The sequence below is a fragment of the Acipenser ruthenus genome, chromosome 7, assembly GCF_902713425.1.
Source record: "Acipenser ruthenus chromosome 7, fAciRut3.2 maternal haplotype, whole genome shotgun sequence".
NCBI classification, from domain to species: Eukaryota; Metazoa; Chordata; class Actinopteri; order Acipenseriformes; family Acipenseridae; genus Acipenser; species Acipenser ruthenus.
In genome coordinates, this window is record NC_081195.1 from 10,493,694 (window position 1) to 10,548,135 (window position 54,442).

General features: G+C 35.0%; 4 protein-coding genes across 7 annotated transcripts; 1 reads left to right on the forward strand and 3 right to left on the reverse strand.

Annotated features, from left to right (window-relative positions):
• Positions 1-389: 389 nt before the first annotated feature.
• LOC117415388 (transmembrane protein 273-like) lies at positions 390-7,918 on the reverse strand. Its single transcript, XM_034025663.3, has 5 exons — positions 7,831-7,918; positions 5,913-5,966; positions 4,622-4,732; positions 3,857-3,883; positions 390-1,441 (listed from the first exon to the last, which is right to left on the reverse strand). The coding sequence occupies exons 1-4, from the start codon at positions 7,901-7,903 to the stop codon at positions 3,864-3,866; spliced, it is 258 nt and encodes an 85-aa protein (XP_033881554.1). The 5' UTR covers positions 7,904-7,918; the 3' UTR covers positions 390-1,441; positions 3,857-3,863.
• A 5,141-nt stretch (positions 7,919-13,059) lies between these two features.
• LOC117415091 (cardiac-enriched FHL2-interacting protein-like) lies at positions 13,060-26,951 on the forward strand. Of its 4 annotated transcripts, none has more exons than XM_059026333.1 (4): positions 13,060-13,215; positions 14,999-15,098; positions 19,313-19,419; positions 20,554-26,951. In XM_059026333.1, the coding sequence occupies exon 4, from the start codon at positions 20,644-20,646 to the stop codon at positions 25,537-25,539; it is 4,896 nt and encodes a 1,631-aa protein (XP_058882316.1). In that variant the 5' UTR covers positions 13,060-13,215; positions 14,999-15,098; positions 19,313-19,419; positions 20,554-20,643; the 3' UTR covers positions 25,540-26,951. The 4 variants fall into 4 exon arrangements, with proteins under 4 accessions (XP_058882316.1, XP_058882315.1, XP_058882313.1 ...); XM_059026332.1 differs by lacking the exon at positions 13,060-13,215 and adding an exon at positions 14,561-14,661; XM_059026330.1 differs by lacking the exon at positions 13,060-13,215 and adding an exon at positions 14,814-14,908.
• Positions 26,952-30,885: 3,934 nt separating this feature from the next.
• Positions 30,886-39,969, reverse strand: LOC117416231 (dorsal root ganglia homeobox protein-like). The gene is made up of 7 exons (XM_034027320.3): positions 39,687-39,969; positions 39,100-39,214; positions 37,853-37,953; positions 37,191-37,292; positions 35,077-35,249; positions 34,877-34,989; positions 30,886-32,650 (listed from the first exon to the last, which is right to left on the reverse strand). The coding sequence occupies exons 2-7, from the start codon at positions 39,155-39,157 to the stop codon at positions 32,385-32,387; spliced, it is 813 nt and encodes a 270-aa protein (XP_033883211.1). The 5' UTR covers positions 39,158-39,214; positions 39,687-39,969; the 3' UTR covers positions 30,886-32,384.
• A 3,132-nt stretch (positions 39,970-43,101) lies between these two features.
• On the reverse strand, positions 43,102-47,851 carry LOC117415773 (bone morphogenetic protein 2-like). The gene is made up of 5 exons (XM_059027882.1): positions 47,494-47,851; positions 47,149-47,288; positions 46,938-47,054; positions 46,603-46,789; positions 43,102-43,892 (listed from the first exon to the last, which is right to left on the reverse strand). Exons 1-5 carry the CDS (start codon positions 47,804-47,806, stop codon positions 43,444-43,446), a joined length of 1,206 nt encoding a protein of 401 aa, XP_058883865.1. The 5' UTR covers positions 47,807-47,851; the 3' UTR covers positions 43,102-43,443.
• Between the last annotated feature and the right edge of the window lie 6,591 nt (positions 47,852-54,442).

Here is a 54,442-nt window from a genome sequence, read left to right on the forward strand (position 1 = left end):
TGAATTATGAATTAACGAGGGAGTGCTGTGCTTGACATGAAACTGTTTGCTGAAGAGGACACCCCTGTTACTGGGCAAGTCTTGTCAGCTCTTGGCATTCATGGATACTTCACAGGATACAGAAAACCAATACCTCTGCTTAATTTATACCACACTGATATTTACTAATTATGCTGTCAGTGTTTGCATTTGACAAGTAGATCCATTGATCCCTCACACCCAGCAGTAAACAACATTCGAGTTCTGCAGGCAACTTTCAATTGTGCTGATTAATTGAAAGAGATTAACCAATATGTTTGTCAGCCAATTGTAACATTCAATAATGCATAATTGTTTAAGAGTAAAATGGGAATTGAGTGATATATTTAAAAGAGAAGACAAGATTATAATTGCTTTCTGATGCACAGAAGACATCATGTGCTAATTATTTTATGAGCATCAGACTACAATATGAGTTAATTTATTTTTAAGACATGGTTGAAAATCATATTGCTATATTGTAATATTGTCCAAATTGTTCAGGTCTTCTTAGAGCATCTAAAACAAAAACAAAAAACAATGCAAACCCCATTCTGTTTGAGCTATAGATATTGTATATAATCTTTATAATACATTAACCCATTGAGCAAGCATCAGGGGGATGTGCTATAGCAGACTACCAATTGGCAATTATAGTTAACTGATAAAACAATGACTCGATTTATTTTTTCTTCTTTGTTTTTTTCTTCATATAAAAGTGGGCATACAAATGTAACAAATAACAGCTTACCATTGTGATAATCAATAGGCAGAATGCTACAATATAAAAACAAACAAACAAACAGAAACCTTTAAGGACTAGGCTTTTTTGGCCTGTCGAGAAGTATAACTATCTTTCATGGAGGTAAACTGGTGTCCCCTGTATTGAACACAGATCTTATCAAAAACAGGTCCTCCAACATGTAATATTCAGAACTGTTTTCTTGTCACTAAGACCTTTTCAGTAGGTGTCTGAGACAGGAAATGTACATACATAGTTAGTCTCTGATTATCTCAAAGATAACTGTGGTGTATATACCATGCTTCACTGGCTTGCTTTTAATATGTACCATGTCTTACATTTTTGAAACTTAACAGTTTATTTGCACAAAAGCTAATGTAATGTATTTAAAACACAAGAGGTTTAACAGCCAAAACTGCTAAATAGCATAGTGACAAGAATATTTACAAATATTTTAAAAAGGACATTATCAATTATATATGTAAATAAAAGTTGAGTCATTTCAGAAAAGTCAGTTTGGTTTTTTAGAAAAAATGGATTGCTGCACTGGGTTCAGTTTTCCATTAAGCTAAGATAAGAAACTACATTTTCAGCAAAGCTCTTTTTGTCAAACCAGTATGGTTTCACACTTTCTTGCAAGACATATCCTCTTGTCACTTCAGACTACTTCTTCTTTCACTCCTGAAATAGCACAGTTGAAGAATATTTGCATTAGTTTGTGCACAAAAAAAGACATCAGTGGACAGACCCTTCTCCATTTGTGTTTATTTTAGTAAATAAATGAATTTATAAATAACTACCTGTGGCAAAGTGCCCATCCTTTGTATTTATTTATGTATGTTTTGTATTATTATTATTATTATTATTATTATTATTATTATTATTATTATTATTATTATTATTATTATTATATTTTTGTGCAGGTGGACAAAGCCGTCCGTCTTATTAACTGTTTGAAAAAACTGGTCTTATAATGTGTAGTCGGTGGGGATGGGGTTAAAACCCCTTCCCTAGAACCCTCGTGGGAATGTGGCTGGAGCCTTAAGGTAATTATTGTATCAAATGAGCTAATTAAGGCTCCAGCCACAGACTATAAAAAGACGCACTCCAGGCTTATTAGGCGGAGAGTGTCAAGAGGAGAGACGTCAGTCTGTGGAGAATAGAAGTAAACAATTGCTACGTATGCTGGTTTCGCAACCAGCATACTACTTGTTTTAGTGTTTGCTTGTTAGTTTGGCCCTTGGTGTTTTGTTTAAATCTTTTGTTTTATTATTTAATAAAGCGCTGAGCGCCGTTGCGCTTCAGTTTTGCCTCGCTATACCTTGTTTTGACTACTGCTTCTTGAACCTGACGTTACCACCCACACGCCACACAAAGCCATCTGTGACACAACCATACACCTTTATAAATCACATTGGATTTTTAAAATCTCCTTACCTCAGATAACATGTTTCACTCTTATGTGTTATATTTTTTTAATTGCTATTTTTTAATCATTAGTCAGACGGAAACATAATATACATGATCATTACCTGTACATTCTAATTGATGGTCCTGCAATTCAAAACAAAGATTTATACTTTAAAGAACTATAATAATAATAATAATAATAATAATAATAATAACAACAATCAGTTTTAGGAATAATGTTAACCACCTGTACATAATGAGGCTGTAATTAATTCGAGGCTAGTTGTAGATGACTTCTAATTTGTATTTTATATTGTACAGTTCTTCTATGGTGAAGTGGGTAAAGACATCTGTGTTTATTAACTATGGTGGCACAGGCAGTCTTATTATCTTACTGGGGTCATATGACAATAATAAGTGAAAACTAGAACTGCCAAGCAGTTTTACAGCTTCCAAGCTCAGTACCAGTTAGAAATGTTGGCAAGCTGTAGCACTGCAGCACAAGTGTCAGCAACAGATCAGTTTTATGGAGCAGTTTCAATTCAAAATACTGCATTAGTTCATTATCTCACAATACTTTAAAACACCAAAGTAACCATGACCCTATCTACACACAGTTATAAAAGCTAGTTTTACATTTAACCTTCTGAAATGAGTTATAAACTAGCTTTGAATTTGACCTTAAGGAGAGCTCAAAGGTCACAGTCAAAGCAATTTTTGAAAAGAGCATATATGGGTTCCTGTATGTATTCCATAGTAACCATTACCCTATCTGCTTGTCAACTTTGGAGTTAATCAAATAAACCATTTTTCAACTGAAGCAGTTTTAAATTTAAGAAGAAAATGTAGGTCTTGTTTAACAAAAGAACACAATTTTTCCCTATTTGAATTCCATTGTCCCCAGGATGATGCCTACCAAGTTCAGAGTTAGTTGGTTAAACGGTTTGCAAATAGAAGCAGTTTGATGTTTGGGGTGCATTTTGGTAAATTTGGTGGCAGCCATTTTGATAGTAAAATGTATCGCAGCAACTTCTGCTTCGCAATCTTGAAGCAGGTTTGGTTGCTGATGACGTATATAAAGTTTCAGATCAATCACTGCTTCCCAAGAAGATTTAGAAAAGAGTTTCAAATAATGCGGCAGGCCGCCATCTTGGTTGATGCAAGAGCGCAATTTTTTTTTTTGCATCTGAACTGTAATCCAGCTCCTATAAATTCTGTATAATTCTGCGTCATTTTTGTGTCCCGACCAAATCCTTATTAAAAATGTTGCCGTGATCCTCTAGCCTGTCTATTCTGGAATCTGACATCTAAAAACAATGTCAATCTGACTGTGTGCCACCAAGTCATGTGCTTTCTCTTTTCTAAGTTTAGAAACCAGTATGTTGTGTAAATATGCACATGTCGCGCAGGTATGGTACATCAACAGTAAAATACTTTTTACATTATGGAGAAAGAAAAATTTTAATTTATACTATCTTTGAATTACAAGATATATCTGGACAGTACTTCATACTGTATGGACTGTAAACTGTATACCTTTTTTAAGGTACTGTATTATATTTTACAGTACATCTGTCCATCCAGATGAGGCATGTTTTACTGTGCTAATTGTAATAATAATAATAATAATAATAATAATAATAATAATAATAATAATAATAACACAATCAACAGTAGGTTACTTACCTTAAAGTCATTTGCCAGTTCCAGTATCTAAAATAAATACAATTAGTGAAAAAAAATCAACTGAGTTTCATGAATGAAAGCTTCATTGACCTGAAAGCTATCATCATCTGTAAAGAAAATACATAATTGTCTGGATCTTCCATTTTCCCTTAAGTACTTGCATGTGAAAATATACAGGTCTGGCATAAAGTGGTTTGGGGTTTCTACATACAGAAAACAAAGTATTGCATAAATAATATGAGAATTGTGTAAAGTGCAAATAAGGGATCCACATGTGTATGTATTTCAATTAAGTATATCAGCACATTCCTATTTCATGACATGGTATGTCCTTGACCTAGTAAAGACCGGATGTTGTTTGAAGATACCAGGGGCAAGAAAAAGAAATAAAAATGACAGCTCACAGCAGGTGCCCACAGAACTGAACAACTCCCAAAACACTGAAATTATGACATAATCCGGCTGGATAAGCACTAGGGATTCAAGGGAGGAGGGATTTCTGACTGCCTGCTTGCCTCTCATGGGTGAGAGAATATTGTGTAAATTCAGTAATATAGACAGGTGTGTTTGTTACTGGTTCATTTTGTAATCAATGATATTGCCACCATTTTAATTAAAAAATAAAAAATCTACCCTAAGCAAAGCAATTTATAGTAAAAAAAAATAAAAATAAAAATTAACAAAGTGTTTTATTTTATTTTTATTATTTTATGGACACATTTTAGAAATAGAAATTAATTAACTGTAGAAAGTAGTGTCTCTTACCTGAAAGCTCATTGTCAAGCATATGTTTTTTAATCATATAGAGCTTTACTGCAAGAAAACATAAAGCAAAGATGGCACCGATTCCAGCTCCAAGAACTGCATACTTGACTTCTGTAAACCAAAATACAAGCATATTACAAGATCCTTACACATATTACATGTCATATAATACATATTCTTAAAGGAAAGATGTACAAAATATACTGGGCTCTATCGACAACACTTTAACCCAAATTTATTTATTTTTAAAACTGGTTTAATTAAAAAATTATATTCCTCAAAGAATAGGAAACTTGACTATTTCTAAAGAATGAATGTTAATAATGTGTTTTAAAAAAATGACTTTAAATAAAATGTGCATTAAATGTGTTAATTGAGTCAACAGTCTTTCCAGTACTAATGGACTGACACAGATAATAAATCATTGTATCATATAAATTTAGGCTAATCCTGTTCCAAACACACATTGTTAAATAGAGTTTGTCCAAAGAAACTCTCCCTTTTGTGGTTAATATAATATTCCATCAGCATTGGGATGTACCATCAGTCCTCAAAAATAGCAAGTTACTGCTGTTACACTCTTAACCTTGATTAAGATCACCGCAAATTATGAGCCAGGTTTACCGTTTTTTTTTTTACTAAACCTGTCTAGTAATCAGTTGTGGCACAAACTGCTGCCATTTCAAGCATTAACTCACAGCAATTGAAAATGCAATGTACCACGACTATGTAAGTTAGTACAGTTACAATCAGTTCAATAATATTACTGTATTTTACAATGTTAGATTGATGATGCCTGCACTATAAATCACATAATTTCCCCTCTTCTCAATTAACTCAATTAAGTCTCAATGGACCAACAGTTACGGACAATTGGTCAGAGGTCTTCTTAATGTGAGATCCTTTGTCCGATGAATTTTGTTAGTTTTAGAAAATGAAGTATGTCTTAAATAGTTTACCAAAACCCTTTTTCATCTATTGATACCTATTCAGCAGATAATTACTGGGAGTAACTTGTTTGAATGCAATCTGTTACTAAGCAACCCATGGTGGATATCAAACTCGTGTCAACGCCACTTGGAATTCTGACATGTCTGACTTTGTAGGCAGCTGAGTATCGGCACCTTATGTGTTATTTATTGCTGGAGCCCCCTCATATTGTGTAGTAAAGGAAAAAAAGAGTAGGAACAAAATATTTGGAGTATCTCTTATGTATTAAACAAATTAACAATGGTAGTCATTGCTTGTACATCTTAATTTTAGTGATGTGTTATTATAAAAAAGGGTTTACCTGGTTCATCTTCACTGTCCAATCCAGTTCCATTAACTTTTGTGCTTAGACAGTCTGCAAATTAGTATGTCAGTACATTGTATTAGTAAAAACGTAGTGGAACTACACACATTACTGCATGCATAAAACAATACCTTTTATGTTAGCACATAAATTCGTTTATTTTCAGTCTTTCATTTTATAGCACATTTTGTATTCCAGTTTTGAAAGTTTCCGTCTTAAAAACTACCAAAACATTTTAAAAGATAAGGTTTGCCTTCTCAAGATGTAATGTCAACTGATATTATCTACTTGCAACACCCAAGAGAAGGATAGTTGTTTCGTAATCCCTAATCTACTCAACAACATAACTGATAACATCAATTTGAAATGTCAGAGGAATTCTGTGTGAGCCAATACATGATTTAAAACTGCAGAAAAACTGACTTAGCGATTATTAAAGCAAACTGAAACACGGTTGGCATTGTGTTTAGTAATGATTTCCATTACATGAGAGTAGATGTTAAAACGTCATGCTGATTTGAACTCGGCTCTCGCCAAGATAAGCACCAACTAAGACGTAGCTTTACAGTAAACTAATGTGATCCATCTGTGTCTCCATCCATTTGCATTTCCTTCCATATGATGATGTAGATATCCTTCTGCCTGGTGTTGATGGCTGAAGTGTAATGCTGGCTCCAGGGATCAGCTTATTTTGCCTCCCTAGCGGATCAGCTAGATGCGTAGATTTTAGCAATGATTAACTTGTTTTCATAAGCAAGTATACAGCTGGATGGCTCAGTGGAGTTGCAACAGATTTTGAATTCTAATTATGTCGGCACTTAGAGGCTAATCCTGGTCAGTACTTTAAAGGAGCCCTGCAAGAAAAACCAGGAGCTGCTGGAAATGACATTGGTGTCTCAGAGCTTCAATATAACAATGTATTGCTGCCTAAATCACTGCTGCCATGTCTAATATTCAAACACGTGTCATGTTCATATACTGCTATAAAAATGGGGACTGTTATATAAATATCCTGAAATAAGAATGCATAAACACATGGAAGATATTAATGGTCCTGAGCTTCTATTTGAAACCAAAATCTTTTCAAAGTTGAGGATTATGCACACATAAACTCATAATACAGGATGCCTTACAAAAAATGCCGATCATCAAAAACAAAAATGACAAAGTGTGTAATAATATACAGGTACTCCAGGGCATTCACCCAATACAATAGAAACCCACCCTAATGTGCATACCAACACTGTGCTACACCTGTCATTTACACACTAATCCTCCTCCGTCAAAATATTAAGCTTTTTAAAAAAAATCAGTTAATCCTGTTTACTGTCTCCTTCCTGACAACCAATAGAGCATGTTATCATAAATTAGATCATTGGACTCTGCAAAAATGCCCTTATAATTGGTGGCTCTTGAATTGGAACTACAATATTTCCATCGCTGGAGTTTCAGAACTGGAGTTGGATTTAACCCTTATTAAGTTAAGTTAAATATCCCAGTAAAAGGGACATGCAGTATGAACATCAATGTAATTTAGTAGTAAAAGGAAAAGATGAAACAGGTATTATTACAGAATGTTTGATTATAGCATTATTTCTTTGACCTTATTAAATTAAATAGAGCTGCAGCAAGCTGTTCTCCAGAATTACAAATTCATGCGAACAGTGCCAAAGGCGAGATATTTGGCAATGTTCACAATCAAGTTATCTATTTTTTTGCAAGACAGCCTCAAGATATACATCAAAAACAAACAACACCCAGTACTTAAAATACTTGTCAGAGATAATATAGTACCACAAGCATTAAATACCCTACCTACTAATTAAAGATCACATTTTATATAAAATAATAATAATACACTACAGTTTCACTTTATTAAGCACATTCATAACAAAATACACTGAAGACTACTTACCCAAGGAAAGAATAAGTGTGAAAGTAGAAACCCAACTGAAAGACACAACCATGTTGTTGATTAAGTTCATCATACTATTATCAGCCTTCTTGAGACTTGAAAATGGGTCACGTGACAGAGAGAAAATGTAACCACATCCTGAACCTATTCCTTCTTTTAAAAAGTGCCTGCAAAGTAGATGCGACAGTGACATGATTAACCACAATAACAACTGAACACATTAGAAATGCAATGGATATTTAGGACAGTAAAAATGCATCTTGGGTGATCCTAAATGCTAAAATAATTCAAAAGCCCAAGTATAAAAACATACTTTTATTGAGGATTGTACAGTACACAGTGGAGATTGTAAGTGGTCAATGTGGGTTGCATTTAAAAAAACAATGCATACAGCACATAACTTACTGTGAAAAAGTATTGGCATGGATGTGATAGGTGTGGTTTCATGCTGTGGGTTAAGAAGTCAGTATATTTATGAGGTTTTTTTTTTATTATTATTATTATTATTATTGTTATTATTATTATTATTATTATTATTAGTAGTAGTAGTAGTAGTAGTAGTAGTAGTAGTCGTAGTAGTAGTAGTAGTAGTATCATTTTTATCGTTAATAATCTAAGCTGTATATTTGAAAGTATTAAATATTCTTTAGAAAAAGAGCTCTGTGGCATGATGAGGCACTGTACTGTTTGGCAATATGAAACTATCTTTCGTGGCTTTTCATTGGCTGCCAATGCCAACCAATAAGGGTAATTTGGGGAGGTGCTTGCAGTATAAAGAGAACACTTCACTCCAGTCATCTGGTAGTGTACCATGGTGGTAACCTCAGTATTTACTGACATGAACTCTTTCCAGGGGACTCGCCCTTTTCTGTCTCAGCATTGTGGCGTAGTGGTTAGGGCTCTGGACCCTTGACCGGAGGGTTGTGGGTAAAAATAATGTGATATCTTGTAACAATTGTAAGTCGATCTGGATAAGGGCGTCTGCTAAGAAATAAATAATAATAATAATAATGAGATTGAACGAAGCTTACAGTGTAGGACTGTTCACTGCTTATATATATATATATATATATATATATATATATATATATATATATATATATATATATACTTCTAAAATTATAAGCCAATGGTTGTGAGTCACAGATATTGTTGGATTAAACCAATTTTTGAGGCAGATGTTTTAAATGTATTTCCAAATAAAATTGCATATTACCTGTCAGAAGAGATGGTGCTTGAGATGGAAAAAAAGTTAAAATAGTTCCCTGCTGTATGCAAGCTTAGTTTGTACTATTTTGTGGTTTACGAATAAGCATAATATAATAAAATATAATTTAATATCAATATGAACAGTTTTAAATCAGGTTTCTGTAAAAAGCATACAATTGTAATATAAAACTCAGAGTTAGAAAGCTTTAACTTTGATGATCATACTTTCTGAGCTGAGTGGTTCTGTCTGCACAAACTGCGCGAGATGATGTCTCTTATACAATAAGAGACACCCTTCACATGACATATTAACTTATTATAAATCACACACAAGTATTAGACACACAAATATCGTTACAGTGAAAATAACTTTGTTAAATATAACATTCAACTCCCCTTCTCCCTGTTTAATAATGGTTTGGTCCAATCAACCGTAACTTACCTAGCGTAGCCGATCTGTGCTGTTTTTTCAGGCTAGTTAAACGTGATGAATCTATTTCTTAAAAACAAATGTACATCCTGTAAAGCTTGCACCACTAGCATGTAAGTGTCCTGAAGCGTTGTTAGTAACTGTCGCTCTTATTTGGTGTAGGAAAGGTTTGTTTTTACCACACTGTCCTCAGTGAATGATTTCTCAGTTCCTTTTGCATTGTTACAGATTTAATGCTAAACTGTTGACGTGTATATATATATATATAGATAGATAGATAGATAGATAGATAGATAGATAGATAGATATATAGATATATATATATATGTTCTGCAGAGCATTTCTACAGTCCTGCAATAAAGTTTTCCAATTCGCATATGTCATCAATCATACATTTGAAATTTGAACTTACATTCCTCTTCTGTGAAGATATTGTTCTATATAGAAAATGTTATTACTGCAAAATTTAGAACACAAGATTAAGTTTTATGTCTCAGTGGTTATTTTAAGCCTTCTTAAAACCAGTGAGGCAGGCAAGTACTGACAATGGTTTAGAGATAGCATACCACAGCTGTTTTAGATGCCTTGGTTATGCTGTAAACCCACAATGAGTTGTGACACTGACGACTCCCTTGAAGAAGTATTAGAGTAGACGAGAATATTCAAGTATAAACAGGGCTTAAATTCTCATGCAATATTTCCTGGAGCCCAAACGCCACGAATCCCCCCCAAGCACATCTCAAAATAAAACAAACAGGATCATTTAAAGCAATTACATTTATTTTATTTTAAACAAAAGCAATTTGTTCTACAGGTTTTATAAGCATTTCTTACACTTTTGTTTTTCTGTTTCCATAGCCAACTAGGAAATTACATAAAAGTACAGTTAAGTAAAACTTCAAACTTTAAATAAGTAAAACTCCAAAAGACAAATGTGTGAATCGACTTTATTTAAAAGTACAGCTGGACTTCCACAGAGAAGGTCTCCTATTCCGCACACATTCATTAAATTGCATTGCTATAAAAAGACAGGCGTTACATTCCTAGTTTTAGATTCACAAAAATAAAATAAAAAGGTTTTCATTAACTAGTGCTGACAGCGTTCTAAATCGTTTCTCAGGCCTTTCAGTCAAGTACTTCAATTCGTTGTGTTTCAAACTAGTTAAGCTCGTACATTCTCAGGCAACCAAACTGATAACTTGTTTCAGGTCTGATAGTAGTGACTTCAATCACGGAAACAAAGCAAATACATTGAGTAAAGTTTACACAGCAGTTAACTCATTTGCACACAGCACTAGCAACAACCAGGGAAAGGAAGGACAGACACATATGTTGTTGTTGTGCTGCTCTCCATATACTGTACGTAAATATTTTCGCTTGTAATAATTGCCATGAAAATAAATTGCTACAGTCCTCGTAAAAATAAATGTTCAGAATTATTTATAGTAAAGTTGTATTTTGTATTGTTTTCAATACAGAACAGCCTCAGGCTGAAGTCAAGGTGCAGAAATATTTACCGGAGCTCAGCTCGGCTGAATTTAAGCCCTGACTATAAAGATAATTTACTGCAGTAACAGAATTAACAGCCTACTGTATTTCAATACATATCAGATCGTTAACTTTACTGGAGTGTACAGTTCAACTTAATATTACTACTGCATATCAGGTACTTCTACCACTATAGCACAAGTATATAAGAACTAGGTGTATTCAAAAGCTGCTGTTGTCTACTTTAACAAAAGGTTTTTGAAAACTTTGTTCAATGCATCAAACCAGACTTTTAAAAACAAACATTCTTTAAATCACTTGTGAGTTTAAGATTTATGAATACCATATGGAGTCCATCATCCCATGTGATTGGTGGCTGGAAAAAATGATTCCTTTACCCAGGACTAAAGAGTAACCTGCTGCATGAAGTCATGGTCTACAGTGTTGTGATTGATATACAACATCTCAGCTCAAGCAGTTCAGAGGACTGAAGAACTGCTTCATCATGACGTCTAATGGTCATTTCCTTTTTCTAAAGTTTCTTGTGACCTGATGTTTCTATAAGCACATTGCAACACTGTCCTCTACAGCAACATGCTGCTACTATCAGTTTACTATTTGGTTGAAAAATCATGACCTAACGTGAGTCAGGCAAGAACAGTCAGATTGGCAGGCACACATGGTAGTGGCAGAGGTAGCCAGCACTGTCTAATCCAGGAACAGCAAGGTACAGGAAGGAAGGAGAGGCCTTGGGTATGGGCCTATTGTATCCATTGAAGTTACCTGCAAAGTATACTTGAGCCTTGGGCTTTTCACTTGCATACATGATGTTGGTATGCACAGCTCAGTAGTGTGCCATGAGAGTTTTGTTATTATAAAAGGAAAAAGTGGGGCTGGTGGAAGAATGGGTAGCATTATTAAGCTTCTTAAATGTTTCCTGCAGTAGACCTACATCATAATTAAACATTTATTTTACGGCCCATTCTCATACAATACTACACATTATGCATGTATCTAAAGGTGTTTATGAGACTAAATGGAATGGTCAGTGACAGGACACTTGCATTGAGTATTAGCAGTTAAGGTGTTTTTGGCTAGTTAGCAAAACCACAATGGTGGCCTGAAATAATCTAACGATAGTAATAGCTCCTTAAAAGATACAGTAGACTATGATTGGGTGTTATTATCACTACTCACATCCCTAATAGCTACTAGACATACTGTTGTAATTATGAATAAATCGAACAATACATCTCTATAGGGCTTTGTATCTTCGGGGCGAATGGGCAGGGCTCAAATACAACTATGCTCTATGTTTGGGCCATGGGACTAACCTTCTTAGTGTCCAGATACAAACTGCAATTAAATTCAATAATGCAATGATACGCATTGCAGATTACAAATAACAGTAAAAGCCCAAAATTGATTTTTGAACTAAAAATAATAACCATATTTTTTTCTTTATAAAACTGTCACTGCAGAACTTATGAACAAAACAAACAAACAAAAAAACAAACAGTGGAAAAAGTATTGAAATAACTGAACACCTGCAAAGAAAATACTGTAATATACGTACATCAACTTATTAAACACACATTTTTGTATAAATGATGTAATATTCTGTAATTACCACAATTTAGATTGTATCTATACAGTAGTAACTGATGTAGTAAAGTTAAGCTTGTGTAGATCATATTCCATAGCAAAGTAATGACCAGTCAGTATTTTCATCTCACTTAGTCACCAATTCTTATGGAACAATACCAACTGGCATCATTCAAAATAATGAAAATAACAAAAAACGTTAATACTGTTATGCAGTATAATTTGATTCAGGTCAAAAAAGGTAATGCTGTATAATTTAGCGTCGATTGACATCTGCCCCTGGTTGGAATGCTGTAAACAGGGAGGAGTCTGGCATTTCTGGAAGTGTGATAGTCAGCCATTCAGATCCAGTCAGTCAGAAATGCCTCTTCTGCTGCTGGACTATAACATGCTTCAGAGTGTCTATCTGCATCCATGAATGACCTCATTGCTGTTAGAGCACATGTGTGGCTGTCCATCATGTCAACAAGCCCCACTCGCTGGCAGCCAGGACTCCTGGGAAAATATTCACAGCGCCCATCTCCTATTATAGCATTGACTGTCTGCAATATAAGGCTGCAGGAAGATCACTTGACATGAAAAACATTTGGAAACTGTGTGGCTGTGTATCTGGAAAGGTTTTCTGTAGGCCTCATGACCTTCTTTGCTAAGAGGTAAGTGTCTGCAGATAGTACAATAAAAATGCCCTTGAATTCCTTTCTACTTTTAAGAGGCTCCAAGTGCCTACACAGCACTAGCAGGAAATCGCCCCAGTATGACTAAACTAAGATTTTTTAGGCTCTCATTAAAGTGTAATACATTCATGTTACCAAAATGCACTGTAGCTGTTAAGGAGAAAGCAGTCATAGTTCACCTTGTGCAGACATACATATGAATTGTTGTGACTTCTTTAAATAATTTAATATTCCAAGACCGGAATCACATCACATACACTATACTGTATGTACAGCAAAAGTATTGTTTTTATTTAAGAAATGAGTAAAACCAGCCCCAATATTTCAAATACAAAAGCTCTATATTAAAATCTGATTCTATTTTTAATGTAGTATAATAATGTATTACATGTATAAAAAACAAACAAACATGTGCTGGTGTTGTTAAGTAAAAGGAATGTTTTCAGCCCTACTTCCTGATTTGACACACCTATCATTTTACTTCCTTGAAATATAACAGGAAGCTGCACTTTTTGCTTATTTCTTTATACTTTTGTTTTGAGAACTTTTGTACTAACATTGTATTACTTTTTCATAAAAAAGTACCAAACTATATTTTTTATGATAACGCTTCACATTTAAGTTGCTGTACACAATAATAAAAAACATTTAAAAAATAATTGTTAAATGTAAGCGCAACACACAACCTTGTACTGAAGAGTAGGTCGCGGTAGAAGAAAATAGGAACTATCAAGTTTTGACCACGTGACAATTTGCTGTTGAGGAATAGAGATTGGGAAATGACATGTCATGCAATACTCTAATTTCAGAATAAAGCAATGGTAGGCCGTGTTCACACACTTTGCATCAATGTGATGGTAATTATAGGCCTATTCATGCAATTTGCATAAACCAACTCCCAAATCAGTACGGCCCAGGAGGCATTCCCTTGATATGAATTAGGGCCCAATCTTCTGTCAATAAAGTACCATATACAAAAATGCTTCAGATTTGAGAATTGTTGCAATTAAATTTTAGTTAGCTTTGAAATCCTATCTGAAGCATGTACGGTATATTTATTATCCTTAGGTCAGTAGTAAATATGAGTTGTTTATACTTTGTGGTACTTGTTTCCTAAATGGTTCGGGACATATTTTAAATGTTTCACAAAGCAAGAGAACGAATACTTTTCTTGTTGTCTACTTTAATAACATTAGAGTAATCAGGTGGTGTACATCAGACTCTTACTCCCAAGGAACTGTGGGACAATGTGATGCAATATGCTATTTTTGTTTAAATGCATCAGCAAGATAAAGCATGTACAGCTCATGTGCTCAGCAGCAGCCCTAACTAGATTGATTCAGAAGGAATATTTTTGAAAAACAGTTCAGTTTGAATATAGTGTTGCTGTTTTTATATTATTTTGCTATGCCAAATACAGAGGAGGTAAGTATGACTGTAAAGGTTTAAGAGCTTGCAATTCCATATATAAAAATAGCTGATGAGTCTGTTTATTTCATCTGCTTGATACCTGACACCAAATGGTTATTTCAATACGTGTGCTAGCTTCTTCCCATATTACGACTCTGTTTGGTTTCTCTGGCTCCCATGTCTATTTCAGTACTTTTTACTTACTTCTGGCTCCTTGCTTAGTTCATTTCACCTGGTTTGGGAGGCCTAAGAGTGGTAAAAGGTTGGCTTGCTATTTCTTTTCTTCAACAAATTGTATTTCTGGCCATCGAATGTTCTATAAAGTAACAGAAACATGTCTGTTTTGCTACAGCGTCCCTGCTCAAATGACATTATTTGGATTTCCTGGTGAATTAGGGCAGTTTGAGGCTTGACCAGTGATCTCACATCAAAATGGAATACAAGATTGAAAGGTAAGAGGATTATTCATACATGATTCAAAAGTTAAGAACTACTGTTCTAGAAAGTACATGTTCTTTATAAATCGTTTTAAATGCAGAAATTTATTATGGTTATGTAGACCACATTTTAAGTCTATTTTTAATTTCTATAGTTTTCTTTAAAAAAAAGTATATATCAGTGTGTTTGTGAAAATTAAATACACCTAGCATAGATCATTTTAAACTTATTCTACATACTGTAGATATTTGGAAATGAATAAGGTTTATACAGGTAGGAACTGGGCCATTAAAACTACTGTCATACTATGTTCAGTAAGTCTTACAAGTTAAGAAATATGTCAGGGAATTTAATGTACATTAAAACAATGTGCATTCAGTCTCCAGGAACTCTTTTCCTTTTGTACTTGTACAATAAATAGTTACATACAACAATCTTTCACGCTGATAATATACTTCTGTATAATAGTTACTTTTTTAACAGCTGTAAAGATAATCTTTATATTTTACTGAATGCAATAAAAGGCTACAGTAGAGGGGTAGGAACTGCTTTAGGGGTTAAAAATAAACATGTAATTGAACCAGGCACAGATAAATCATCAGGACTGTGATTGGTAATGGAAAATATCTTAAATGGCTGCTAAATTTTGATTGAGACAGAACGGATACCCTTTATGGTATACTCAGCTTAATAAAAGTAAAATATAAAAAATGGAGAGGGGATAGGTGGTGTCACTTGATGGTCAGAACTGGGTGATATAAATGGGCTCACATGCTATTCTTGACTTTAATCAAGCATGTATGCCAGAAAAAGTAGACACTAGGGGCGACGTGGTAAAGATATGAAAGCTATATGTTGGGGTACAAACTGTATACAGTATGCTGGTACTGTATACAACATATATTCATATAAATACTGTACTTTCTCCCCAGTTGTTTCTTTGCATAGTACACACATACATATGCTTCCTAAAAGTAGCTATGGCTATGATATTATCAGCTGGCAGTTACTTGATTACAGTTGTTGATTGATTACAGATTACAGATTGCTTACTTGTTTCTGATAACTGTTTTATGAAGTAACTTGTAAACGTAGTCAGTTATTTTATTCTTTATCAATCTTAAGCAGCACTGTCAATAGGAAACACAGTCATAGTGCATGTTAGTACTATAGATACAAAGCTTGCACAGTAAAGGACTGTTTAGTTGCTCGAGGGGGTAAAGTTGGTTCACAGACGTTTTGTGCAAAAAACAATGCATTTAGTTTGAAGATTGAAAGGAAATGATGTGTAGGATTTTATACCTGATTAACACTAATTGTGGACTACCTTACCTGAGGTAACATAAAGTATCCAAAGTGCTAATCAAGGTCTGTGAAATCAGACATTAAGTTCAACTCACTGGGTGGTTCTCAATGTCTCAAGTATATATGTTGTAGTATTCACATTACATGTTATCTGACAATACACAGGGCAACTAGGGCCCGGACCAAATCAAAACTTTGACAACCCGCTAATCGCACTTAACAAAACTGTATTTAATAGCATTTTCTTTTTTTTTTTAAGTATCTTATTTCTTCTACTCTACAGTTTTGTTAAGTGCGATTAGCGGGTTGTCAAAGTTTTGATTTGGTCCCAGCCCAGGCCATGTAATCTTTATTCAGAATGAGAAACAAATGGTTTCTTTGAACACAAAATGTAAAAGCTTCTGTGGAAGAGAACTTTTGAAACAAGATTGTATTCCATTGTGATTGAACTACAGCTTCAAACCACAGGTGGCAGCACATGGTCAGACAAATTTACTTTCATGGTAAAGAAATGCAATACAGTGTACCAATGATTTCTGACCATTGTAGGATGTCAGTACTGATACCGGAACTGATAGAAGGTGCTTAACAAAAATGTGAGGCATATTTCAAAACTCTTTAAGTCTGAGGGTTCCATGATTCTGTGCATGAAACTGGCATCCCACAAAAAGATATAACAGAAAATGGACATCAGAGTTAAATACTGTAATTGAAGTTGCTATAACTCACAAATAGAATTGTTCAATTTTGGATACCCCACACATCTGAAGAAGCATTCAATGGGTCTTAAACTCAGCCAATATGTGCTGTGAATTATCCATTATGCTTCAGGGGTGCTGAACCCAGCCCCTAGGTTGTATGACTATATGCTTGAGATGTACAGCAGAATCTAGCTTCAGGGCCCAAACTGTTCTGAGACACCATTTAGTATTCATTGACCAGTTCGAATAACCTATAAAAGCTTGACTTATCTAAATTGTAACATAATTTATACCATTTCCTGTTCTATGAAAACTATTTTGTAGGTCATAAATCTTCAAAACAGATCAAAAATCTTGTACTAAATATGCTATTCATAAATAAATAAAAAAAATATTCTTGTTAGAGAAAAATGTAAACATTACCATATAGCATATCAGAGGAGTCGTGGGCACGCCTATATTTGCTGTAACTACGTCATAAACAAGTTGCTGGTCCAACGATATCCAAATCCAACTACTGACATAGTGTAATGCAATCAATTTAACATATATTAACAATATTGTTATCTGAATGGCAGCAGTGTTTTGACAGACTGATTTAGATCATTTAAATGTGCACCATAGTGAATAAATAACATTAAATTAGTTTCTATACTTAAAAATATTCAGTAAGAAGTAAGCAAGTACAGGAATAATGTGTAGCTTGTGTAGTGTGGAGAGATGGTGTGGAATGGCACTACTGAAGATTATTTACATTATCAAGAGAATGGCTTCTTATCAGATTATATTCAATTTATGTGTGACATAAAGTGCTTTGTTAGTAGAAGGGTGAGGGATTACAGGCATACAAACATAAACATGGACATGGACAACTAATTCTATTCTTCGATTGTATGATATTCTTTCAGATATAGTCAATTTCAAGCTCATATCCGTTGACACTGTGGTATTTTCTTGCGGGGGGGGGGGGGGGGGGGGTGGTTGGGTGCTTGGAATTATTTAAATTCTCTGCCAACATTTTAAGCCATTTACTGCAGAAACTAAGTTAGGTGAACACATGTTTTTAATGGATCTCTGAGTTTATGATTATGTTTTTATGTATATAAGCTACTTACTCGCAACACTTTGATAACTTGCACTTTCAGCTAGCATAGACGAAAAGGTGTGTACAATATAGTTTGTTTAAAGACATGCCGACATTTCAGTACATTTAAACTTATTAACAATTGATGGGGGTTGACTGGCAAACTTCTCAACATTACAATACATCTCTCTTACTTTGCTGTGTAATAGATTAATGCTGTAGCACTTGGACTATGATCCTGATGGGGTGAGTTCTGGACAAGGAATGCAAAAAGGCAGGTGTGACTTCAAAGAATCACTGATGACCTGAGTTTAGCACAGCCATTCCTTTAGCTCAGCAGTAGAAGCCTTATTTTTGGTAGCCACTAGGGTCCAGGTTGAATTCTTACTGTTGCTCTTGCTTTTCAATGATGTACATTAGTTTAAAAATAGTTAATGTGGTGCACAGTATGCCTATCAGTTTCAATTGACAGCATGGCATTGAGGAAAGTGAGACTTGCGCTGTGTGGCAGTTTGTTTGTAAGAGAGTGGGCCTGTGACAGCTAACCTCATTTGACATTGTATGCTGTCTATTTGATAGCAATTTCTTAGCCATTTCTGAACATACACCCCGACTTCAACACTGACGTGACTTCATAACAGATTATAATGTCAGAAGTTTAGTTTCTTCTTACTTTTGAAAGTAATCTGTTGTGTTTTTGTTGTTGTCTGTAAAAGAGGATAAAATATTTCATCCTGTTGTGGCATGTGGCATTTCTATAACATCATTTTATGCTGGTTACATTATTGTGAATCTTTTATTTCTTAAAAAGTAAAAGAAAATGGTGCAGGTTCTGAGACAGTGCCTTATTTTGACTACATACAGTCTGTCTGAAATATTTGTTGTTAAGCATTGTTTAGTTGGTATGTTGTAAAGTTACAACATACCAACCAAGAAACATTAATTATATTCAAAAGTGTAGTCATAACTGAGTTGTCATAATGTTTAAAATAGAATAGGATTGGTGTTACAATTGTCTTTATATTATGAGCAAGGATACCAGAGATCACAGAGGTTGGTTTAGCTGAAGGTCAGACACAGTGGATGAAAGATTTACTATCACAGTAGTATGATTAACTATTTTTAACTTCTACTATAGATGGGCATCGATGAGACCAAACACCACACAGCAAGGAATCTTTAAATGTAAAGAAGCATAAACTACAATGCACACAAGGTATGCTGCAATTTCAGCCTGCAAGCCAGGTAGGTCTTTGAGAAAATTATGTTTCTACTCCATGTCCTGGCCAAACAATGTTAAAGCAAGAACTGGATGCATGTATTCAGTCATTAATTAACCTATGTATTTATGTATCACTCCAGGATGGGCACATTGAGGTTCTAATCGGGTCAATCCTAGTAACAAAAGGTTGCTGTCTTGGGTATGCTTGGTGGTGGTCAAAAACTAATGCTGGAATACATTTTATTTCCTCTCTATCTCCAAATGCTCTTGTGACATTCCCCCTCATAGACTGAGGGTTGGAACAGTCCATATCTCTTCAGCTGTTGGGGCTGAAGAGTAGGTCAATGTGTAATTCTTCAGGTAACCAAAGTTGACAAAATGTTCAATTCCAACATGAACTTTCCCCTGTGGTGTTCATGGTAACAGTTTGGAACTTGATGCATTTTCTAGCTATAAGCACTAACAGGTTTAGTTGTTTTGTTACAAAGCTTACTACGGTTACAGGGCTAGGAACTGCACATTTCCAAAAACATAATGTATGTATTCTATTGTTCAACATGAAAAACCCAATTGGAACAGCAAGTGCCTTTTGAATGGAATGACCCCAAGAAATGATCACGTGCATCCCATGGGAGTAAGACTGGCATAATAAGGACATTTTAGGGAAAAGAAATTCTGAAGAGAAAGTATTTATCTTCATCTAAGTGCATGCTGGAGCCTTGTATAGTTTTCTAACTGTACGATATAATATATTTTAATCTAATACGAATACAGTCACATACCTAAATTTGAAGCCCCTGAGTGTTTGTTATCCTTTTTTTTAGCTGATGTTATCCAAAATATCAATGCATTTGTAGTCCTAATTTCCCTGTGGTAGTTTCTCCTTTAAAAGAGTTGAAATTAGTGTAATTATCTGGGGTGCAATTGAGAAATAACACCAACTACAGACAAGGATATCCAGGATAAAGGTGTTAATATGGGCTTGACTGCATACAATAGTATGTACTCATATACAGCTAGGTTTTATTAATTCATTATTTGTGCAAGTTGAATTTGTAGTACTCTATTTCCTAAATATGTTATAGTGGAAATACTGCTTTTCATTGTTATTAAAGTTGTAATTCTTAGGCAAATGTTTCTTCTGTAATTATTTACAGGAAACAGATAATTATTTGAGGATTTTGGAAGGTGAATTTGTAAATGCAAGACAACGTTGATGCAAGACTGAGTGAGACAACTGAGTTGAAATGAGTTTTCTGGATAACCGCCATATGAGTCACAGAGGAAGAATGCAGAAGCACTACAAATATACGGATGGCTTTAGTGACATGTCAGGCATTGGAAGTTTTATGGATGATACTGACAGAGAAGTTAGCAATCTGACAGACCGTGCATTTAGAAGTTTATGCATTGGGGAAGAAGCCATCTATAATGACTCAGATTTTGCTGTCTCTCCACTTGAACGCAGTTTCATTGATAATGTGCAAAATAAAAACCCAGATATCCTGAAAAAGTCTGTAAAAGAAAGACATACCGTTAGTATTAAATCTAAAGAAGTGGAAGAAAATTCTGAAGTTGCTGTAACATTCCAGCAGTCAGTCAGGCACAGTTCCAAAGAAGCAGAAAATGGCATAAAAAATGATATAGCAACTCATCTGAGCAACGGTGTTATTGGGGCAAGCTGTAGACCAAAAAAGAACATCTCAAAAGTATCTTCCCTGATTAAGGCATTTGATATAGTAGAAAATGACTGTGACAGTAGCATAAACCTGGACAACAAACAATGCATTGTAGCAGCTACTAAAAATGATAGAATGCATAAAGAAAGTGACTTTGCATCATGGGATAAATCTGCCCTGTTGAGTATTGAGAAAGAATTATCTGAATTCTCTGTTGCCTATCAGCAAAACTATATGTCAAGTAAGAAATCTGATGAAGATGATAGAAAGAAAAAAATGTATAATTTACTCCCAGCCAGAAACAATTTGCAATCCTCTGACATGATAATAACTCATAAGTCCACAGTGGACCCAAATAATAGTAAAGGGAAAAGGTTGAGCTTCAGGAATTGTTTTCTTCATAGTGAATACAGTCCATTCAGGTCATGGAAAGATTATAATGAATTTCCATTTGAGAAAGAAGATGCGGAAGACCTTTTGCCCACAAATGGAATCCCTAAATGGTACGACTCTCCTGTTTACAAAGAACTTACAGCAGCACATAGAATTAGAACCCCACCAAATGAGGACAGGAAAATGCTAAAACACCAAAAAGATGATGCCTGTATCACAGGGTGTGCATCATCTTCTGTTTTGCAAAAAGCCTCCATGCTTGAGAAAAGAAGTGAATCAGAAATGGGGCGTACCTGTCCACCGTGGAGAAGAAATAGAAACATGATTAAAAACAAACTTCCCCTTCCTCGTCCCTGTACTGTTTCACCATTTAGTGAAAAATGTAGTAGAAAAGAAGACAGCAATTTTTCTTTCACAAAGTCAACACCAACCCTCCACAAAGTGCACACAGTTGTGGATGGACAAATACCGAGCTTTAACATTTCCAAACTCTTGACACCAGTTATTCATGCTAGACAAGATACGGAAACATCTGAAATCCTACAAAGTGTGTTATCTCCACCAATCATTGACTTAACAACGTCACATGAAAATGAATTTAAAGCTGTTGCTGAGAGCAAATTACGTGACAGTTATAAATCTATGGCTTCAAGCTTGTTATTTAATCTTAAAGATAACAGGAAAAGAGTAAAAAGTACTTATAGCCCATCTACCTTTCGAAGCCACCAAATACAAGACCGAAATAAACAGACCTCAAACCAAGAGGTAATTCCGAAAAATGTGCCGATTAGCTCAGACCCTCCTGTTAATTCTTCTACACAATTACAAAGGACAGACATCACCCCTAGCATCGCCTCCACTTCGCAAACATTGAACACACAAATCGCTGATAAAAGAGAAGCTGCTGTATGTATCTCAGATGACTATCTGACATTAAGTTCACCTCAAACCATAAAAGAGGCTGCTAATTCCAAAGGCCTCAGTCATGTAATGCAGGAAGCTGCAATACATAAAACGAGATCTGTTGAAAGCGAAAGTAGTATAAACAATGGTTTATACTATTGCCCCAGATCGAGTGAAGTCACCTTGCGAAAGAGACCAGAATACCCCTCTTTGAAACTGTACAAGAAAGAGGATATTGTGAAGGAAGAAACCAAAGAAATACCAGTATTAACAAAGAACCCTCCACAGTCTAGTTCACCACAAGAGAATGATAATGTTGAAAAGCATACTGCCATCCAAAATATTAGCAGCTTCCACAAGACGCAGACAACCCCTAGCTTTCCCTTGCAGGAAAGCAGTGTGAAGCACAGTCCTGGTGTTTCGTGTAAAGGAAGTACAGATGGTAGAACAAAGCCCTCTAAACAATCATATTTATCATTAGAAGGCCGCCAGCAAAGTGATTTGGATCACAATTTGAATGAAGAGTTAACTTTGAGGAATGGAAATGGTAATGATGAAAAGAGTCACAAGGTTAAAAATACTGCAGATGAGACAAAGAAGGAAATTGAAAATATAGAGTTGCAGTATTATGCACTAAGTAACCATGAAAGTGAGAGAGAAAGTGAAGTTGAGAGCCATCCGACACCTATGAGAAATCAAAGTACATCCCCAAAGGAAGAACATGATTTGCCTTCGAATGGTGTGGAGGAAAGAAGCTGGGTTCATTGTTTAATAGATGATGCTATGGCTTACACACCAGTATCATCATCTACCGCATCATCTCCGTCTTCAGTAAAGGGAAATTGGTTTAAAGTTAAAGACAACACGTTCCAGACATCACCTGTAATCAAGTCTGTAAAAGCACCATTGCAAAAAATATTTCAAGAGGATGTTGAGGTGAATGGCCTTAGTGGAAGTGGAAGCAGTCCTGAGAAATTTGAAATTGCAAAGGCCTATTATGAAGAGTATGACAAAGACCGAGTTACAGAGAAAATCCCTCTTACAGGTGAACCCCCGGTTACAAGTGAAGGCTCAGTTAAAGGTGAGGGCTCAGTTACAAGTGAAGGCTCAGTTAAAGGTGAAGTCCCAGTTACAAGTGAAGGCTCAGTTAAAGGTGAAGTCCCTGTTAGAAGTGAAGGCTCAGTTAAAGGTGAAGGCTCAGTTAAAGGTGAAGGCTCAATTAAAGGTGAAGAACCTGTTAGAAGTGAAGGCTCAGTTAAAGGTGAAGCCCCTGTTACAAGTGAAGGCTCAGTTAAAGGTAAAGCCCCGGTTACAAGTGAAGGCTCAGTTAAAGGTGAAGCCCCTGTTACAAGTGAAGGCTCAGTTAAAGGTAAAGCCCCGGTTGCAAGTGAAGGCTCAGTTAAAGGTGAAGCCCCGGTTACAAGTGAAGGCCCAGTTACAAGTGAAGGCTCAGTTAAAGGTGAAGCTCCTGTTACAAGTGAAGGCTCAGTTAAAGGTAAAGCCCCAGTTACAAGTGAAGGCTCAGTTAAAGGTGAAGCCCCAGTTACAAGTGAAGGCTCAGTCAAAGGTGAAGCTCCTGTTACAAGTGAAGGCTCAGTTAAAGGTAAAGCCCCAGTTACAAGTGAAGGCTCAGTTAAAGGTGAAGCCCCAGTTACAAGTGAAGGCTCAGTTAAAGGTGAAGTCCCAGTTACAAGTGAAGGCTCAGTTAAAGGTGAAGCCCCTGTTAGAAGTGAAGGCTCAGTTAAAGGTGAAGTCCCAGTTACAAGTGAAGGCTCAGTTAAAGGTGAAGCCCCTGTTAGAAGTGAAGGCTCAGTGAAAGGTGAAGTCCCAGTTACAAGTGAAGGCTCAGTTAAAGGTGAAGCCCCTGTTAGAAGTGAAGGCTCAGTGAAAGGTGAAGCCCCTGTTAGAAGTGAAGGCTCAGTTAAAGGTAAAGTCCCAGTTACAAGTGAAGGCTCAATTAAAGGTAAATCCCCAGTTACAAGTGAAGGCTCAGTTAAAGGTGAAGTCCCAGTTACAAGTGAAGGCTCAGTTAAAGGTAAAGTCCCTGTTAGAAGTGAAGGCTCAGTTAAAGCTGAAGCCCTGGTTAGAAGAGAAGGCTCAGTTAAAGGTGAAGCCCCTGTTAGAAGTGAAGGCTTAGTTAAAGATGAAGTCCCACTTACTGATGAAGTTGAATGCTTAATTCAGCTGAATTCAGTGCGAGTGGAAGAAGGAAGTCAATTGATTGTAAACGCAAAGTCAGAAGACATAGAAAGTTGTGCCGCAAGTACCGTACACATAGACGAAAAGGTTGCAAGTGCTGTCTGCACAGAAGAAGAAAAACATCTGAAAGATGTTAGTGAAAGGTCAGATTCAATCAGTAGCGTTAGTGAAAATAAACCATTAGGCAAACCACCCACTGTTCCCCCGAAAACTGAAAAAGGACTTAGACGTGCCAAGAAGCTTACCAACAGAAGAAAAAAGGCTGAAACAAAGCCAAAAACAGAAAGTACTAGTCGAATCGAAAAGAAACCTATCAGAACAGTTTCCAGTGTGCCATCATCTCCTACACATATGTCGCCATCACCAATACCTATGAATTCAACACCAGTACTACAGCCTGTGCACCTTGAACCAAAGGCTGCTTCACCAGTCCCTAATATTGTGACAGCACCATTAATCCAGTCTTTCCCAATTACCCAAAGAAAGCTGCTACAAGACCCTGAGTCTGGTCAATATTTTGTTGTAGATATGCCTGTCCAAGTGAAAACTAAAACCTTTTTTGATCCAGAAACTGGAAAATATATTCAGTTATCTATTCGATCAGCGGAAGGCGGATTATCACATGCATCATCGTTGGAGGTTTTGAACCCTCCTTATGTATTATATCCTGGATTTCTGCCCTTACCTGTCACATCTTTACCACTGAGGTCGTCTTCTGAGATGTCAGCACCGGCAGCTCTTATGGATGATCAGGAAATAAATGAACTTTCAGAGATCTGGGCACAGGATGCTATTAACCAGAAGTACAATGAAGAAAGTCACCCGTACATCGAGCCTGTGTATGATTCTCATAATCAACTGACTGATGGATCAATGTACAGTGAAGAGAAAGAAGGTAGCAGCCACAAGAACTTGGACATAATACCAATGAGTGAATTAGAAGATTTTGCAGTTGAAAGCATTTTATAGATTCAGGGATATAAAAAAAAAAGCATTCTTAAACTTGTTTAGAAACACCCAGCAAAAACAGAACACGGATATGAAAGAACATATTAAAACTTTTTTTAAGAACAAGTTATGGAAATAAAAGTACATTCTTACTACTTTCCCTTTTAGTTTAACTGTAATCTAGTTTAGAAACTGGGATTCATACAACTTTTCATTATAAATGAATTAAACAAAATGCGCTCTCTCTCTCTCCTCTCTCGCTCTCTCTCTCTCTCTCTCTCTCTCTCTCTCTCTCTCTCTCTCTCTCTCTCTCTCGCTCACTCTCTCTCTCTCTCTCTCTCTCTCTATATATATATATATATATATATATATATATTAATTGAATGAAAACAATAGATAAATCAATGCTGTTTTTGAAAGAATGTGTTGTGCTATAAAAGGAAACCATTCCATTGAAAAGGCCTATTCTTAAAAAAAAATAGGTGACCTTATATGTTGGGCATTTGTCTGGTGGTTTTTAAATTATATATGCCCATTTTTTTTTTTTTTTCAAATAGAATGACAGTGCTTCATCACAGCATTTTAGCCGTAAAAGGCTGCATGTTTCAATTGCATTTTTTTTTTCTTGGTAACAACTGTTTTTGGTGACTATACAGTACACATTAATGAATATCAGTGCTGTAAATTATAATTTTTCACTTATCACAGTGGTTCTTTTTGATTTGTTGTTATATACTTAAATGCAGATTTTAAAAATAAAAAATGTGCTACTAGCTATTTGCAAATATACAGTGTTGTCCAATTGAAGCTGCTGTGATTTCCTAAGACAAATGTTTTAGACTAGTAAGGAACATTCTATTAATTCATTGTATGACAATACAGAGAACCTATGCAGTTAAAACATGTATGATTTTTTTGCTCTCACTTATATTGCATCTTCTTATGGTGGCTCATTAAGGATAAAAAATAAATAGAAGATCATTTATCTCAGGAACTCAACATTACAACCATTATGTCGAGATCACAAGATAAATGATCTCAGGATCGAGACATAACACATTTAGATTTTTTCCCCATCACTTCAGTGAGCCACCGTACCATCTTTAACAAAATAGTAGTCTATAATGTTTTAACATTGTAAAGCACTAAATGTTATGGTTTTCACAGATTTCACAGATATATATATATTTGTGCAATATCTCTTAGGATTTAAGAAATGTAAATTAAATTATTTGACATTTTGATCCTCCTTTTAGGATATAAGCAAAGATAATTAAGGTTTTTTTTATATATGTTTTTTTTCTTTTATCATTTCTTAAAACGCCTGATTAAATCATATCAAACTGTTGAAAGAAGTATCTTTTTACTTGACGTGACCTGCTGTTTCAGAGATAACTTCTTTGTTACAAAAAAATAAAAATTTACCAACTTTATTTAGAGACTCAGATGTTAATTCTTTGAAAATATGTGGAATTTGCAAGAAATATGTATTTTTTTTCTTGAATTAGCATACTTGATTTACATTCAAATTCAAGAAATACATTATTATTATTTGTTTCTTAGCAGACGCCCTTATCCAGGGCGACTTACAATTGTTACAAGATATCACATTATACAGTTATCACATTATTTTTACATACAATTGCCCATTTATACAGTTGGGTTTTTACTGGAGCAATCTAGGTAAAGTACCTTGCTCAAGGGTACAACAGCAGTGTCCCCCACTGGGGATTGAACCCACAACCCTCTGGTCAAGAGTCCAGTGCCCTAACCACTACTCCACACTGCTGCCCTCCACACTGGTGACATTATTTCATTTTCTGATTTGTTAAACATATTTTAGGACCTGTTTTAAAAGTTAGAAACAAAAAATGTATTTCAAATGTGTTATGTGTGATTCAATAAAATATACAAATTATAGAAACAGATACAGTACTAAGGAGACTGGTATTGTGCCAGTTGTTGTTAGTACTGTACTTAAAACGCTGTCAAAAATATACCAAAAAACTAGATGTACATCTTTGAATCTGAATGCACTGTGTTTTGAAAAATAGATTAAGGGCTAGATTCTCAAGGCTATTTAAAAGGCTAGTAGTTGCACTTCTTTTTTCAGATAGTAAAACCCAACAAGGCTTCTAGACCAGAATTAAACAACTTAGGCATTTCATTTTAGGGTTTGTCATTCTTCTAACAGGGTGTATTATTCATTCACATGGCTTGGCACGAGGACAGTGTATGAATTTGAATGCATTCATTTATTTTATAAAGATGGTAGATCTAAAATGACAACATAACATCCACAAGTGAAAAAGAAAACTGTGATGAATTATTTGCATTGTCTCTACAACACATTCGTCAACACCTGTCATAAGAGGGCTATAAAGCTTCACTTCTGACATCCAGATTTTGCCATGAGACAGATTGACTGTACCAAGAAAAGAGACAGACTATCTAACCAGTGCAAGCACAAGGAATCAGGTAAGATCAGGTGTATTTAGTAAAACATAGTAGCTTATCTGTGATGTTTTATTATTTATTTTTTTTACTGTGCATGAACCTCAGTTTTGATACTGTACATACAAGCATGCAATATAATGTTAATGTGGGGTGTGGTGCATCCTTGTTAAAATGCTGCATTGTGCTTTATTAATGTTTGATAATTGTTCCATACCAATCATGCCCAGCAGTCATTGCAAAACATTTACAGGCACTTCTATGACATCAATAGTTGGGGAGGGCCATCCTTTCACATCTCAACTGCAGTCTTTTATCTCACCAACAGATGGAAATGTGCTCATCTACAAATCCCCAAGCAGCAAAGTTCAAAGGAATGCTCCGCTCCACTGTCTGGAGTCCTTTATCCAGCTGTTGTCCCTTTTTATTTGGTTTAATTTGCACGGGGTAATTCGCTGTGGGGTTGTATACTAAAAATATATATATATATATATATATATATATATATATATATATATATATATATATATATATATATATATATATATATAACCCTACAGTGATCCCCAAAACCTCACAGAAAATGTGACACAAATGGGATCTGAGATGGGAAAACTGCTGACTAATGGCACAGCAACAGAGCCAGGATGTGTAGTTTTTTTGTTTATTTTTTTACCCAAATGAAGGCATTTTGTGACTACAGAACCCACAATGCAGTGGTGCGCAGCTCCAGGCTGCATATTTCACACTGAATATATTTGAAGTTAGCTAATATCATGAATTTGTTTTCTATTATTTAATCCTGAACTGCCTAACTGTTTCCTGAGGGATAATCCTGAATATCATCATTGGAAATATTATAATCAACACATATGCATGTACTCTACAACATTAATTATGTTTTTGTTTTTTTTGTTTTTTACCATACATCTAATTTCTAATGATTAATTCCACTATTATTATTATTATTATTATTATTATTATTATTATTATTATTATTATTATTATTATTATTATTATTATTATCCTGCATGCTCATATCTGTTATGTAGAACAGTGTATAAATTGTGCTTTCTATACTATGCTTACACTTTGCACGTGAGGTGGCTATCTATCTATATTGATCACTTTTCACATCTTATTCTGGAACTGACATGTCAATGCCCCCTTTTGGACAATTGGCAAATTGCAATACACAAAATAACCAATCCAATCACCCCATTCTGATCACTGTTTCATGATTTGGTTGCCAATAGAATTGTTTGGGTCACTTCTGGAGACATTCCAACCTGGTTTAATTTTACACCCTGAAACTAACCAATGTGTAGATCATTAACAAATATTCCCATTTTTATATGCATTAAAGTTTATGCTATATGCTATAAATGGAAACCTCTTTAATATGTAGCACATTGTTTTGTTTCGCTGGACCATAAACCACTCCTTGTTATTCAAATATAATCTCTGCACTGTATACAGTAAGCGCTTGGTTGGCAGATGATTCTGTTTCTAGACTGCACTCATTTCAGATATGCAATTTGAACAAGGCCCCAAACTGTTGCAGCACATTCTCAATAGGAGCTTCCCTTAGTGGTGTTAATCATCGAGAAGTAACCTTCCAGAGCAATTTCAGCGCTGTGCTGGGCGACCATGCTAGAACTATACAATATAGTTTTATGGCAGGTCTTTCAATTTCCCATACAACCCTTGCTCTCTGGAGACCCTGATATAGGCATCTTTAGTGAAACCAGTCAAGCTGACTATTCTTTGTTTAATAAACTTATATTAAGTAGACACAATGTGGATATCTATGAAATGCAAGACAAAAAATGATGTTGATGCTGCAATTTATAAATTATGTTATTTTTTATGTGAGAAATTATGATAAAAAGTAGAAAAAATAATCTTTAAATATGAACTAGATATGGACTGGTATACAGTTATGTCCACTCGGTTGTTCTAATATAAACAGAAAAATATACCCTTGAACTGTATAGAGTTTATAGTAAAAGCTTGCTGAAAGTTCACTGTATCATAGAATGCCCTGACAAACGGCAAGCAAAGAGACTACTCTGAATGTTTTGCTCTTGATATCAAGAATTTAATGAAGTTTGCAATGTATTTGTTTTTGTGGGTGCTGAGTAAGCAGAAAATACTTATTGGAATACCTGTAAGCACCTTTCAGAAACATTACTCCCTGCATTTAAAGAATGCTACGTTTGTAAAAATGTTCACAAGGGATGAGCATAATTGATTGATGTATTGATCTTTTTAAAAACATGAGAATTAAAAAGCAATACAGACTTGCTTTGCTATAACCTGCACATCTTTCTAAATCAATCTGAACCTTTATATTTTTCACGATGCTAAATGAAAAATATTTTGTAACTGGCTACTTTTCCCTAAACATGTAATAAATACTACCAAAACAAAATAATACAGTTTTGACAGTGGATCCTATTCACAAATCTTTAGCTCTTGAGTTTTTGAACGAACATTTTGATAGATTCAATCTTAGAATCTTACAGTCTTGAACACTTTCCTGAATGTCAGTTTTATTTAACACACCAAAGAGTACTTAACAACAAAACATTCTTTAAATAACTCACAAGTTAAAGTTTTGTGAATTGGGCTTATTTTTTATTTTTTAATAAGACAATCAGAAACATGTGCAACCACTAGAGGCATTGTTATCAAGAAATTAATTCATTCAAAAGTATTCATACCCTTTGATGCTATGATAGAATTGTCTACAAGGTGCTAGAAATTTCAATATGATAATGCAGAACCTAATTCTAGAAAAGTCTAGGAAAATGTAAAGAGCTGTGTATATATATATATATATATATATATATATATATATATATATATATATATATATATATATATAGTTAGAATATGAAATGTGGGAGCTTTGATATTCCAAATAAATACAATTTTAATTTATCTGAATCCTTCATTTTATTAATATGATTTGTACAAAAAATCCACATCATGCACCACATACTTTTTATACACAACCAAACAACATAGCATCTGTATTTGCACAGTGCTCCCAGCGATACCAGGCAAGACTTTTGACGTTATCTAGTTCTGCAGATTCACTAGGGTGTCGCATCATGAATTATTAAATCACTACTTCGTGGTAATACATAATTCCTTATCAATTATTCATGCTAATGTGCGTGTAGTTTACTTAATTGTGTTACTGACGATCAAAAGTAATTTTCTGAAAATCCTCAAGGACACAAAATTTAATCAGCCTAACTACTTTACAGATGCAATGCTGTTAAGTATTCTTAATTTGCTGAACAGTTCTCTTATTTATGTACCTTTCTGGAGGAAACAAGAATTTAATCAAACAGTTAGAAGGAAGTTTTAGTGTACATGAACCCTAGTTATGAAGTGTTAGTGTACAAGTGTACATGGACTCAATAAATGGAAATGTATCCATTTTTAAAAGGCAGTGGAGTTCCTCAAAGTAAATAAATTAAGGAACCAACCGTTGTTTGTTTCTTGACGTTTTCTCCAGTTGTACAGGAAAGTAAATTATTAATAAGAGCCAGATGGCTCAAGCAACAGGCTACGAGAGATTTATATTGTTACATTAATGTTTATCTCTATAATTATTATATAATACAACAAACAAGCACAGGAATAGGTAATGATATGTAATTTTTTTTTGTTCACCTTACTACTCAAATTTGTATCAGAAATGCAAATTTGTATCAGAAAATCTTTTATATTAGATTTAAGCTTCTATCTGAAAAAAGCATTCACTGTAATTAACAGAAATACAGCCACATGTTTGTATACTCTGCATTCTTGGCACATTACAGATGCATTTTAAATAACTGAATGCATGAAACAAGATTTATAAATAAGAAACCTTGTATTACATTGTTTTCTTACTGAAAGGTTACAGGTAACAGTAGCTGTATAGTTTATATAAGCCTGATATCCAAAGATGATATGCTTCTTTATTCTTTCTTTTGCACTTGTCAGTATAATTTGTTGACCATATGTTTCTTTGTAATAGTTAGTACAACAGCACACTGCACCCTTAGCTGTCAAGGCGTTTTGTTTTATACCTTAAAACAATATTAGTTCCTCATATTTTGCTTTAGATCAAACATGAGAAAATGCTCTGTTATGAAAAGTACATATACATTAAAAATAAATGTGTCCTAATTTAGAGAATGCATTGATTTAATAAATACAAATAAATAAATAAATAGTCTGTTAGTTTGTTGGGGAAGATGAAAATAATCCCTGGGGATGAACTATCTTCTTTTAATTCAGTAGGGATTGACGACACAGCATCTGTATAAATGTAGAGGCAGTAGGGTTCTATCCACAGAGTAAATTTGATGCATCTTATTGTTCTGATACATGGCTTGCAAGATTGCATCTCACAAGTTTATTTTCTTTTCTAGCTGTTCCTTGGAGCGGTTTGACTTGTCAGGGCTGTTTTCCTGCGTGGGTTGCTTGGTTGCTGGGGCAGGGCTGCTGCTTGTGGAAGGGAGGAGGTTGGCTGATTGAAGCACAGCTTCAGAGTGTTCCCGTGCTTTCATCCGCAGTGCTGCCACACTGGCCGTGCGGTTACTCTGGCATCCATACGTGGGTAAGAAGGAAAGGCCCATTGGGTCTGGGACACAGCAAGAACAGAGTGGGCTCCCTTAGTGGAAATAAAAAAAAGATTTGTGTTAGGAGCCATCAATCACTGGTTGTAATCAATAAACACTTGCCAACAATATAATTGGGGCTTATACCCAGAAAGTATAAACTAAGAAATACAATATATAATCATGTAATATTCTACCTTAAATATAACAAGAGTCTTTAGGGAAAAGCTGACTAACAGTTCAGGAAAATGATTTATTTCATTTATACCATGCTTTTATATTAACAAACAATGGTTGATTAATATCTGTAAGATTTCGATGACTCCAAAACTGTATTTCTGTACTGAGCATGTATTATAGTTTGTCTACATTGTAAAGTAAGTATAATATCAAACTATGCTGTGCTAAAGTGGCAACAACTTAATACAAAAAATACTCAACTCAATTTTCTAAATGAAAACAAACATGGAAAGAAATAGATTAATAGAACAAACATATCTACTGATGTACTAAATAAAATAGCCTTCTCAACAAATATGTCCCTTATTTAAAAAAGAAAATATATTTTAAAAACCTTTAATAACACAGAATTTAAAATATCCAGATTACCCATAGATCCCATCAAGTCATGTGCTGTACACTAGCCTTACACTTACGATAAACACCCATTATATATATATATATATATATATATATATATATATATATATATCAGCCAACTTTCACTAGGTAATTGGTCCACAAAATGCCTGCTGGACTGCAGGTACACAGGTACACATCTTGGAATTAAACCAATATGTGGAATGGAAACTGTCAAGTGTTATTTAATCTGTAGTATTTTGTATTTAATTGTATCCTGATGTAACTATCACTGACACTGTTATCTGCTCCATTATTGAATCGTATTTTGTCATATACTTGTACTTGCTAGAACCGAAGTCATTGTATTTTATCTTGCTCTTAATTGTATTAATGCTTGTACAGTGATTCTTGAAATGTATTTTTGTTTACGACTGTAAGTCGCCCTGGATAAGGGTGTCTGCTAATAAATAAATAAATAAATAAATAAATAAATAAATAATAATAATAATAATAATAATAATAATAATAATAATAATAATAATAATAATAATAATAATAATAATAATATGAACACTCCTATAATAAAACTGCTGTATAGTTGATAGTTGTGGTCATTACCCAGAGTTGTCTTTAAATCATGCTAGAGGTGTTTGCACAATGTGTTAGGTCATTGGAGTTATAGTTTCATATTCTCTGGAACCTGTGGCCTCTGTCACCTCTGATAAAAGAACATGGGGATAATGTATAACAACAAAGGAATGCATGCACTCCTTGAGGCACCCCTCTCAGAGCTGCCTCCATATATAGGCCCACCCAGCAATGTTGCCATGACCAGGCCTCATTCTCTCTACACCAGGCAAACATGACTTAGTTGCTTCCTACTTAGTCTATTCAACATTGTTAACAAGCACACTTGAGTGATGTCATGTGACATATTGCATGACGTTTATGGGGACGCATGGGTCTTAATGTATGTGTATTATAAAGGTTTTTTTTTTTAAAAATAAAAGCTTGTGAATTTGTTTTTCACAGAGAAATGGTCTTCCTATTCATAACTATGCCTATTAATGATATAATAGTGTTGTTGTGTTGTTTTAATGCCTGCATTTTATTTAAAGTAAGGTATTTTCAATGTTACAATGTACATTTCTTGTTAATAGCCCCTATATGCTCTGCTCTATTAGGATTGGCAAAACGTCATTAATAATCAAAAAAGCATGATTACTATTTGAACTGACCAAGACAAAGAACAGATGTTGTAGCTGCAGTGTTTAACAGAGTTTAACACCTAATAAAGTTAATCATATTAATTCAAGTGAATTATATATATATATATTATATAATAGGTACAGCTATCTATACTAGGGGAAGGCAGTGAATATGTTAAATACACTTACAATCATTTTGATATTATACAGAAGCTACAGTAGATTTAAGTTTTAGGCTACTATATATACACAAGTCGATATGTTCTCTATCTATGTGTAGCTACACCGGGTTTGTAGGAGTCTGTTGTATAGCATAAACAATACATGGGGTAAACTGAAATCAAATAAAGCTCATTGACAGTGACCAGAAAGGCCTATACAGTACTGAAGGAAACTGTTTTCAGTTGACTTTTACAGAGGTAACCTACATTACCATCTCCCAAACAAGAACATATATAAAAACAGGCAGGATTTTTTTATTGCACTTACCTTTTAAGGTAGCAACTTGGGAAAGCGCTTGAGCATATGTAGCTGTATTGAGAAGTGTTCCAGGCAAGCAGGACTGGAAGAACGGACCACTGGGACCAACTGACCTGTTTAAACTAAAAACAAACAAAAAGGTCAGTTTCTTAATGTAAACGTTAACTGCAAACCAGAAACAGACATTATTTATGATACATTATACATACCTTTGTTGTATCTCCAAATGTTCCTTTTTATTCTTAGCCTGGTCGATTGGGGAAGGTGAATTCAAATTTCTAACAGGGGGTGTGCCGTCATTCAACTGTTCCTTACCCCCCTCTTGGTCCGAACTGCCTCTTTCGGTCTTCCTCCATTTGGCCCTCCTATTCTGGAACCACACCTAAAATAACAAATGTCTAGTTTAATATTTCTCATTGTGGGCCTAAGATGATATTGGAGGCCTATAGCAAAAAAGGAAATGTTCATGGTTTGTGATTCCATTGAGGGCAATGGGTTTTGTATTATTATTGTTATTATTATTGTTATTATTATTATTATTATTTATTATTATTATTATTATTATTATTATTATTATTATTATTATTAGTAGTAGTAGTAGTAGTAGTAGTAGTAGTAGTAGTAGTAGTAGTAGTAGTAGTAGTAGTAAATATAGTGAAATAGGTCCAAGTTGAAATAAATGGTCCACTTATTGTAACGCAGGCAGGGATGCCTGTGGACCTCAGCACAAGGCTATTCTGGTTTCCTGGTCACTTGAACAGTGTTTGCATCCATTATATTAAATACAAAACATCATGATACATTATTTACAGTTTACACCATTATCTTTTTTACACTTTTTTTTAAATTGAGAGGACCTTTCTTCTTCTTCTTCTTCTTCTTCTTCTTCTTCTTCTTCTTCTTCTTCTTCAATAAACTTCTGGTACTTAAATGCTGATCATATGCAGGACAGTTCTTGTATCTTAATTGAACGAAGGTCATTGGCTATAACAGCATTTAATTGAGCAATTTTTCATTATCATATTTTAATGACTTCCCACTGACAGTTCCCCTGCTTCTGTGAAAGAAGCATGATGAAGTCGTTTATTCCCTATTTAGTGATTGTTTGACAACATCAGATTCGATTAAGACTGTGCTTTCTAACACATTAATCATATTTGAATGGGGGCCATAATGAAAACATACCTTCCTCGATTCTCGTGTTATTGTATATATCTAAATAAAATAGATAGCATTCACTCAGCATAATAAAAGGCAACGGTTTACAGGCACAACAACAATATTCAGAATTTAATTGTCGCAGCACTATCTCACCCCTGCACCTTCCCTCATGATCTTCCCCTTCTGAATGGTCTATAATTGCCCCATTTATCTCAATTTGCTGTTCGGTCTTAAGGCTGCAATAGGCAATTGACACTTAAAAAGAGGGTCTACACACTACAACAAAAAGAACATTTATTTTCTAATAATAATGTAGGTTTAATATCCCTGCATGCTCCCACTGATTCGTGTTCAGATTTAATAATACGAATCGCGTAATCCGATTAGAGGGAAATAATTTGTTTACAATCCCTAATTTACAGATGCGAATTCCATTATCTCTCTGCAGTCGTTGGTTTTAAGCGATAGTAAGATGACCCAGGGGAACAAAAGGCAAACTATTATATTTCTTACAATTAAATCTGCGCTTGCACCACAACCAAAAAGCAAATCCGGAATGCAGGAAATTGCATATAGGACACACTGAATTTAATTAGATGTGACCATGTTTATAATATAGCAAACCGTCTGCAGAATAAGTAGACTAGAGAATATACATTCTTATCTTCTATTGTTCTGCAATCCAGAAAAGTAGAAAATATGTAAGCTCCATTAGTCTAAAACTGAACCTAAACATGTTCACTGCGAATATTTTTCATTGTTCTATGAACTGAAAAACATTATTATTATTATTATTATTATTATTATTATTATTATTATTATCTTATGTGAACGTTTCAAACCTATCTACAGCTTTAAGACTATCTCCCCTTTTTTTCCCGAAGCACGGAAATGGATGTGCGTTGATGTAATTTAGTACCTTAGAGACGCGGACAAATTAGTGTAGAGCATTATAACTGGTTAATTATGAATGACCGATTAATCAACCTAATCTAATATTCCACATTATGTTGATGTTATTAAAGTGCATCGTGAACATGACAGATATTATTCATATACTTTCTTTGGCCAAATGTGCTCTCAACATTCCAAATGTCAAAAAGTTTGCCAGTTTATATGTGGAATATTTAATTACAGTAGGCTACTGCACAGCAGTGTTTACCTGGACTCTCGCTTCTGTGAGGTTGATTTTCATCGCCAACTCTTCTCTCGTGAAAACATCTGGGTAGTGTGTCTGTGCAAATACTGCTTCCAATGCTTCTAACTATTAAACAAATATAAAAGCACAATTATGCTATAAGAGTACATCATATTGTTTATCTCATGCTTTAAAATGGATAAAAGGATAACAATCGTTTGTTTGTGGAAACAATTTATTTAAAACAGATTTTTCGACAGTTCTGAGTTAATGACTTTACCTTACGCACCCCTCATTGTCTCATTTTCACTCGTTCACTTGGCTCTAGACGAAGGCACCTTGCACGGTAATTTTGTAGTTTATAATGATTAGCTTATAAAGTCTACTGTGTTTTTACTGTGATCATGATTGAGAGATTTAACTTATCGTGCTTTCATTATTCTTCACTACATTTGATATACGTTCACAAAAGCATACCAAACAGACTATTAAAGCTAGTATTAAAGCCCAAATGCGGAATCTATATTTACTACGTAGGCTAATTGTATTTATATATGATATGTATGCTTCTCAGGAAGAAAAAAAAACAGATCAAATGTCGTGAAGGCCAACATAAATAGTTTGGATAGCTATGTCTGCAAGTATTTTGACTGTTTTAGTGAAAATAAATAAGCCACAGCTTTTACCTGCTGTAAAGTAAATGTTGTCCTGTTTCTCCGTTGTTTCCTGCGTAGGAAACCATCATCGAAGTCCCCCGTGGCGTGGTTTGAGAAACCGCTGGTGTTTACTGAAAGGTATATGGAGAGCACACATACACGTGTACAATTGATCCATTGCAAAATGTTACTTTTATAATTGAAAAATACAACCATTACACCTCACGAGGGTCCTGATTGTATGCTAAAGGGGAAAATATATATGTGTGTATTGCAAATAATAACATTTGAAGAACTTATAAAATATTAGTTTACCCAATATTAAAATATCTGAAATTGAGACTTTATTTATTTGTCATAGTGGGAAGGTTTAAAAAAGTGGTATGTTTATACTTATTAAACTGGGTTCAGTTATTATGAAGTAGGCCTGTTGTGGTAAATTAATGCATTTTAGGTTTAAACATGCACATTGTATTTATATAGGCCTAGTGTTTATTGCCGGTTTCCCTTAAGCATATGGTATCGTATCGTCGCAAATGGTCACTTATGAGGCTTCTCTTTTCTTTAAAAATGTTTTCAATATAACATAAAAGATTCATGTAAACTGCAGTTTAGCAAAGGGAGGAGCGTGACCACATTTAACTGTCGATTAGAGGCATGACATAAAACATCTGTGACAAAAAAAAACCTTCATAGCCTGGAGCTAAATGTAAGAGGTTTGCCCACAGAAGGGAGGCAGGTGGCAAAATGCAAGTTGTAAAAAAATTCGGATTCTCTATTGTAAGTGCTCACTATTAGCGTTATATTTTTTAATAATGTCTATCATTTACAAACATATATATTGTTTGCACACGCATTCTCATTTGGAGTTTAAATTGATAATCAAATGAAAAACAGAACATTTGTTGTTGAGCTAAACTTATTTAGCCTAGGTTTATGTTAAATTTAATTATCATGAAGCGATCTCAAATATTTACAATACTACATTTAGAATACTTAATGATTGCACGATAAATGCAAACACACCAGTTACAGACTACGTCATCTTCTTGTTTTACCTTAGTTAGAAAGCATTGTTGTCTACATGGTAAAGGATATAGATAACTGTGCATAATACAAGGTCAGACATTTCTGCAAAAAAAAAAAAAAAAAAACCACTGGAACATATACAAAACTAAAATAAATCAATTTTGTTTTCACGGACGACATGCTGTGTGGGTACAAGACTACTGCCCACCCAAACAGACAGATATTGCCTGCCAAAAAATTGTACTTACAGGTATTAGTCCGGCAGCATTCTCCGTCTAATTGTGGAGGACAATGAAAGTAGAACATTGCAGCTTACTTCGTTGAAACTGTGTAACCAATGACACTCGTAAACCTTACTGGATTCTGAAATACACATATACATACCATTTAATGTAACCTTTACAACAGTTACATACCTAAGTGCATCCGGGTTAATGGCAATACAGATTCATGCATATTAAAATGTTGTATGTTTCCGTATACTAGTACAGTATTTATTGCATGCTAACATATAATAAGATAACTTTAAGAAATCAAGAAGCTAACGAGGGTCAATAATGAGAAAACCTGTCCCAGCGCTCTTTAAAGTAACCGTAATAAATAAATAAAGAAATAAACATACATCGTATTATTATACAGGTAGATAAATTCAATTATTCTTATTTATTGAAATTAACATTCATTTCTTGAAGTGTCCTAAACTTTAATGTTTGGGACAGTGCGACCCAGTGATTTCATTAGCAGAAAGAAAACACACACAGTGTATACCCATTTTACATTTGTAATTCATTGTTAACAAAGAATATTGCATTACCGTAAATAGTATGATTCATACCTTTCTGTTGGCAGAACTGGATCACCACCGAGTTAATCTTGAGAGGATGTAAACTGTAAACTGCTGCTGTGTATGTTACCGGCAAAGACCAAGAGTGTACGTGCGCGAGAGAGAGAGCAGAGAGAGAGAGAGAGAGAGGGAGAAGAGAGAGAGAGAAGCCCAACCCTGGAAGTGACCAGATGTCTTTATATCTGTCTACACGCTCTGCCTCTCAGCACTTGCCTTTATAATCTCGCGCATAAATGGCCTTAATCTGATTATTTCCAGCATTGTGTTTTGTGAGTGACTTGGATAGGTCCACTGGGCTTTCCAAACTACTCACGTGGTCTAAAACGTCATTTCTCAGTAAAGACTTAAAACATATATACAGTATCTATTTTCACATATTTGCTTTGCGACAGGCTGTATTGTGATCCCCAGATCATAAACATTCACGCCCCGTGGACAGCCGCCATGCATATGGAGATCTTTTTTTCATAAGTCATCATCACAGCTTCTGTTTTTTTTTTTTGTTTTTTTTTTTAAATTTACAATCATATCCATAATTGCACATTAGATGGGTTAGGGGGTCCACTTTACACAAGGCTTCAGCTTCTAAGCGGCCGTACAACCAAATTTTGATTTTGAGCACAGCAAGGGGTCCGTGGATTTATGCTCGCTTCCTCTGCAAATGTTATGCTGCGGGACCCTTTCAATTAGTTTTAAAACGCATCAGAGACACAGAGGAGAGAGATCGTCGTTTATCTGCGTTGTGAAAATTAGGCTCTAAGTACCAGCTGAAATTTTCATGTCGAGGGCGGGATTGGACGAAATCACATAAACGGCAAAAAAGCAAGTATAATGGTGCATAATTGGTTCTCTAACAGCATTACACAAGGATAATAGCCTGTTACGGCCCGCTGCACTATTAAGTGCTTCCCTGGCGTAAAGCCTTTATGATATTAAGGGGGGAATATAATGATATTCTGGTTATTAAATGCGTGTAATTAATTTATGCAACACTGAAAATAAAGTTGGTATTACCTCGGCAAGATGCGTCAGAAGATTGAAATCAGACAACTGTTGATAACTTTTTGTCTATGTTTTGTCTAGACATTTTAAAAGGGCTGGTTGTTTTTTGGATAGACTTCAGAAGTTGAATATTTTATAAATCTCTAGTGCAGGGAAGTTTACAGTCGTATTGACCGGCATATATGCATCTTAAATGGCCAGTACTGGTTAATATACAGCAACTGCCTTAATTGTGTTTAACGATGTTATACACTTCGATTAAATTAAACAAAAGACCATTAACACAAAATGATTGTTGACCCATGTGTAGTTAAAGTACAAATATGCAAACGCAGCTTGTAACTTTCTAGAGGAAAATATCTCTGTGGTCTTATGTGGTCGAGTTCTAGAAAGGAGTAAGACATTTTTAAATAGGTCGATTGTATTTTGTTAGTTGCTGCGTGAGTGTTTTTGGTAAACGAGAACCTATCTTCAAAGTTTTAATTTTTATATATAATAATATATAAAAGTAATATTGTTTAGCATTAAGTGTAGTTCTTGTATTGTAACATTGTACATCTTGTTAGAATATGCGTATGTAAATATGGCCTATTAAAAGTTGCACATGATAAGGTGTGTTGTTTTATCAGTTATGAATCTGTGTAAAATACACGTATCACTGTACTCCCAGATGTTTAAGAATTATATTTTAAACACATTGTTTAATGAAGCACACAAAAAACGTGTTATCAAAATTTTACAGCTTACAGTTTACAGCTAGGCCTATTTGATATTTGGCATTTTAAGCGCAACGCTAGATATTTAAAAGCACGTTTTCAACACTGATAGTTGTGAAAGTGAAGTTTAAATAATGCAGGACAAAGTATACCTGGTTTTACAGTAACCAATAGTTGTTTAACAAGCAAAAAAAAAAAAAAAACAACAACAATAAAAACATCAATTTATACCAACGAACACGATGACGTCTAACTTGATTGAAGTGTTCAGCACCCTGGTCAGCTCCAGCGACTCACGCAGAGTAATTTCTCTCGGTCTTTCTTTCACAGTACACACGGTCAATTATAACAGGATGCAGCACGATGCCTTGTGTGTTTATGTGCAGAAATGCTCCGATTTGATACGCTCCGACTCGTGTTATTTATGGCTTTGTGTGTACTCTTAACCTGCAAGGTGGCTGTGTTTCTCCTAAACCTTCTACAGCAGTTGAAGTCATAATTTTAATCGGCTTCATACATGGTTCATTAATTGTTGTCCGGTTTCCAATAACACATACATTGTTATTTGCATGTCTGCAACAATATAGATATTTTCTTTCCTTAAAGTAACGTTTTTGTTTCGTGCATGTGAACTTTTATGTGAAAGTAACTGGTATATAAAGTTACGTCGGTGGCGCTCTAATTCATTTAAATTATAAATATATCATAAGATACTATTATTTTGGGTGAACTACTCAGTTTTGCATGTCGTAGAGACTACCCCTGTCAAAATGCCTATGAACAACAGATGTAGAAGCGAAATTAAAATACTCAAGTTAAAAGTGGACAATGCTAGTATAAATATATTTGAAAGGCTTTAAGATGCATGGGGTGATCTGTAAATAGGCCAAATGATACAGATTACACATTTAGAGTAGCCATGTGTAATACATTTGGGGTCCGTGTACAGCCTATTAAAACTATCAATAATAATAATAATAATAATAATAATAATAATAATAATAATAATAATAATACTTTGATAGTCTGCTATATTTTGGGGGGACACGGCTCTATATCTCCATCTGTTGAACATTTGGTTTTAGACGATGTTATGTTTCATTCTGTTGCTCTGTTTAGTTCGTGCAAAAAAGACAGACACGTACACGTACTTAAAAAAAACAGTTTTGAGATAAATGGGCCTTTTGGGTCAATATAGTATTTTATACTAGTATAAAATATTTTTGTAATTACATTAACAGATAAACAGACACTTTACTACAATACATTGCAAATTAGATACCGTGTGTAATGAGATACCCTCAGATTAATGCATTCAATTTGATGTACTTGCTATCTTCTTTTGTTGTACACACATACAGTACCATTATTTTTATTAAAACCACGAATGATAGACATATTTAAGATTTTAGTCATGCACAGGATATTGTTTTCATATTTGGTCAAAATGTGTCACAGCTAGAAACTGATTAAAAAGCAAACATGACAAAGAAAAGGAAAAACAAGAAAACAAGTCAAGTAGAAATCCTTATATTAATGATCTTTTTTTAAATGAATAAATACTTTAATTTAAGCAATAATCTAAAGTCTAGAATACAGTATGGAGATTTAAAATATTTCAAAACAATTTTTTATTCTACAAAAAGACAATTAAAATTATGTTATAATTTTTTTATTGACTCAGTCTCTGTACATTTTAAACAATTAATATGACCAGTTTTATATTTTAACAAAAAATAAAGTCATAAACTGTACATTTTAATTAAGGATAAAAAATAATAATACTAGTAAAAGCCTCAACATATTTTAAACAGTTATCTGGAGCAAGAACCACATTTTTAATACAATAAATTGCAAATGTTAATGTTTTTTAATACATCATTATGAAAGACTTCTATTGCCCTTGAAAAGTTTGAGTTTGTATACCCCTTCCCCCTTGTCCAGAATGATGTAATTGGGGTTTAAATTAAATTAAAACATATATGCTGATGCTATATATATGCTGATGCTATATAGCTCATTCATATCCATTAATGACACCCACAGCTTACTGCCACCATATCATCATATTGTTTAAGAACTACATTTTCTTCATCGTCAAAATACAAAAGATTAATGGAGTGCAGTTTATCTGGCACACAACAAGGCATTTCCACATCTCGTGAGAGTTTCAGAGCATTCACAATAGACTGGACAGTAGCATGGTTGGTGGCTCTCAAGCCTTCCCCAAGGGGAAATGGACAAGACCCCTTGCAATGATAAGCATTGTATCCTTTAGGTGAAATGATCCATCCAGACCAACCAATCTCCTCAAAGTCTACGTAGAGAGGGAGCCTTTGGCAAGACATGGGGTTCCTTTCAGCAGACACAGAAGCAGATCGGATTTTTCTGCTTTTGTTTACCTGGTAGTCTGAAGGCACTGCATTTTCACCTGGGGCAGGAACATGAGGGATATCATCCTTTGCTAAAGCTTTTTGACCTAAAAATAAATAAAGACCATTAAATAACAGTACCTTGACAAACCAAAATAGGTCTATCTTATTTTACAGATGCTGCAGGTATATTAAGATTGTGTGACTACACTGGTCACAGGGAATGTTTGAAATTCCCTGTCAGGAAAGAAAAGAGAAGCATAGCAAAACTGTACCTGCCATTATGATTTTACCACATGTCTCCAACATCTTAGACTCCACATGTCAAAGCGTTTTCTTTTTCTTGTGGTTAGGTTTTACTTTTAGGATCTGATGTTCAGTTCTAGTTTCCTGTCATAGACTTATGCAACATAGGTGTGGAGAGCCAACGTGTCTTTATATTAATGAGTTCCAGTTCCATCTAGTTCACTGCAGTGTACTGCCAGGCAAACTAAAGTAAACTTGATCCAAAGTGGGAGATCACTAGATGGTGCTGGCTCTTACTTCTAGAAGAAATCTAGCCTGCTACATATACAGTTGTAGGCAAAAGTTACATACCCCAATGGAAATTTATAATTTCTCGAAATTTCTCAAAAACAAAGAATTATAGGAAAAATCTTGTAGCAAAAGTTTGGCTTTTGTGGATGAGGAAAAAAATGCTAATTCAAAAATATTTATATATACCCTTTGATGCTATGACAATATTGTCTACAAGGTGCTAGAAATTTCAATATGATAATGCAGAACCTAATTCTAGAAAAGTCTAGAAAATGCTGGACTGTAGGTGAACATTCTTAGAGAGTATAAAAGAGTTAGGCATAGGATGATTGCTGTCATTACCAATAATTTAATATGGGACAAAGTAAAGAGTTATTTGAAGACCTTAGGCAGAAACTTAATTATTGTCATAAAGCTGGAGAAGGATACAAGAATATTTCCAAGCACTTGAGTATCCCAATTTCAACTACTGTTTCTATCATCAAGAAGTACAACTCATGATACTGTCCCAAAGCTCCCTCAGTCTGGAAGAAAGAAGGTTATTTCACCAAGAACAGAGAAGAATTGTACGGAAGGTTAATAACAATTTGAGATTGACTGCCAAAGATATTCAAAGTGACCTGGCTGCAAGTAGGACAAGGTCTCAATGGTTGCAGGCCAAGGAAAAAGCCACTCTTAGGAAAATGCACAAGGACAATCGCTTAAAGTTTGCAAAAAAATCAAACTATTTGGTCACACTGATAGTCATTACGTTTGGAGAAAGTCTGGTGAGACATACAAAGAAAAGACCACCATACCTACTGTCAAGCATGGAGGTGGTAATATCCTTTTATGGGGCTGTTTTTCCTCTAATGGCACAGGAAATTTAGTTCCAATACATGGTAAAATGGATTCCATAGCATACCAAAAGTTATTGGCCAATCATCTTATACCCTCCGCTACAAAACTTGGTTTTAAGCATAACTGGACGTTCCAACACGACAACGATCCAAAGCACACATCAAAATCTACTTCAAAATGGTTAAAGAAGAATAAAATCAATCCTGGAATGGCCCAGTCAAAGTCCCAATCTAAATCCGACTGAGAATCTTTTGTATGAGTTGAAGAAGGCTGTGCACAAGAGAAGTCCTCAGAATTTGAATAAACTGGAACAATTGTGCATTGAAGAATGGTCAAAAATCACTAAGGAATGCCAAAAGTTCATTGACAAATATCCTAATCGTTTAAAATTATTGCTAAAGGTGCCTCACCTAGCTATTAATTTCATTTACATTGTCAGGGTATGAATACTTTTGAAGTAGCTTTTTTGGAGTTAAAATAATTGCTGAAATAAATAACTGTAGACATCTGTTTCTTGTAACATTGTTTCCTCATTCACAAAAGCAAAACTTTTCCTACAAAAGATTTTTCCTATAATTATTTGTTTTTGAAAATGTTCTAGAAATTAAAAATTTCCATTGGGGTATGTAGAATTTTGACTACAACTTTATGTAAGGCAACCAACGAGAACTTGTAACTTTTTTCCACAACATTTGGTGTCCTCTCCACATTCCCTTCATGTGCTAACATGGTCCTTAATGCTGAAAATAATTCTGATGCATTAGTTTTTTTTTATTTTATTTTAAAGAAAAAGGTTTAAATAAGGCATTTGTCTTCAAAAACTCTAAAGTAACAACAAGAACTATTAGCAAGGTTATGAAATACATTTTCACAGAGTATACTGTATCCTAAAATATTATTTATTTTGCACAAATGTTATTTTCAGTATAAAATACTTTATTGTTTACTCTGAGTTTTCACTTTCCCTATCAATAGTAAAATTACTGGATGTTTCAATACAATGTGTTAGGCATGATTGTATTTATTAATGAACATCATTCTCACTTACAGGTACCGATCTAACATAATACCACTGTTTTACTTGGATTGGGAGAGTTTTAATATGTATCTATTTCGGGACCCCAAGTAAAACAAAATAATAACAACCACCACATCGACTTGGGGTTTATATTAGATATCTAAAAGGTCATATTTTAATTATTATCTAAAGACAGTGCAGTTTAAAAGCTACAATGAGATGTACAGGATAATTTATATATTGATATGTATTTGAGTCTATGATGTCAACATGCCTATCTACAGAAAACAAGGTATTGTTATTTATACAGCCTACACGACTTTTGTATGTTACTGGACGTATTGCCATCACGCTAACTTTTTTTTTTTTCAAGAAGTTTAATATCAATGGAAAATCGATATAAAATAAGCAGTAATCATTACCCAGCAAAGGTGAAATGTTTGTAGCTGTAGACCCCCTTCTCCCATCGTCGGAGAACAGCACAAGGAAGGCATGTTTCCCATGCTTTTGGCTTCTTCCAAATCTGGATTCCAACGAATTTCCCGAAGGCAGTGTGGTGACAATAAGGAATCCGTGATTTGAGCTACTGTCAATAATCCATTTAGACACCTACAATGAGAACATTGAACAGATGCAATTATATTGAGCTGCTGTCATGAATCCATTAGACATCTACCAACAGACACAAAAACAGATACAACTACAATAAAATACCTTTCAACTACGGTGTGTTAGATATAACAATAAATGCGCTTACCGTTTGAGTGACATTAATCACTTCCCATCCTTGAGTATACAGCGGTAATAATCTTGATGTAACCAGGTTCCCTCTCCATGGCTTAATCCCGCTATCCAGTAACTCATAAACATCAATCTAAAAATAATGGAAGAAAATGAAAACTTTACTGATAAGCAAACATCGTCGATTGCATACTGAAGGTGTAAGGTATGAAGGGTTTGGTACTTACTTTGCAAAAATGATGTCCAAATGATTTCCCAGGGACGATACTCTGTTTCTGTCTAAAAATCCGAAGTTCAGCTTTAATCATTTTTTCTTTTTTTCCAAATGAGGACAAGTTGAAGTAGTAATGTGAGTGATCGGAATGAACTAAAGAAAGAAAGAAAGAAAGAAAGAAAGAAAGAAAGAAAGAAAGAAAGAAAGAAAGAAAGAAAGAAAGAAAGAAACGTTCAGGAATCGTTATTTGTGATGAACACACCACCACAATTTCTTTTTTAAACATTTTTACCGATCATTTCAGATTATTTTAAATGTTAAACTACGCGCGTTTGATTCTTGTGTTGTTGTTACTCACCTTTATCCTCAAAACTTCGCACGACATTGCCTTCCAAAATTCCCGGATCCTTTGTTATCCCGTCCGAGTCAGCAACAGCATTGAACAGATCTACCATGAATTGCGGGGGTTTCCTGTGAGGTAAAGCGTTTTGTGGTACATCTCCAATGTCAAATAACTCATGCAATCTCTGGATTGCCTTTGAAACAACCTCGTGTGTGTCTTTTTTCTCCGTTTCCCTCGCCAAGAGTCGTTGTGGGACTCTAAGCGGTACAACTGGATCCAATAGCAACAGCAAGACAGCGCAGACACATAGCCTGGGTAATAATAGCATGATGGCAATTGCTACAAATTCAAATGTCTGACAGCAAGACGTATACTGTGTGACTCGGAGGAGTCAATGACAACTATCCATTACTCTCGATCCCGAACTGGTGATGTAGAGACAGAAACAGGTCCATATAAAGCCGTTCGTAAGTCCATTGAGTTTTGCATACATAAGAAATGCAATTATTTGGGTAGTGTTTTGATGACATTGACAAAGTGGACAACACATCAGTAACACGATAGGCCTGAATAAACAGTGTTAATTGATTACATTATTACAGGCCAGTTGGGCCTTTGTCGTTTGTTTAGGTTGTTTGCAGGTCATCGTGTCTCAAACATCCCAGGGATGCATCCAGATTCAAAGGCTAAGCTTCTGAAGCTTGTATTTACACGTTTACAATTCTTTCAGTAAAACCGGGAAACTGTTCTTTCTATCTTAAGTTGCACCACCCCACCCCCCCCCCATATTTTTAATTTTCTGATAAATTCTCTTCCAAATTGGTCAATTATTTTGTCATTAATTAAACTGGGACATTTTGCTATTTGCTCCTTTTGTGGTCGGTTGCTGAGGCGTCATTATAAAAAATGTATTCGCACATGCATTTTCATGTATTTTCGCAAATATTACAGATGCGTTTTAAATTCATAGGCCGTAGTAACCCATTACGAATACATTTATTATTTAAACTAATTGCACCATTGCAAAATGTGCAGTATTTACTTCTGATAAAACGGCTTGATTTTTCATTTTTAACAGCAACATGGTGCCAATTCTGCACGGGAGCAAAGGGCTTTGAATAACAGATAGTATCAGAACTCTGTGAACACGTCGGTATAGCAAAATAACTACATAATGGGAAATAATGTAATCAACAGACAAAAACCTGGTCAATGTTGAGCTCTACTACTTTGTAAATTATAGTTAGTTTGTTCCTATTGTTTTCAATGGGATCCCAGTCTGTTGTCAGTGCTACCAGCCCACAGTTTCAATTAAAAGTAAACACAGAAGACAGATCTGTGACGCAAATGAAAACCAAAAGATTTACGCGCTGCCGCATTTCCTCGATATCGAAACATACATTTTACGTCATATGGACACTTATTCTGCAAAGCCTTCCTAAAATAGTGAATGTCGTAGTCTACCAAAATAAAACCACCAAGTGCCCCCCAAAATCACACGTCTATTCACAGACAGTTAAGGGAGTAGAGGATTATCTTCAATCGAGTTTGTAGTTGCTCAGAGTAAGAAGATGAGAACAATGATCCCGCAGATTATTGTCCCGATCAAAGGGGGGATTGGCCACCTTCATGTTTGTGTAATTAATGTGTGATCGATGGGTATGGCCAGGTAATCTAATTCAAATCATTAACTGGTACGACTTGGAACCCCGCCTCAAAGTGACACGTTTTGTATTTTTTAATAAAAACAAAGTAATATAAACGTGAAAAGAAAGATAAAGGGACTGTGGGTTGTAAAAAAAAAAAAAAAAATGCTAGTGTACTCAACAATCCACAATAGAACGATACTGGTTCAAAAGTATCCAATTAGTCTGCATTACAGACATCTTATGTCCACGTCATGTTATTAAAATTATTTTTTACTTTTTGACCCATTTTACTGTCTTACATTGAATTTTATACAAATTCCGAACCCTACTGCACCTAAATGTGTTTTTTGAATGTATTTTATTTTTTTTTTTAATGTTAACACAGAACCCAAGCAGTGTAGGCTAAACAAGGCAAAACAGTATTAAAGACAATTAAATAACCAAAGTTTAAATGTAAGTATTGCCTGTATTCTGAATGGTGTTCAGGTTTCCTGGTGAATATCCAGCCTGTACAGGACATCTATCTCGAAGCTTTTATAAATCTGTAGGTTGTCATACCAAGCCAGTCCTTGATTACGACTTTTCTTTACTAAACATATTTGGCTGGGAGTTGAACATGAAGGGAAAAAACAGTGACTCTTACCCCTGCACAACTACCTGAAAAGGGGAATGTGCTTTACTGACGTTACACCATTCACACACTTACTCTTGATAGGTCTGTTGAACAGCAATGTGAATAATATTATAACGGCGGGTCAGTTTGGACTGCTTGGGACTGGACGCTGGGAGGGGAGCAGGAGTGTTAGTGTTAGGTATTGGGGTGTGTGTGTGTGTGTGTGTGTGTGTGTGTGTGTGTGTGTGTGTGTGTGTGTGTGTGTGTGTGTGTGTGTCCTGTCTTCACCGCTGTTTGTGTGTGTGTGTGTGTCACCCTGGGTGAGTCTGTGAGTGGAAGCGCGTTTCGTGCCTGGGCAGTGCTAGCGTGCTGCATAGGGTGTCACGTGCACAGTGCCGCTGTGTGAGAGAAGGGGTTGTGTTGGCTCTCCCTGTGATTTGTGTTCGGTTCTGCCAGTCAGCTGCTTGTGCGGGACAGAGGGTCTGATCTGTGTCTATGTAAGACGTGCCCTTGTGTGTGTGACCCAATAGTCCTCGGGGGGGATATCTATATATCTATAGGGCAGCAGTGTGGAGTAATGGTTAGGGCTCTGGACTCTTGACCGGTGGGTTGTGGGTTCAATCCCCAGTGGGAGACACTGCTGTTGTACCCTTGAGCAAGGCACTTTACCTAGATTGCTCCAGTAAACACCCAACTCTATAAATGGGTAATTGTATGTAAAGTGAAATAATGTATAATGTGATATCTTGTAACAATTGTAAGTCGCCCTGGATAAGGGCGTCTGCTACGAAATAAATAATAATAATATTTATGAGCTACCTGCGCGCAGCTCGGGGTTTGTGTTGTGTTTTGTGTCGTTGCCTACTGAAAATGAGAAACTGTGGGTGCGACTGAGGGAGCGTGTGAGCTGTGACCGGAGAGAATATGCAGTGAAAGTGTCAAGACAGGAATTCTCTGTAGTTTTTCAAATAAAACCACCATTTTGAGAATTCAACACCATCTTCCTGAGTACTACTTCCTAAACATGAAAATGTTACAATATACTAGCTTATACAAGCTTATTATGATCGTTTGCAACTCAGATGAAAGCTTTCAATACAATCGGGATAATACATAATCATTATTTACAAAATGTTGTCTTGTTACTTGTTAAAAACTGTATCTTTACTGCCACACAACTTGCAAATGTTGTAAAACGGAAGGACAAACTGTAGTGTGAAAGCTAGGGCGTCTGCATTGCAAGCTGCATTGGAAGCATGCCTTGGGTTTGATTCCCACACAGGGTTTATATTGCAAATTAAAAAAAAAAAATTAAATGCATTTTATTTACGTGTACAAACACATTTTTGATGTGAAAAATGTAGTTGATATGAATGACACTTTCATTGAACATACATAATTTTGGGGTCCCCGAATGTCTTACCTCGTAAAAGTACTGCCACGCGGCGTGCAAGGTGCGTCATACAACCAAGTTTAAATCCTGGTTGTGTGATGCAGCCGGTCTTCGTTGGGGATCCCGTGTGGGGATTGCGGGGCAGAGATTTGTTGGGCTGGTCTTGTCCTCCAGAGGCCGGTAGCCTGCAGACATCCGTTCTTGAGTTCCTGGGTTTAAAAAGACACTGAATGTCCTGTGGATCGGAGGTCGCCCACTGAGCTTCGGGTCCCCGAGCTGTGTGGGGAATCGCCGAGGTGAAGGAGAAATAACAATAATAATAATAGTAGTAATTGGGCATTTCAAATTTTGGAGAAAATCAAGGGAGTTGACAACAGAACTGGCAGAAGGCATCCATCAACAGTACGAAGGTCACTCTTAAAATCAGGACTTAAAGCATGCGTTGCCTCTGTGTACCTCTGTTAAGAAAGGGGAACAAGACTAAAAGGCTAAAATATGCATACAAACACAGAAATTGGACTATGGAACAATGGTCAAAGGTGCTTTGGACTGTTAATGGATGGACAACAACACCTGTGCCTTCTGCCAGTTCTGTTGTCAATTCAACACTTATCGTCCTTCTATTCCTTAAGAATATTATCTTCAAGTATTGCTCATCCTTGTTAGACAGCTTTTTGGGTCTTCCAGTCCTGGGTTTGTCAATTACAGATGATGTTTCTCTGTACTTGTTGATTATGCTTCGGATACCACACCTTGAAAATCAAATGATGCAAGCTATTTCACTCAGTGTTTTTCCTTCTTTATGCAAGTGAAGGTTGATATAATAGCAGAAAACACTAGTGGAGGCTTTGAGTAAATTGTTGATGCTTATAATGCATCAGAGTAGAAAAATGCAACATGTCAAAGACTTTTGCACAGCAGTATATATATATATATATATATATATATATATATATATATATATATATATATATATATATATATATATATATATATAATTTGGGATTTGAACCCTAACTAGCCATACTTTCTATTCCCATAATGTGTGTGTTATTATCCATTACATTTCCAAAAACACATTGGAAATGTGAAAAACACCAAGTTATCAAAAGTGCCCAGCCATTTAAAGTGGCGATATCTAAAAAACAAGACAAGTTTCAAGAAACCATTGGGGCAACCTTGCCCAGCACAAAGCAAATAGGCACAACTGTAAAAGCAACAGGCTTGGCTTGTGTTTTTCAGGCACAATAAAAGCAGATTGAACTTTTACAGTTGTGCAATGTTGCAGCAATAAAACACGGATCCCCAAAGACAGGAAAACATTTTAATGTGTTGTATTTATCAGGAAATTGATTAAGGACTTCACACCCTGGTCAGAGATTTAATTGGTTTCATTTATTAATTAAATTGATAGCAGATAGTGCTAAAGTTGCCAACCTGTTATTGACCATTGTGACGTATATGACCCCTTTTAACATAAGCCTTTATACTGCTTGTTACTTGTAACATCTCAATCCAAATGCAACTTTTAAGTAGTTAAATGAGTATGCGGCAAAATCACCACTGCATAGTTTAGTTAGTTGCCCACAACTAAATCACACAGAGTATTCACTTTCGATTGCTAAAGTGGTATTAGCCGCCTTAACACTTAATTTGCACATTTATTAAGCTTTAATTAAAGTCGCTTTCTTAACAGCATTAACTAAAACAATTACAATTCATTATTAAAACAGTCATTCTAATAATTCAGTTACTGTTGTAGAAATACTTCATTTGATAAACTATTGTTTGTGTCAAAGCTGGCTGCCAATACTGCCTAATAATGGATAGTAACAGCAATAGAAAGCAAAAGGTAGTCCAGTTAAAATGCCAGTCGTTTGAAATGTATAACATTGTCGTGCTTGTACTGAATAAAGCACCAGTTCTCAATTGAGCTCTTCTATTGCTGGAGGCAGGGGAATACAAAAGGAATGATCCAAGATGAATGCAACCATTTTAATGGTATTTAATTGATTTTTTACTAACTGGAAATATTTAAAAAAAAAAAAAAAAAAAACGAAAATATAACCGATGCCAACTTTATTTTGGTACATTTTAAAACATTTGCGAAACAACTATTCTATTCAAATCTGACTTTGAAATTAGAATTAATTGAATGGTTAAGAGAAAAGACATCTGATGAAAAGCTAAGTAAGATAAAATGTATGTTTGCTCAGTCTTGAACAAATTAATTCAATTGAATTTTACAGATATGGAAAGTATAACATTTGCCAGTTATCAATTCGTTTATCTGCATCTGTGTTATAAGAATACAATACATTTTTTAAAGAAACTTCAATGACTTTTCTTGTTTTACTGGGTTCAAAGCTATCTAGGTAGCGATGCACAATGGGGATGAGCTTTGTTTAACTAATTGTATTTTATAAGTAATGTATCTATTGCTTAAGCATACCCATTTTGTATTAGGTTGGTTGGGAAGGTTTTAAATCATAGTTTGCCTGTTTATTACAGCCATGATACAGTAAATGGGATTCACAGGCACAGCTACTAGCATGGGTGATGTTTATGGTTTGTTCCTAGTGCCCACATTTGAAAGTAATATATGTTTTGCTTCTTCAACCAAACAGGCAATTGATCTGAACAGCAGCTAATCTAAACAGTCACTGTTTAAATCCCAAGTGGACATCTGTCTCTCTAGTTTATTTTTGTCTGTAAAAATATGAGCATCTGCCATGGTTTAGATCAACTGAATAGCCCCTAATGTGTGCATAGGATCCTGTCAGCAAAGATTTGATTTACCCATTGTGGATACCATTCATTCTCACTAAAATACGGTGTAGTGTTGCTTCAGTTAGTCTTTATTTAGATCTGCTTTTATCACACGCAACGTAATACACGTGCAAGGTGTTTTTGTGTTGATGCTATTGTGAACTACAAGCAACTTGTTACTGTGAACATCATAACCACTGTACAGCTGTGGGCCCAGTCTAGAAGGATCAGACCTGATCATTATCCATGCACTTCTGCTATCAATAATCTAATCTGATCCAAGATAATGTAATGGATGGGTGTGGGCTTATGTCATTTGATTCATAAAATATGACCACATCACAATAAATACTGCCCCAAACATATTACAAATAGTTTTTAGCACATTTTTAATTTATTCTTTTTCATCTTAATATGCCACTAATCACACCAAAAGTTGATAGGACTTTTGACCTTGATCACTGTCTGAGTGACATTTTCTCAATGACAAAGGTTAGAACTGTTCCCTGGCCAACAGCCAACAGTACCAAGAACAGCATC

Coding starts and splice junctions, on each gene's coding strand:
- LOC117415388 (XM_034025663.3), bottom strand. CDS start 7,903: ATGATGAACTTAATCAACAACATGGTTGTGTCTTTCAGTTGGGTTTCT. Junction 5,967..7,830: donor CACACTTATTCTTTCCTTGG/GTAAGTAGTCTT, acceptor ACTAATTTGCAG/ACTGTCTAAGCACAAAAGTT. Junction 3,884..4,621: donor GCTTGACAATGAGCTTTCAG/GTAAGAGACACT, acceptor TATTTATTTTAG/ATACTGGAACTGGCAAATGA.
- LOC117415091 (XM_059026333.1), top strand. CDS start 20,644: ATGAGTTTTCTGGATAACCGCCATATGAGTCACAGAGGAAGAATGCAG.
- LOC117416231 (XM_034027320.3), bottom strand. CDS start 39,157: ATGTTCTACTTTCATTGTCCTCCACAATTAGACGGAGAATGCTGCCGG. Junction 37,954..39,099: donor ATGCTGCCGGACTAATACCT/GTAAGTACAATT, acceptor TATACCTTTCAG/TAAACACCAGCGGTTTCTCA. Junction 34,990..35,076: donor CATTTGGAGATACAACAAAG/GTATGTATAATG, acceptor GTTTGTTTTTAG/TTTAAACAGGTCAGTTGGTC.
- LOC117415773 (XM_059027882.1), bottom strand. CDS start 47,806: ATGCTATTATTACCCAGGCTATGTGTCTGCGCTGTCTTGCTGTTGCTA. Junction 47,289..47,493: donor GCGAAGTTTTGAGGATAAAG/GTGAGTAACAAC, acceptor TTCTTTCTTTAG/TTCATTCCGATCACTCACAT. Junction 46,790..46,937: donor TGATTAATGTCACTCAAACG/GTAAGCGCATTT, acceptor TTCTCATTGTAG/GTGTCTAAATGGATTATTGA.